The sequence below is a fragment of the Dendrobates tinctorius genome, unplaced genomic scaffold (genome assembly GCF_039654945.1).
Source record: "Dendrobates tinctorius isolate UK_male_01 unplaced genomic scaffold, ASM3965494v1 ptg000098l, whole genome shotgun sequence".
In the NCBI taxonomy this organism is placed as follows: Eukaryota; Metazoa; Chordata; class Amphibia; order Anura; family Dendrobatidae; genus Dendrobates; species Dendrobates tinctorius.
The window spans coordinates 8,807,976-8,877,215 of NW_027361766.1; the positions used below are offsets into that span (position 1 = coordinate 8,807,976).

At 43.0% G+C, this 69,240-nt stretch overlaps 1 protein-coding gene across 1 annotated transcript; it reads right to left on the minus strand.

The window, feature by feature from the left end:
- Window positions 1-21,663: 21,663 nt before the first annotated feature.
- BCAS2 (BCAS2 pre-mRNA processing factor) lies at window positions 21,664-59,714 on the minus strand. The gene is made up of 7 exons (XM_073587083.1): window positions 59,559-59,714; window positions 57,601-57,693; window positions 44,343-44,413; window positions 27,357-27,518; window positions 27,193-27,243; window positions 25,704-25,784; window positions 21,664-22,069 (listed from the first exon to the last, which is right to left on the minus strand). The coding sequence occupies exons 1-7, from the start codon at window positions 59,682-59,684 to the stop codon at window positions 21,949-21,951; spliced, it is 705 nt and encodes a 234-aa protein (XP_073443184.1). The 5' UTR covers window positions 59,685-59,714; the 3' UTR covers window positions 21,664-21,948.
- Between the last annotated feature and the right edge of the window lie 9,526 nt (window positions 59,715-69,240).

A 69,240-nucleotide genomic window follows, 5' to 3' on the forward strand; every position in this document is an offset into this window, starting at 1 on the left:
TATGTGCTTTATTTTATAATTTACGTACTGTGAAATTAACTGTAAGAGAATCAGCAAAACTGACCATACGAGAAGTGTTCATTTTTTGGGGGAAAGCTCGAATCCCGACTAAACATGAGCAAGATGCAATTACTAAGCTGGAAAAACTTCACGCCGAGTGGAGAAGTCTTCAAAAAGACCGGAAGAAAACATCGGAAACGGCCAAGAACAAATTTAAACAGTTTGTTGAAAAGTTGAATGATCTCTTTGATATTGCTCAACAAGATGCCTTGGCTCTGATGAAATTGGAAGAAGATAAGGCATTTCTCGTGAAACAGAGGCAGAAGGGCTGCCCAGGTTCCATGGCTGGAGTGGATCTCAAGTTGTCTCGAGCTGAAGAAATCAAGGCGCAAAAGGAACTTGCAAAAATGAACCGACAAATGCAAGAAGAAACTTTTGATATTGGTGAGTTTATTTTATTATTATTATTATTATTATTATTATTATTATTCTAAAAAGTAGATAAACAAATAAGTAAATAGTTTCATTATAATTGAAAGAAAATTGTACATGAGAGCATCATTTGGCATCTTTATGATTGAGTTTATATTCTTAAAATAATACCTATTGATAATTAGAAGTAGGTAATTTAGTACCTATGTATTATTACTATTCTGCTAAAACGACAAGTTTTTATAGTCTTTTTTTCTCTTTCTTTTGTTGCTTCTTAGAGACGGATGATGAAGACAAGCTCGAAGAAGGAAAAGAAGAAGAAGATACTGAAGAGGACAGCATCTACCAGGAACTTGAGAGCTTGGAGGAAATGGACATCCCTGAAGAAGCTGCAGAAGGTCCAGGACCATCTGAGAGCAAGAGGATGAAAGTTTCATTTGCAAGGGGCGTTAAAGAGATTTTAAACATGAAATTATCCATTGTCTTAGATCGATGTAAGGTATCCGACAGAAATGCCACGAGAATTTTAATAGCTACTCTAGAAGCACTAAACCTTGACCCTCTTGAGTACAAAGTCTCGAAAACTTTATTACATTCTAGAAGACAAATGTTCAGAGAACAATATACTAAAAATTTTTTAGATAAAGTAAACATTCCTGAAAAAGAGCCTGTGGTTGTCCATTGGGATGGTAAACTTTTACCGGGTGTTTTAAAACATGAGCAATGTGAGCGAATAGCTATTGCTATTTCATATGGCGAAAAGGAACAGCTGCTGGGAGTTCCTGTAACAGCAAGCAGCTCTGGAGAAGAGCAAGCCGTAGCCGTATATGAATGCCTACAGGAATGGGGTCTTCCCAACACCGTCAAGGCGATGTGCTTCGACACTGCAGCATCGAACACGGGAAGACTCAAAGGAGCATGCGTCCTATTGGAGCAAATGTTAGGAAGAGAATTGCTACACCTAGCTTGCCGTCACCATATCTTGGAAATTGTGTTAAGAGGCGTATTCGACACAAAAATGGGATCAACCACTGGACCTCATCGAGACATTTTCAAAAGATTCCTCACTGCGTGGCCCAAGATAGACAAAGGAAAATACGACACAGGTATCAGTGACAATCTAATACAAAAGCAGCTAACTCCAGAAGTAATTGCAAATGTTACTGCTGAATTCGAGACCAAATTAACTGAGAGCCACCCCAGAGATGACTACAAGGAACTGTTGCAGTTGGTTCTCGTATTTGTTGGATCACTAGACGACAATGTTGTGGGTTTTAGAACTCCAGGAGCCATTCATCACGCTAGGTGGATGGCAAAGGCTTTTTACTGCTTAAAAATGTTCATTTTTCGTCGTCAATTTAAGATGTCTAAAGAATAAGAAAGTTCTGTGCGTGCCATTTCTGTTTTCCTAGTTAAAATTTATTGTAAAGCTTGGTTCAATGCTCCAAAAGCTCATCTTGCGCCAAAGCAAGATTTAGGTATTTTGCATAGTCTGTTAGACTATAAAGAATGTGACAACGACATTGCAGAAATAGCCCTGACCAAATTTTCGAACCATTTGTGGTATTTGAATGCAGAGTTGGTGGGATTATCGTTTTTTGATCCCACCATTACAGAAAAGTTGTTAATGGCTAATAAATTGCTCAGTAGCACAGATGAACCATCAGAGCATGCTAGGGTTGTAAATCCAAAAGTTAGGAAAGAAAAATTAAAAGAGGTAGTTGATGGAGGATTGGTAAATTTACTTACCAAAGAAACATTTACATTCTTTGACCGATTTAATATAAAAACAGATTTCCTAAGACAAAATCCAAACACCTGGCCTCAAAATAATGACTTCCAAGAAGGATTGAAAATTGTCAAAACATTAAAAGTAGTTAATGATATGGCTGAGCGTGGTGTTAAATTAATAACCGACTTTAGCGACCTTCTGACAAAAGATGAAGAACAAAAGCAATATGTCCTGCAAGTTGTAAGCAAATGCCGAACATTATATTCTGACGTTTCAAAAACTACTTTAACAAAAGCTCTAGAATAGATTGGATAACTATGTAAAATTATCAACTCATGTAGGTACTATGTCTGTATCTTTTCTGTATCTGTTTTGTATGTATTATATACCTCATTTTTTTATTTTAAAATAAAAAATGTCATTAGACTTATCAGTATTACTTGTTTTTTTGTTATATTTCTACTTTAAACTCAAAAATATACCAAAAAAAACAAAATTTATCACTTAATAACAAAATATACGAAGTATGCTCCATTGCTCCTAGTGGTACCAGGTCACGTTCTTGGGGCTAAAAGCTGTTGTAACTCAGTTTGACTTAAAATAACAACAATTATGTATAAAATATAAATTTTGAAGAACAACATTAGCTTTCTTTTGAGATATTAAGCGTGTTTTTATTATTTACCGTTCTGGAGTTATGGCTCCATATGTCAGCTTTTTGGCCAAAAATTTGGATTTTTTCAAACTTTGAGCAACGAGCGGCACGGGTTAACGTCGTTTGATCGAGCTCAAATTTTGGCTCTCTCAATATCTGGAAAGGGGAATCGTTTTGTGGGGTCCAGACGGACAAAATTCCGACATCGATTTTTTTGTGGTCACCCTAGTGTCCATGATGAGTTGCTATGAATACAATTCTAAGTAGAGGAAAGGAGGGAGGAGCTAGAGGTAGACTTCTGCCTCCTCCCCAACTATCCACATAGAAACTAATCAGTAGTATTACACATGTGGTCAAAATTCTTGGTATCTCTCGTTTAATGACAGAAAAAAACACAATGGTCACAGAAATAACTTGAATCTGAAAAAAAACTTTAATAAATCAAAAATCTATGAAAATGAACAAATGAAAGTAAGACATTGCTTCCACAGAATTTTAAAAAAAATAAAACTCATGAAATAGGCCTGGACAGAAATGATGGTGCTCCTGAAAATAATGGGACAAAAGGGACATGTTAAATGAAGGTGTGTCCACTAATTAGCATCACAGGTGTCTACCATCTTGGAATCAGTGAGTGGGCCTGTATAGAGGGCTACAGATATTCACTGTGCTGTTTGGTGACATGGTGTGTATCACACTCAACCTGGACCAGAGGAAGCGAAGGAAAAAGTTGTCTCAGGAGATTAGAAAGAAAATTATAGACAAACATGTTAAAGGTAAAAGTTATAAGACCATCTCCAAGCAGCTTGATGTTACTGTGACTACAGTTGCACATATTACTCAGAAATTTAAGCTCCATGGGACTGTAGCCAACCTCCCTGGACATGGCCACAGGAGGAAAATTGAGGACAAATCAAAGAGAAAGGTAATACGAATTGTAACAAAAGAGCCCAGAAAAACTTCTAAACAGATTAAAGGTGAACTTCGAGCTCAAGGAACACCAGTGTTAGACTTCACCATCTATCATTGTATGAGCCAAAGTGGACTTCATGGGAGACAACCAAGGAAGACACCATTGTTGAAAAAAAAATCATAAAAAAGCCAGACTGGAATTTGCCAAACTACTCGCTGACAAGCCACAAAGCTTCTGGAGGAATGTCCTATGGACAGATGAGACAAAAATGGAACTTTTTGGCAAGGCACCTCAGCTCTTGGTTCACAGACGGAAAAATGAAGCATATCAAGAAAAGAACACTGTCCCTACAGTGAAACATGGAGAATGCTCTGTTATGTTCTGGGGCTGCTTTGCTGCATCTGGCACAGGATGTCTGGAATCTGTACAGAGTACAATGAAATCTCAAGACTATCAAGGGATCCTAGAGAGAAATGTGCTCCCCATTGTCAGAATGCTTGGTCTCAGTCACAGGTCATGCGTCTTGCAACAGGATAATGACCCAAAACACACAGCTAAAATGGCCAAGAATGGCTAAGAGGAAAGCATTGGACTATTCTGAAGTGGCCTTCTATGAGCCCTGGCCTAAATCCTATTGAGCATCTTTGGAAAAATCTGAAACATGCCGTTTGGAAAAGGAAACCTTCATACACGAGACAACTGGAGCGGTTTTCTCTTGAGGAGTGGGCCAAAATACCTGTCGAGAGGTGCAGAAGTCTCATTGACAGTTACAGGAATCGTTTGATTGCAGTGATTGCCTCAAAAGGTTGTGCAACAAAATATTAAGTTAAGAGTACCATCATTTCTGTCTAGGTCCATTTCATGAGTTTTATATGTTAAAACATTCTGTGGAATCATGGTTGAAAAGCAATGTCTGACTTTCATTTGTTCATTTTCATAGATTTTTTTATTTATTTTCACTTTTGCCAAATTCAAGTTATTTCTGTGACCATTGTGGGTTTTTTGTTATTAAATGAGGGACACCAACAATTTTGACCACGTGTGTTGGTGCATGCCACTAATAAAATGTCCCAATTCCAAATTCATTAAGTGGCGAGCACCTTCTAAAAAAATCTTATTTCTGCACGCCAATCATCACTAAAACTGGCATACCAAACGCCAATTTTAGTGAACTGGGGTCAAAGTTTGCAGTAAAATCTAAAATGCTCTACGAACATTGATTTTTTTTTTAGCTTAGAATTTTTTTTATTTTGTTGTGCGTGATGTGTTTTTCTGCTGTTTTCCTATAGACTTGTTATATAGTATATTACATGTAAGACATCAAAAATGCAAGAATATTAAAAGCGTGTATAAAATGCATGCACGCCATGATTTATTTTTTTTTGCAGAAAAAATGATACAAGGAAAACTTATATCTAGTTTGATATATCTACCATTCTGAAGAAAATGAAACCTTTTCAAATATACATAGGATTGAATTTACAGTTTAATCCCCATTTTGAAAGAACTATATTCATCCTGCAGGTGTTCACCAAGATTTCCCAATCACTGACACCTGGCTAGAAGAGAGATTCTTCTCTCTGCCCCTTGCTTGTGGGTGGCACATAATGCTATATTATTTTTGACAAACTCTATAATTTTATCCCACTTATCATAGCCTTGGTGCTCTGGAAATAAGGTCTACTGGGACTTGAAGTACACTATGTAAAAAAAAGAATTCAGCACTTTACAAGCAGTGCTAATGTTCAGTGTTCACTCTGAAATTACTGACATATCTATTGCAATTTATTCAGTTTTTTATGAATGGTATGCATTTTAAATACAATTCACAATTATATTTTTGTGCAAGGTTAGTGGCCTTTTGCTGTTTTGCGCTTCTCCTGTCACTTTCCAAAAGTAACAATAAAACTTGGAGTTTATGGATCGGGGCAGTGGTTTCTGCTGCCCGACACATTTAGGGCATGGTAACACAAAACCCATAAATAAAATAATAAAAGCATAAGACTCCAAAGTGTTGAAGAATAATGGCCATGGTGTTTATTTAGGGTAACTGAAAAGTCCATTAAAACATTTAATAAAATAACTAATAGACCAATAAATTAATCATAATATACTAAACCAATCCACCCAGGAAAACTGGGCGATTTTCCCAAAAGCCATGACTCAAAGAGGCATGGCCACCCAAAACGCCACAGCCATTACTCAATTATAGATTGAAGATCCAAATTAAAAATGTCAAGGCCAATGTCACAAAGATTAATAAGATTGTTCCTGTAAATGCCAGGGGTGAAACCCTCCATGTCTATATGCCTGAAAGAAAAGCCATTCAATAAAAACATAAACTTCTCCATTCCTTTATTAATCATCCTTCAAATTTTCTCCAAAAAGAATCAGTTTGGCCTAGACCAAAACAGTCTGGGAGCGATTTCGGAAAAAACAAAATAAGAGATATTAAATTCTAACTTTAAAAAGGAGAGATCCCTTCTCATCAATGCAAGACAATCTAGAGTGTTGTTTTTTCCCAGATCGTTTCCTCCTAAATTAACTTTAACCCCTTAATGACCGCCAATATGCCTTTTAACGGCAGTCGTTGAGTACTTAAACCACAGCGGCGTGAATTCACGGCGCTGTGGAGTAAGTAAATAGCTCCCCCCAGCGTCGGATTTTCTCCGTTGTCTCGGCTGCCGGTGGTAGCCGAGACCCCAGAGAACATGAATCTGGTCGGTTTTTACCGACCCCGCTTTTGCGATCGCCGTTATTAACCCTATAACGGCGATCGCAAAAAAAAGCCGCAATTTCGCATTTAATTTCTCTCTCCTCTGATGTGATCACACATCAGAGGAGAGAGAAATAGGGTCTCTGATCCCCCCTAGTACCTCCCGGTGGTCCTGGATCCCCTCCCGGTGGTCCTGGGTCCCTCCTGCCTGCTCCGGTGGGTGCCGCCATCTTGAATCCGGAACAAAATGGCGGGCTTGATTTTGTATTTAATTTCTCTCTCCTCTGATGTGATCGCACATCAGAGGAGAGAGAAATAGGGTCCCTGATTTTCCCCCCGATCTTGAGAAAATAAAACATAGTGGGCTAAAAAATCATTTTTGAGGAAAAAAAAGTGATTTTTTATTTTTACTGCTCTGCGTTATAAACTTCTGTGAAGCACTTGGGGGTTCAAAGTGCTCACCACACATCTAGATAAGTTCCTTAAGGGGTCTAGTTTCCAAAATTGTGTCACTTGTGGGTTTTTTTTCACTGTTTAGGCACATCAGGGGCTCTCCAAAAGCGACATGGTGTCCAATCTCAATTCCAGCCAATTCTGCATTGAAGAAGTCAAACGGTGCTCCTTCCCTTCTGTGCTCTGCCGTGCGCCCAAACAGTGGTTTACCCCCACATATGGGGTATCAGCGTACTCAGGACAAATTGCACAACTGTGGTGGTATAATTTCTCCTGTTACCCTTGTAAAAATAAAAATTTGGGGGTGAAAAGTTCATTTTTGTGGAAAAAAAATGATTTTTTATTTTCACGGCTCTACGTTATAAACTTCTGTGAAGCACTTGGAGGTTCAAAGTGCTCACCACACATTTAGATAAGTTCCTTAAGGGTTCTAGTTTCCAAAATGGGGTCACTTGTTTGGGGTTTCCATTGTTTATGCACATCAGGGGCTCTTCGAACGCAATATGGCATCCGATCTCAATTCCAGCCAATTCTGTGTTGAAAAAGTCAAACAGCGTTCCTTCCATTGCGAGCTCTGCTGTGCGTCGAAAAAGTGGTTTACCCCGACATATGGGGTATCAGCGTATTCAGGAGAAATTGAACAACAAATTTTGTGGTTCGTTTTCTCTTTACCACTTGTGGAAATGAAAAAAATTGGTTCTGAAGTAAATTTTTTGCAAAAAAAAGTTGAATGTTAATTTTTTCCTTTCACATTGCTTTAGCTCCTGTGAAGCACGTAAAGGATTAATACACTTCTTGAATGTGGTTTTGAGCACCTTGAGGGGTCTAGTTTTTAGAATGGTGTCACTTTGGGGTATTTTCTGTCATGTACACCCCTCAAAATGACTTTAAATATGATGTGGTCCCTAAAAAAATGGTTTTCTAAATTTTGTTGTAAAAATGAGGAATCGCTGGTCAACTTAAAACCCTTATAACTTCCTAACAAAAAAAAATTTGTTTCCAAAATTGTGCTGATGTAAAGTAGACATGTGGGAAATGTTATCTATTAAGAAATTTGTGTGACATATCTCTCTGATTTAAGGGCACAAAAATTTAAATTTTGAAAATTGCAAAATTTTCAAAATTTTCACCATATCTCTGTTTTTTCATAAATAAACACAACTCATATCGAAGAAATTTTACCTCTAACATGAAGTATAATATGTTATAAAAAAACATTCTCAGAATCAGCGGGATCCATTAAAACGTTCCAGAGTTATAACCTCATAAAGTGTCAGTGGTAAGAATTGTAAAAATTGGCCAGGTCATTAAGCTGCAAAATGGCTCTGTCACTAAGGGGTTAATTAAGTCAGGAGCAGGCCATTTAAAGGGAATCTGTCACCCCATTTTTGCTTTATGAGCTGCAGCCACTGCCATCAGGGGCTTATCTACAGCATTCTGTAATGCTGTAGATAAGCCCCCGATGTAACCTGAAAGAAAAACAAGTTAGATTATACTCACCGGGGGGCGTGGTCCAGTGCGGTGGGTGTTGCGGTCCGGTGCCTCCCATCTTCTAGCGATGACATCCTCCTTCTTACTTCTGCCGCGACTCCTGCGCAGGCATACTTTATCTGCCCTATTGAGGGTAGTAAAGTACTGCAGTGTGCAGGCGCCGGGAAAGGTCAGAGAGGTCCAGTGCCTGCACACTGCAGTACTTTACTCTGCCCTCAACAGGGCAGATAAAGTACGCTTGCGCAGGAGTCGTGGCAAAAATAAGGAGAACGTCATCGCTAGAAGATGGGAGGCGCCGGACCGAACCGCGACAACCATCGGACCGGACCGACCCCCAGGTGAGTATAACCTAACTTGTGTTTCTTATCTTTCAGGTTACATCGGGGGCTTATCTACAGCATTACAGAATGCTGTAGATAAGCCCCTGATGGCCGTGGCCGCAGCTCATAGAGTAAAAAAGGGGTGACAGATTCCCTTTAAAGTTTCCTCAATTCTGGAATCAAATCCATCCATTTCATTACCCTGATACTGTTCCTGTATTGAAGAACTAAATGAAAGATTTTCAGTATAGAACCTCTTGCTTGCTCTCCTCTCAGCCCAGTGTATAAATGAATGTCCAACAATCAATACTAAAAGAAGACTTTGAAAAACGAATATTAACAATTTCTAGACAAAGTTATGGACGAACAGACATTTTAAATCTTCTAGACTCCCATCTACCAATTTTCATATTTTTTTCCGTCCCTTGAAGCTAACCGGGAATCTTCTGTTGCAGCTCCAATCCTGAAAGAGGGAGATGTGATCTTTAACCCCTTCCTGACATCCGACGTACTATCCCGTCCATGGGACCCGGGCCCCTATGCCCATGGATGGGATAGTACGTCTACCGCGATCAGCGGCGCCCACGTGGTGAGCGCCGCTGATCGCGGCCGGGTGTCAGCTGATTATCACAGCTGACACCGGGCACAATGTGTCAGGGGCGGTCACGGACCGCCCCCGACACGTTAACCCCTTGCACACCGCGATCAAACATGATCGCGGTGTACCGGGAGTTAAAGGGAAGCATCGGCAGGGAGGGGGCTCCCTCCGTGCTTCCCTGAGCCCCCCACGGCAGCGCAATGTGCAGTGCTGCTGCGGGGGGCTCCTTTCCTCCAGGCCCCTGAATCCAAGATGGCGACGGGGGCCTTCGGGGGCCTGGAGGAAGCTGGCTTCCTCAGTGCCTGCAAAGCGCAGGCAAGAGGAAGTCTTCTTCAATGCCTGTGACAGATTGCTGATCTGTCACAGTGATCTGTGATGTGACAGATCAGCGATCTGTCACAGGACAGTGATGTCCCACCTGGGACTATGTAATAAAGTAAAAAAAAATAAAAAAAAGTGTAAAAATAATTTTAAAAAAATCGCCAAATAAATTAGTAAAAAAAAAAAAAATATTCCCCAATAAATTCATTTTTTGAAAATAAAAAAAAAACAAAACAATAAAAGTACACATATTAGGTATCGCCGCGTCCGTAACGACCCGCCCTATAAAACTGTCCCATTAGTTAACCCCTTTAGCGAACCCCTTAAAAAATAAAAATAAAAAACGAAGCAAAAAATAATGATTTATTATCATACTGCCAAACAAAAAGTGTAATAACGCGCGATCAAAAAGACGCATATAAATATCCATGGTACCGCTGAAAACGTCATCTTGTCCCGCAAAAAACGAGCTGCAACACAGCATCATCAGTGAAAAAATAAAAAAGTTATAGCTCGCAGAATAAAGCGATGCAAAAATAATTATTTTTTATATAAAATAGTTTTCATTGCATAAAACCGACAAAACATAAAAAAACGACCTAAATGAGGTATCGCTGTAACCGTACTGACCCGAAGAATAAAACCGCTTTATCAATTTTACCGCACGCAGAACAGTGTAAACGCACTCCCCCAAAAGAAATTCATGAAACGCTGGTTTTTGTTCATTCTGCGTCCCAAAAATCGGAATAAAAAGCGATCAAAAAATGTCACATGCCCGAAAATGGTACCAATAAAAACGTCAACTCGTCCCGCAAAAAATAAAACCTCACATGACTCGGTGGGTCAAAATACGGAAAAATTATAGCTCTCAATATGTGGTGATGCAAAAACTATTTTTACAATAAAAAGCGTCTTTTAGCGTGCGACAGCTGCCAAAAATAAAAACCGCCATAAATAGTAAATCAAACCCCCCGTTATCACCCCCTTAGTTTGGGAAAAATAATAAAATTAAAAAAATGTATTTATTTCCATTTTTCCATTAGGGTTAGGGCTAGGGTTAGGGTTAGGGCTATGGTTAGGGTTAGGGCTAGGGTTAGGGCTAGGGTTATGGCTTGGGTTAGGGCTAGGGTTAGGGCTGAGATTAGGGTTAGGGGTGTGTTGGGGTTCGGGTTGGAGTTAGAATTGGGGGTTTCCACTGTTTGGGCACATCAGGGGCTCTCCAAATGCAACATTGCGTCTGATCTCAATTCCAGCCAATTCTGAGTTGAAAAAGTCATATGGTGCTCCTTCCCTTCCAAGCTCTGCCATGCGCCCAAACAGTGTTTTACCCCCACATGTAGGGTATCAGCCTACTCAGGACAAATTGCAAAACAATTTTTGGGGTCCAATTTCTCCTGTTACCCTTAGGAAAATAAAAAATTGGGGGCAAAAATATCATTTTTGTGGAAAAAAATGATTTTTTTATTTTCACGTCCGAGCGTTATAAACTTCTGTGAAGCACTTGGGGGTTCAAAGTGCTCACCACACATCTAGATAAGTTCCGTGGGGGGGTCTAGTGTCCAAAATGGGGTCACTTGTGGGGAGTTTCAATAGTTTAGGTACATCAGGGGCTCTCCAAACGCACATGACACCCGCAGACCATTCCATCAAAGTCTGCATTCCAAAGTGGCACTGCTTCCCTTCCGAGCCCCGACGTGTGTCCATACAGTAGTTTTCTCCCACATATGGGGTGTCAGCGTACTCATGACAAATTGGACAACAACTTTTGCGGTCCAATTTCTCCTGTTACCCTTGGGAAAATGAAAAAATTGGGGACTAATTGATCATGTTTGTGGAAAAAATACGATTTTTTTATTTTCATGCCCGGGCATTATAAACTTCTGTGAAGCCCTTGGGGGTTCAAAGTGCTCACCTCACATCTAGATAAGTTCCTTAGGGGGTCTAGTTTTCAAAATGGGGTCATTTGTGGGGGGTTTCCACTGTTTAGGTATATTAGGGGCTGTCCAAAGGCAACATGACACCCGCAGACCATTCCATCAATGTCTGCATTCCAAAACGTCACTACTTCCCTTCCGAGCCCCGACGTGTGCCCATACAGTAGTTTTCTCCCACATATGGGGTATCAGCATACTCAGGACAAGTTGGACAACAACTTTTGGGGTCCAATTTCTCCTGTTACCCTTGGGAAAATAAAAAAAATGGTGACTAAAAGATCATGTTTGTGGAAAAAATACGAATTTTTTATTTTCACGCCCGGGCGTTATAAACTTCTGTGAAGCACTGGGGGGTTCAAAGTGCTCACCACACATCTAGATAAGTTCCTTGGGGGGTCTAGTTTACAAAATGGTGTCATTTGTGGGTGGTTTCCACTGTTTAGGTACCTCAGGGGTTTTCCAATCGCGACATGGTGTCCGATCTCAATTCCAGCCAAAAACGTCAAATGGCGCTGCTTCCCTTCCGAGCTCTGCCATGCGCCCAAATAGTGGTTTACCCCCACATGTGGGGTATCAACATACTCAGGACAAATTGCACAATAACTTTTAGGGTGCTGTTACCCTTGGAAAAATAAGAATTGAGGGTGAAAAGATCATTTTTGTGGAAAAAATATGATTTTTTAATTGTACGGCTTTATGTTATAAACTTCTGTGAAGCCCTTGGGGGTTCAAAGTTCTCACCACACATCTAGATAAGTTTCTTAGGGGGTCTAGTTTCCAAAATGGTGTCATTCGTGGGGGGTTTCCACTGTTTTGGTACATCAGGGGTTTTCCAATCGCGACATGATGTCCGATCTCAATTCCAGCCAAAAACGTCAAATGGCGCTGCTTCCCTTCCGAGCTCTGCCATGCGCCCAAATAGTGGTTTACCCCCACATGTGGGGTATCAGCATACTCAGGACAAATTGCACAATAACTTTTAGGGTCCTGTTACCCTTGGGAAAATAAAAATTGGGGTGAAAAGATCATTTTTGTGGAAAAAATATGATTTTTTAATTGTACCGCTGTACGTTATAAACTTCTGTAAAGCCCTTGTGGGTTCAAAGTTCTCACCACATATCTAGATAAGTTCCTTGGGGGGTCTAGTTTCCAAAATGGGGTCACTTGTAGGGGGTTTTCACTGTTTAGGTACATCAGGGACTCTTCAAACGTGACATGGCGTCCAATCTGAATTCCAGCCAATTTTGCATTGAAAAAGTCAAACGGCGCTCCTTCCATTCTGAGCTCTGCCATGCGCCAAAACAGTCGTTCCCCCCCACAAATCAGGTATCAGCGTACTCAGGACGAATTGCACAATAACTTTTGCAGTCCAATTTCTCCTGTTACCCTTGGTAAAATAAAAAAAATTGAACCTGAAGTATTTTTTTTGTGAAAAAAAGTTAGATGTTCATTTTTTTTTAAATATTCAAAAAAATTCCTGTGACGCACCTAAAGGGTTAATAAACTTCTTGAATGTGGTTGTGAGCACCTTAAGGGGTGCAGTTTTTAGAATGGTGTCACTTTTGGGTATTTTCTATCATATAGACCCCTCAAAGTGGCTTCAAATGTGATGTGGTCCTAAAAATAAAATGGTGTTGTAAAAATGAGAAATCGCTGGTCAACTTTTAACCCTTATAACTTCCTAACAAAAAAAAATTTTGGTTCCAAAATTGTGCTGATGTAAAGTAAACATGTGGGAAATGTTAGTTATCAAGTTTTTTGTGTGCCGTATCTCTGTGATTTAAGGGCATAAAAATTCAAATTTGGAAAATTGCGAAATTTTCAAAATTTTTGCCAAATTTCCGTTTTTTTCACAAATAAACGCAAGTTATTTGAATGAAATTTTACCACTAACATGAAGTACAATATGTCAAGAGAAAACAATGTCAGAATCACCGGGATCCATAGAAGCGTTCCAGAGTTATGACCTCATAAAGGTACAGTGGTCAGAATTGTAAAAATTGGCCCGGTCATGAACGTGCAAACCACCCTTGGGGGTGAAGGGGTTAAATTCTCTTTCCATAGCTTAGTCAAATTTTTTTTGTACAGCATTAAATTGGTATATACACTGCTCAAAAAAATAAAGTGAACACTAAGATACTACATCGTAGATATCACTGCATGAAATATCGCAGCTCCAAATCTTTATTCATTACATAGTGGCATGCATTGAGAACACCTTGAGAACAAGAAAACATAAAAGTAAATCAAAATGAATATCCCATGGAGGTCTGGATTTGGAATGATACTCAAAATCAAAGTGGAAAATCAAATTACAGGCTGATACAACTTCAGTGGAAATGCCTCATGACAAGAAAAAGGTGCTCAGTAGTGTGTGTGGCCTCCACATGCCTGTATGATCTCCCCACAATGCCTGGGCATGCTCCTGATGAGACGGCAGATGGTCTCTTGAGGGATCTCCTCCCAGACCTGAACTAAAGCATCTGCCAACTCCTGGACAGTCTGTGGTGCAACGTGACGTTGGTGGATGGAGCAAGACATGATGTCCCAGATGTGCTCAATTGGATTCAGGTCTGGGGAACGAGCGGGCGTCCATAGTTTCAATGCCTTCATCTTGCAGGAACTGCTGATACACTCCAGCCACATGAGGTATGGCATTGTCCTGCATTAGGAGGAACCCAGGGCCAATCGCACCAGCATGTAGTTTCACAAGGGATCTGAGGATCTCATCTCAGTACCTAATGGCAGTCAGGCTACCTCACATGGAGGGCTGTGCGGCCCTCCAAAAAAATGCCACCCAACACCATTACTGACCCACTGCTAAACCGGTCTTGCTGAAGGATGTTGCAGGCAGCAGATTGCTCTTCACAGCATCTCCAGACTCTGTCACATGTGCTCAGTGTGAACCTGCTTTCATCTGTAAAGAGCACAGGGCGCCAGTGGCGAATTTGCCAATCCTGGTGTTCTGTGGCAAATGCCAAGCATCCGGCATGGTGCTGGCCTGTGAGCACAACCCCCATCTGTGGATGTTGTACCCTCAGACCATCCTCATGGAGTTGGTTTCTAACCGTTTGTGAAGACACGTGCACATTTGTGGACTGCTGGAGGTCATTTTGCAGGGCTCTGGCAGTGCTCCTCCTGTTCCTCCTTTCGCAAAGGTGGAGGTAGCGGTCCTGCTGCTGGATTGTTGCCCTCCTACAGCCCCCTCCATGTCTCCTGGTGTACTGGCCTGTTTCCTGGTAGCGCCTCCAGCCTCTGGACACTACGCTGACAGACACAGCAAACCTTCTTGCCACAGCTCGCATTGATGTGCCATTCTGGATGAGCTGCACTACCTGAGCCACTTGTGTGGGTTGTATAGTCCGTCTCATGCTACCACGTGTGTGAAAGCACAACCAACATTCAAAAGTGACCAAAACATCAGCCAGAAAGCATTGGTACTGAGATGTGGTCCGCACCTGCAGAACCACTCCTTTATTGAGGGTGTCTTGATAATTGCCAATAATTTCCATCTGTTGTCTATTCCATTTGCACAACAGCATGTGACATTGATTGTCAGTCAGTGTTGCTTCCTAAGTGGACAGTTTGATTGCACAGAAGTTTGACTTACCTGGAGTTATATTCTGTTAAGTGTTCCCTTTATTTTTTTGAGCAGTGTATATATACACACCTATTCGATGTATTCTATTTTTTCTATTATAACATGTCAGTGTGATTTTACTGTATAGCCGCATACAGTATGAATTGCCGGCTTTTCAAAGGACACCGGTGCGTAAAAATCAGACAGCACTAGCATGGTGCAAGTGCTGTCTGATTTTTTTCTCGCACCTATTGACTTGCATTGGCGAGTCTCGTCCGAGATACGCAGCATGCTGCGATTTTTTTCTCAGTCCGATTTCAGCTGAGAAAAGAATCGCATATGAGAGGTCACCCATTGAATAACTTTGGTCCGAGTGCAATCCATTTTTTAATGGATTGCACTCGTCTGTATTTCTCGCGAGTATGAGCCCTAATACCCTTCAATTCAGATTCCACTCTGCAAATTCACACTACACCACTACACAAAAACAATTACATCAACCTCGATTTTTCAGTAAATGTAACTAACGGATTCTTGCCCACCTTCCTTGAACTACAAGTAGAAAGGCTAGCTAATACTTTAATGAATGATTCCAATACATTCATTTTAGACACTACCAAAGTAGGAACTTCCAATTCAGCTCCTTTATCACCTCCTATCCAACCCACCACTGCGCTCCTGAACACCCTGACCTCCACTTCCATAAAAAAAAACAAAAAAAACTACTTTTTACCAAAGGCAACCAAAATAAAAAATCTGACAGGTAAGTGTCTGATGGTGCTTGCAATGGTAAAGGGGGTTCCCAATTATATGGATAAGAAGGCAGGTGCTTGTATCAGAAAGGTGGTGAAACCTTTGCCGATGAAAGGACAATTTCCATACGAGTCGTGGATATAGATACGTTCGATGTTTATTAGTTGTGATTACAATCAATATTGCTGGATCACGTATAAAAAAAACTACTAAAAACATTGCAAAAATAAAATCATAATGCGGTTCCGCCATATAAGTCTTCATCAGGGGTATAACAAAAACTGTCACATAAAAGATAATCATACCTGCTCTCATTGACTGCGCGTGTGGTTACTCCTATAAGGGATCCAATCACTATCTTTTCCTCTTACGAATCACCGGATGGATAGCTTTATGTAGGTCCGTGCCAAGCACCCTAATTGGACAAATAATATAAGGAATATCTTCCTGAAAAGATGACTGATAAATACTATGTCCAAATAATTAAAAAATAGCAGCTCAAGTGCTGCAGTTGATAAGTTATTACTCATCTCCATGGGGCACGTATTTTGTATTATTTTTCTATCTTGTATAGAAACCTGTGATCTAAAAAGGGATCTAATTGATCTTGGCACTAGCAATTGCATAAAGTGCATGTTATCCCTATTGCCTCTAAATGCGTATCTCTCTGTGCGGGACATGAAACGTAATGTCTCATAGCAGCCAGTCAAAGTTTGCATTGGACGAGCGCATCACACACCTATCTCGGCACCAGGACAATAAGCTGCCCCCTATCCCTCATGTGTCCAAACTACGAGACCTCCCCAACAACCCCTGCAACATACAGATGTATAAGTGGATGACAATTTCCTAAACCCATTCCAATGTCCATTGAGTCCATCCAGATGTAATCTACCCAGCCTATAAATTTAGTAGGACTCTTTTGCATTCAAAGTTGCTTTTCTATTCTTAGTGGATGTGGGAATTTGCTCCAATGCGGTTACTTGTATGGAATCCAAGTTTTTATTGTGTGATAAAGTAATGTTTGGACAAACTTTGTTAACGATACCCTATTTTTACATTATGCCTGTGGCCGTTCATGCGGCTATGCAATGTTTGTATAGACCAGCCTACATATTGGAGCCCCCATTCACATGACACCACATAATGACAAAATCCGAACTATATGCGAGTTCCTGAGAAAAATTGAAAACTGTACCAGACTTTATGTTTAGCGTTTTTAACTTGCAATTAATAATCTTACAATAACAGCATCTGTTTAAACATTTAAAAACTGTTTTGTTTTTTTTTTTTACAATCTTGACCACCACTATTTCTAGTAGGTTCTACTTTGTTCATTAAAAGGCTTGGTGCTATGCTGTTCTTAATGGTCTTTCCTCCCTGGAATACAATGTTCGATTTTGAGGGAACCAATTCTTTCAGTATTGGATCCTTCTTTCAAAAGGTACCAATATTTATTGAATATTTTTCGAATTAATATTTTATCCCCATTTACATGTGTTTACTACTTTTCTGGCTTTATCTGTATTTAGACAATAGTGATGAGTGAGTATACTCGTTGCTCAGGTGTCCTCCCGAGTATTTTGGCGTGCTCGGAGATTTAGTTTTCGTCATCTCAACTGCATGATTTACAGCTGCTGGACAAGCTGAATACATGTGGGAATTCCCTAACAAACAGGCATTCCTCACATGTAATCAGCCAGTCGCAAATCACGCAGCGGAAACGAAAACTAAATCTCCGAGCATGTCAAAATACTCAGGAGGACACCCGAACATGCTTGGGAAAACCCGACAAACAATGCTATTCGCTCATCACTATTATACAATCATTTTGACTGACAAGTAAATTATGTTTACATGCCGACTGGACCATTTTTTTTGGAATATTTTTTCCTCATTAAATCTAGAAATTAAAACTCGTGATTGTTCCACATAATCCCTGGTGGAAGTGCAGTTGCGCCCATTGCAGCGGAGCTGACTGGATGGTATAGTTATCTTTCAATTGGGATAGAGTGCGCTAAAGAAATCTAGATATGTTAGTATTCACTGGCTTAAACGGAACCTATCACCCCCCCCAGGCGATTTTAAGTAAAAGAGCCACCTTGTGCAGCACTAATGCTGCATTCTGTCAAGGTGGCTCTTTTATTTAGGGTACCTTTCACCGCAGAAATAATCTTTTTTAAAATTGGTCCGACATACCTGATAATTGACAGGGGGGCAGGTCTTTCCCCATCTGACCGAGATGCCTCTTATCCATCACTCATGTCTTCCTGCGTTGTTTGCTCCGCCTCTTCATTTTTCCTTTTCAAATCCTGGCGCCTGCGCTGTAGTATGTATTCTGGGGCATGCGCAGTGACCGCTGCCTGTCCTCTCTCATGACTTCCTGGCCTTCCTAATCGGGCGGCCAGAGATCCTGCCCCGCAGTCGCTTATGATTTATTCACACTGCAGGGCTGGAAATCTTGGGCATACACAGTAGTTATCTGCAGCTCTCATGCCCAAGATTCCCAGCCCCGCAGTGTGATTAAATCATAAGCGACTGCGGGGCGGGATCTCTGGCTGCGCGTCCATGCAGGCGCGATAGGAAGGCCAGGAAGTCATGAGAGAGGACGGGCAGCAGTCACTGCGCATGCCCCAGAATACATACTACAGCGCAGGCACCAGGATTTGAAAAGAAAAATGAAGAAGCGTAGCAAGCAACGCAGGAAGGCATGAGTGATGGATGTGAGTCGTCACGGTCAGATGGGGAAAGAACTGCCCCCTGTCAATTATCAGGTATGTCGGACCAATTTTAAAAAAGATTATTTCTGCGGTGGAAGGTACCCTAAATAAAAGAGCCACCTTGACAGAATGCAGCATTAGTGCTGCACAAGGTGGCTCTTTTACTTAAAATCGCCTGAAGGTGGTGACAGGTTCCCTTTAAAAGGAGTTCTACTTCGAATGGAATGCTGCTGAGTGAATATTTCAAGGTCTAGAAACACAATTTTTTCTTTTGTAAAGTTTGCTGTGAAGTAAAGTCCCCAATTGTTATGGTTCAGTTCCTCCACAAAACTTATAACCTCAGTTTCCTTACCCTTCCATATTGGAAATAAATTGTCTATATAGCGACAATAGTATAAAACATGATTACTAAATTTTAGGGACAATTGGCAACAGGGCCTCACATCACCTCATAAACAAGTTAGCGAAACTTGGGGTGACCCGAGTCCCCATCGCAGTACCAAACTGCTAGAGGTATAATTTGTCTTGAAAAGAGAACACATTATGTTCTAAAATAAATCTTAAGCCCTTCAAAAAGAAATATTCTGTGTTCTACCAATACAAGCGACTAAGATATCCAGAGAAAAAATCCACTGCATCCAAGCCCAAATTATGCACAATGTTGGAATACAGAGCAATACATCAAGGGTTAAGATATAGTTCTCTTCCCAGTGAAAATCTTTGGTCTCAAGAATAAGCTGAGTGGAATCCAGTAAATAGGATTGTAATGTAGTAAAATAATTTTGTAGAAATAAATCTATATAGTGGGATAACGAACTAGTGAGAGAAATGATCCCTGATATAATAGGCCATCCTAGAGGGTTATTAATGTCCTTGTGTAACTTAGGAAGGTGGTAGAAAATGGTCTGGTTTGGACTGGTATTTGTGAGAAACAGTTTCTCTTTTTTTATCGATTTGAACGCCTCATTTATCAGTAGATGGAATTCTTCAAACTGTTCTGCGGGATCAGATTGGATGAGTTTGTAATATTAATCATCAGATAAAATGTTGTATACTTCCCTGACAGTCTTCCCTATTTTGCACGACTACTCCATTTGTCTGCTTGTCCAATTGTAGTTTTATCGTTATTTTGTAGCCTTGTCAAACCTATTTTGTATTTCCTATCAAGATTACTGATACCTTCTTTGCTCGTTAAGGTTTCCAAACTCCGACATCACTAGGGAATAGAATGTTCCCAGATGATGACCTTTATGGTGTAGTAAATAGAATAAGGATTTAGGTGCCACTTCTTGGTGTATGTAAGGACCGGTGGCAATAGTTGGAGGGACATTTGTTTTTTTTTATTTGAAAATGTTTGTGAACAAATTTGTTAAGATCCAGACATAGATAAAATTCATTGGCTTCTTGAGTTGAATAAAAATGTAGGCCCTTACTCAACAACTGGATTTCATCTGCATGTAAGCACAAATTGAAGATTCTCACGGTCTGGGAAACTTTTAGAATGGAGTCTGACCTATTGTGTTTTCTTCCTCATTGGTCGTTCTTTTCTTTATCTTGTGGTGAGAACTCGAGAGGCGGGAAATATTTTTTTATGAAATGATGAGGAAGGTGGAAGGCCTCTTCATTTTTCAGGATCATATTTATCACCAAAAATGCAATACAGCAATGAGGATGAGGATAGCCCCAAGATATGCTAATTTGTTCATGGGGGTATTCGAAAATCTTTGTACATAGAGGTCTAAGTATCTCACAAATATCAATCTAAAAAAGTTACATTGAGGACTTAGTCTTCATCTGGAGGGTGGATGCTAACAAAATACCCCTTTTGTAGAAGAACTTACCTCCAATAGTTGGGGCATTACTTTTACACCTACTGTGGGGAAGAATTCCATCACTTTCCTAGACTTACCATCATGATGGAAATGGCTTCAATCATTAAAATCTATTTCATGGTGGTGGACACAAACAGCTACATCACTCCAGTAATCACTTCAAAAAATGGCTAACAAACATCCCCTACTCTCAATACCAGTACATTAAGCGCAACTGTAGTAATGAAAAGGAATTCAAACAAGCTGGTATTCTCAGGGAGAGTTTTGTAACCCAAAAGACCCTAGAAACTTAACATTCCTTTCAAGAAACAAGTACACTTGCCCAACAGTCAAAAATCTAATAACTGAGACAAATGACATTGGGAGTAATTTTATTACTACGTATAATTCACTCTCCTGTCCCTTAAAAAAAGTTCTACATAAACACTGGTATGTCCTACAAAAGGGAATACTGGGCCCTCTCAATCCAAACCACCTGAGGGTGACTTTTAGAAGGGCGACCACCCACAGAAACATTCTAGCTCCAAGCCAGTTTGTCCAGTGAAATAGCCCGAATTCCACAAATATCAAAACACCACCCTGGGAATGTTAAATGTTCTGCAAGAAAATGCCTCTGCTGTAGACACATTCTACATAATGTACAAACTTTTAAGTCTTCAAAAACTGGGGAATCTTTTCCCTTGAAAATATTTATGACTTGTCAAACCAGGTCCATTATCCATTTGATAGAATGTTTATTTTTTTTATTCATAGCGCAGGCGGTGGTTGATGAATACTATTGCTGTTATTAGCTGTATACAACCCTCAACATTCTCCCCTGCTAGCGCGGAGAATGATGAGAGCAGTCTTCAGCACCAGGGAACAGCACGAACTGTACCACTGATTCCCAGGCGCTGGTCCGTGTGGTACTGACGCAGCACACGGTTGCCACAAGTATTACACACACAAACACATCTCCAATACCGGAAATATCAGGACGTGTGAAAGAGCCCTCGGGTCTGCAGCTTTTGCACATCTGGCTTATAATGGTTTTGTGTCCTTACACAACCCTTACACGAGAGCGCTACCATCACCCCCATCTTGCTCCTACAGTTCTGCCCCATCTGTGCGCATTTGACCCACCTAAGAGCTTGGGATCAGTGAAAATGTACAGTAATTTATTTCCAAACCACAAACATTTTCACTGGAGAAAGCTCAGAAAATCGTAACCATATTACACAAGGCAAAATAATTTTATTCAAATTACATAAAAATAAAAAATTCACGGTGCAATGCACACATTAGCAGTAATGACAAATTATGCACAGAGGTTTCTGTAGTTGACCTCACTAGAAAGCCTTGCCCACAAAAAATCAGTTCACTTCCAACTTGCAAGTTGTAGCATTGACAAAACCACACAGAAGCAAAGTCATTAGTCTGATGGAATTACAGCTTCCTCGTGGAGCAAGAACCGTAATGAACAGGTGAAGTGGAAAGGTTGCGTCGGTCACCCAAACACTTAGTATTTCTCAATATTTTCTTTGTTCTCGCCATCTCTCTGCTTCAGCTGATTGATTTCATTCTCCAGCTGCACAATCGCACGTTCAATCTCATAGTTCTTACTCACTAGAGATACCCACCTAAATGAAGAAAAAGAAAAAAAAAATAAGTGACACACTGTAACCTGGATTTGCACCACCGGAGAACATAACACACAATGCTTGGAAATTTAGGTTTCCAAAAATTTCTCTCAAAAGGAATGCATGATCAGAATAGGGCCTGATGCCTCAATTAAGCTTTTATGTTAAAACTATCTATAAAAATATGAGTGGGTGATTTATTTCTGTTTGTAAGCTTCATACAATTATATATGTGTAAGGCTATGTGCACACGTAGCAGAAAATTTCTGCATGAAAACCGGACTCCTTCCCAGAAACCGCGCATTTTTTTTTCTGCAGCGGTCCCAGCCTCATAGAAAATAGCTAGAAATGCGGAATTTTCTGCGAAATTAAATAGCACACTGCGGTTTTTTCCGCGATGCATTTTTTTTTTGCGGAAAAAAACGCATCAATATGCACAAAAAGTGCGGAATTCATTAAAATTAATGGGATGCTTCTTTTAAGCGTTTTATTTGGTAAAACCGCAAAAAAAAAAAAAAAAAACCACTTACAGTACGTGTGCACATACCAAAAAAAAAAAAAAAAAAAAAAAAATCTAAAAATAGATGTCCACCTTTGGGGGACTTTTTTTTTTTGCAATTAATGGGGTTGCCCGACAAAGTAGGTTTTAAGAAACAGATTTTGGAATAATAATAATACATTTCTACAACTGGATATGTTAAAAACATTTTCGTGTGCCAATATAATCTTATATATGTGCCACTGCTATGAGCGGTGTCCGACCATACAGGGACATAGTCTGCACATAGCATCACAGGCAGGACTGCACAAATCTAACCATTCTCAATATGTGATGTCACAGCTCACCTCCTCCCACTCCCTGCATAATAAACTTCTTCACAGATTACAGAGCATACCGAGTATTACCCCACATAGGACTGGTCAGGAGATATTTACTGACTCCTGTTGTGGTCCATATGGCTACTGTAAAGCATCTCAATCAAGATAAGCAGCAGCTCAGGCAGAGATGGTGATTGAACAGAATGGAAAATATAAGTTCTATAATTCAAAAAATATAAACTGACTATAGAATCATAGAATCGTAGAGTTGGAAGGGACCTCCTGGGCCATCTGGTCCAACCCCCTGCTCAAAGCAGGATTCGCTAAATCATCACAGTCAGATGTCTGTCCAGCCTCTGTTTGAAAACTTCCATTGAAGGAGAACTCACCACTTCTCGTGGCAGCTTGTTCCATTTATTGATCACTCTGTCAAAAAGTTTTTTCTAATATCTAATCTGTGTCTCCTCCCATTCAGTTTCATCCCATTGCTTCTAGTCTTTCCTTGTGCAAATGAGAATAAAGTTGATCCTTCTACAATGTGACAGCCCTTTAGATATTTGTAGACAGCTATTAAGTCTCCTCTCAGTCTTCTCTTTTGCAAACTAAACATTCCCAAATCCTGCAACCTTTCCTCATAAGACAGGGTTTGCAGACCGGTCACTCTTTTCTGAACTTGCTCCAGTTTGTTGATGTCTTTTTTAAAATGTGGTGCCCAAAACTGGACACAATATTCCAGATGAGGTCTGACCAAAGAGGAGTAGAGGGAAATAATGACTTCACGTGATCTAGACTGTATGCTTCTGTTAATACATCCTAGAATTGCATTTGCCTTTTTTGCTGCTGCATCACACTGTTGACTCATATTCAGTCTGTGATCCATTAGTATACCCAAGTCTTTTTCACATGTGCTGTCACTTAGCCCTATTCCTCCCATTCTATATATGCTTTTTTAATTTTTATTACCCAGATGTAGTACTTTGCATTTCTCCCTGTTAAAAACCATTCTGTTAGTTGCTGCCCACTTCTCCAGTTTATTTAAATCTTTTTGAATCCTCTCTCTCTCTTCTCTAGTATTAGCTATCCCTCCTAGCTTTGTGTCATCAGCAAATTTAATCAGTTTACCCTCAATTCCTTCATCTAAATCGTTGATAAAGATGTTGAACAATACAGGGCCCAGGACAGAGCCCTGTGGTACCCCACTTGAGACATTCTTCCAACTGTGCATTTTCTGTACTAGTTATAACTAGTACAGAAAATGTATCACCAATAATTTTTTAAGAGATATTTTAGTTTACATAAATGGCAGGGGAGTTACAGAAATCCATCACAAGAAGCTGCTTATTAATACAGTCCACTTTTCAAGCTGACAAAAGGGTGGGGGAAGCCCTCCTTTCCATGATGTATAAAGGCCTAATCTAATTCAGCCTTTATATTGAAGGGAATCCATCGCCTGGTTTTTGCTACCTAATCTTATTGCAATACAATGAAGGGGCAGAGATTCTGATTCCAGCGATGTGCCACTTACGGGACTGCTTGCTGCAATTGTGTTTAAAATGACCGTTTTACCAGCAGGATATTATCAGTGGACAACTAATATATCTGCCACCATCTAGTCCCCCCCTATATTCAGGAGCTCTGTATAACTCCGGTCCATCACTGATTGGCAGCTTTCTGCCTATGCACAGTGTAAACAAAGCTGCAAGTCCGTGGTGTGGATGGGGGCTGTATAGAGCTCAGAAGATGTGCACGAGAGAAAACTGCAGCAAGTAGTTTGCTAGAATCAAGGTCTCTATCGCCACAACATGCAGTGCGCAGATGAGAGTAGGACAAATCTGGTGACAGATCGTCCATAAACCCAGCAGCCGGCAAACCACATCATTGTGGCCACAAAATAAGCCTTAAAAGGTGCCCTTACAACATTAGGGGAACCTCAGGTAAAACAGTAGACCATCTCTACCAACCATTTGACTGCAGAAATTCCCCTGTACTAATTGAGCGGGGAGGCGGTGTCCTGATTTGCATACTTGCAGTCATGTGTAGACTAGACTCAGCGAGCTTATCTGCACAGAAGAGAATTCAGAGAAGCAGAATGAAACAAGTCAGCATGTGGCCGGGAGTATGCAGACAGCACCCTGCACAGGAAATACAGGGGAATCCTGACAGTGTGCAATCTGCAATCACATGGGATGACTGCAGACATTTAACTCAGCCTGGACTAATGAATTTGTATGGTCAGAGTGGGTGTCCATTATAAAATGGACCGATTCCGACTCCTAAAATATATAATAAATTAGGTACAGTAGTACAACACGTTATGTGCTGAATACGTCTGCATAAGAATTTGGGAAGTTATGAAATATTCTATTGACGACTGTTCTGTTCCTGATCTGAGGATCTTGGCTTTTAGCAGAGATGAATCTGTGCTGCACTTTATCTACATGTATGAAGGAGTCAGGATAGTGAAGAGTTGGAGGTCTGGTTACCGACACCACAGCCCTGCCAGGTCAACTCTTGTATCTTTTAGAACATTTTAGAACTGGCAACATGTAGATTTATTTCTAATGAAATTTTAACAGTAAAGCATAGATTTTACTCACTTATATAGCACCATCATATTCCGCAGCACTTTACCATCACTGTGTCTCACAATATAGATTCCCTATCAGTATGTCTTTGGAGTGTGGGAGGAAACCAGCGCTGCAAAGCATCAGTGCTATCCACTGAGCCACCGTGCTGCCCATACCCAATAGGTACCCATATGCAATTATAATTTTCACAGGAAAATGTCACTGATAACATGCACAAAATATCTTACGTTGACTCCATTTCTCTCAGCTTGGCCCCCGATGTAAGTTGGGAGTTTTTCCTCTGCCAATTTAAGTCCTGAATACGTTTTCTTAAGATGGAAATTAATAAAATAAAATTAATGATGGAGAGAAGAATGCATTTATGAAGAATCATTCATTCATTACTTCTCTGGAAGGATAGTCCTAAGGAACCACGGGCTGGATTTATTAAAATAGATTGATCAAATAACTGACAAACAGATTATTATTTTTATTATTATAGCGCCATTTATTCCATAGCGCTTTACATGTGAGGAGTATACACAATACATACAAGTACAGCAATCTTAAGGCTGTGTGCACACGATGCGTTTTTCGTTTTTGCAGCGCTTTTCCACTGCGGAATCGCCACAAAAACGTAAAGAAAACGCATCCCATGGGATTCCGCAATGCTGTGCTAATGCTGCGGATTATTCCGCAGCGGAATCACATAGCGGAAAAATCCGCAGCATGCTCATTCTTTTTGCGGTATCGCGGCGATTCCACACCCATAGGATTGCATTGAAGTGCTCATTTTTCCCATGTGGCTATGCCCACCATGCGTAAAGTGAGCACTTCATGTGCGAATGGTACCCAGGGCCTGGAGGAGGGGAGACTCTCCTCCAGACCCTGGGTACCATATCCCTGTAAAAAAATAGAATAAAAATTAAAAAAATAGTGGTATTTTACATTACTGGGACCGGAAGATGCCGGGAGTGTGGCGGACAGGCGGGAAGGCTCTGGGGGCCGCCGGAGGGTGAGAATATCACTTTTTTATTTTTTATTATTTTATTGATACTGCATAGGCAGCATCAATAGTAAAAAGTTGGTTACACTAGTCAAGCGACATGCTTGACAAGTGTGACCAACCTGTCAATCACATTTCCAAGCGATGCTTGAAATCGCTTGGAAACGCTTGCTTTTCGCGGGGAATTCGCATGCGTTTTACCCATGGCAGGAGTTGCGGAAATGTTGCGGAAATTTCCGCAGCATTTCTGCAACGTGGGTACATAGCCTAGACAATACAAGTCACGACTGGTACAAGAGGAGAGAGGACCCTGCCCGCGAGGGCTCACAATTTACAAGGGATGAACAGGAATCCCTGACCGGACCAGGAGATGCACTTTGTTCTGCTATACTACAACAGAAAAAGGCAGAATAAATATATGGTGAGATTCAGATATATTCTTTTTTTGGTAGGCGAGACTTATAGGTGTTGGATAATAAAAAGTTACAGAAAAATCAGTGTCCTCTGCTTTCCCCACCTATGCAGAGTGAATGACAGCTTTTCCTGTGTCCAATATAGACCTGTCAATGACTGACGGGGGCACAGAATTAAGAAGCTCAGCACTTAAGCTGAGATTTGCACATCTATCTATACTTAGCTGCACCTGGCGCTTCCTGGAAATCTCATCTGAATTGGACAGTCTTTGCAGCAAATTATTTTCTTATCTCGGTGAGAATGTTGCATATACTTACCTTAATTTCTGAAGATCCTTCTGTGCAGACTCAATCATACGAACAAGGTTTCTAAAAGGAAAAACAAAAAGAAAAAGGGAGAGGGTGGGTAACGGTATATAAACTGAAACCTCCATCCAACTCTACCTTTTCAGTCCCCATTTTGGTTCTCCAATTCTACTTACTCGTTATAGACCCGCCAGGCGTTGCAGCCATGCTGAGACATGATTTCCAGATTCTCGATACGAACAGCTTGATGCTCCAGCTGAGCCATGGAGTTGTTCACACACTCCTGCCATGCTGTTATATCATTCCTCTGTCCGGATGAAGGCGCAGGTAATTCATATCTAAATTAAAAAAACAACATGATACAAAAAGGAACCTTGGCATTGGGATGACTGCTCTAGTTGTCTAGAAACATTGATTTACAGACCGAAACGTTATAATGTAAGGTACTAAGCAGACTACAGAAAGGGGCTTATGGTACAAGAGATTCCAATAACTTTCTAACATGCAGGAATATATTGCCGCAATAAAAAAAGCTGCCTTGTGGTTCCAGCACCCAGTACTCAGCCTTCATTTTCTAATCAGCGCACATGAAATATTAAACAGACGGATTCATTTTTCTAGGATACATAATTAGATGGCATTCTCACTAGGTGTATGTAAATAAAACGAAAAATAGCAGAAAAACTTAACCCCTTAATGACCGCCGATGAGCATTAAAACAGTGGCCGCTAAGGGGCTTTATTCCCTAATCAACGTTTTAAAATGGCGATCGGGAATAAGGGCACAGTGCCCCGGAGAGTCTGAAAGTACAGGGGGTAGCAGAGATCCTGGAGAACATGATCAGGGCTGCATTTTCCAGTCCCTGGTCACGTGACCGCCACTATTCAATGTCCACTACTAAAATCATTTCTCTCTTTTCTGACATGATATACATGTCAGAGGAGAGAGAAATGATATCCCCAAACCCATCACCCTTCCGGTATCTCCGCCATCCCCAAGTCCCTCCTGCTCCGTCCACCAGCCCTTCGTCTCATCTTGAGAAATAATGGAGGGCTCACATTCAGTGTGCCCGCTGAGAGCCGCCGGCCAGACCCTGGAAACAGCAAGGATTTTTCCTATTGGTGCCTTTTGATCAAAAAATGATTTATAGCCCACAATTTTTTTATTTTCACAAGGGTAACGAGAAATTAGACATCAAAACACCCCCCAAAGTTGTTGTGCAATTTTTCCTGAGTACACCGTTACCCCATATGTAGGGGTAAATCACTGTTTGGGCACATGTTGGGGCTCGGAATGGAGGGAGCACTGTTTGACTTTTTGAACGCAAAATTGGCTGGAATAAATGGTGGAGCCATGTCACGTTTGGCGACCCCGTGATGTGCCTAAACAGTGGAAACCACTCAATTCTAACTCCAACAATAACCCCAACACACCCCTAACCCTAAACTCAACACTAATCATAACCCTAACCACAACCCTAAGCCCAACACACCCCCAACCCTAATCCCAACTGTAACCCTAATCCCAACCCACCCCTAACCCTAATCTTAACCCCAATTCCAACCCTAACCCCAATTCCAACCCTAACGGAAAAATAAAAATATTTTTTTTATTTTATTATTTGTGCCTACCTATGGGGGTGATAAAGGGGGGTGTATTTTTTTTTTATTTATTTTGATCACTGAGAGTTTATCACAGTGATCAAAATGAAAAAATGAATCTGCAGCCGGCAAATTCCGACGGGCGCACTGCGCATGTGCCGGCCATTTTCCAAAATGGTGGCGCCCATGATCCGGGACACCGGACGGCAAGAGGGACTTTGTAGGTACCGTGGGGGATCGGAAGGTGGGGGGAGCTGATGCTAACGGCGGCGGCAGATAGCCGCCGTCCGTCGGGGGTCAATCGCCCCCGCCAGTCGGTGTGTGGGGGAGGGGGTGTCGGGTCTCGGTCTCCAGCCATGGCAGATGCTATTGCAGCATCAGCCATGGCTGGATTGTAATATTTCACCAAATTTCATTGGTGAAATATTACAAATCGCTGATTGGCTGTTAAAAGTGAAACAGCCAAAGCAGAACGATCGTAGGCATGTGGGGCTAAGCCACGCCCCCTGGGGTTAACTATAAAGGGTCCTCTGTGTGTGGGTCAGGTGACCTTTCAGTGACCCCGGTCACCCAACCCACAAGGGGGGGGGGCAATCAATTCATGACACCACATAGGAGTCATGGGTTGTACTGGAAGGACTTTTCATGTCGCCTATGTGACATCAAAGGTCGGGAAGGGGTTAAAATTATTAATTTTATTTATAAATTAAAAACGCAACTGTAGTTTATTATTTTTTTCTCGTTATGCCGATTACCGATCAGATTAATTTATGATATATTTTCATTGGATATTTCTGAAAGCAATGATACCAAATGTGTATTTTTGTTATGGTTTTCAAGAAGTGGCTTAACCCAGTCTCCTTCGATTTTCCGTTTTCATTTTTCCCTCTACTTCTGCCAAGAGCCATATCTTTTATTTTGAGCTTACGCGTTTACCGATACAATTTTTTGATCACCTCTGATTGCATTTATTACACTGTTACGGCGGCCAAGAAAGAAAACTTAATTTTGACTTTTTGCTCTCATTACGCAGTTTACGGATCGGATTAAAAAAATTTTTTATTTTCATAGATGAGACTTTTACAATATGCAACAACACTAAGTGTGTATTTTTGATTTTATTTTATTGGGGTAAAACAGTGATGAGTGAACTCTTATGGGGGGGTTCTCTCATTAATAATCATCATTATGTTTTTGTTTTTTTTAAATATTTAACTTTTTTGTTCATTTCACTTTCATTTAATAGTTCCCTTAAGGAACTTGAAGCTGTGATCATCTGATCACTTGTGCTAAATACAGCAGTGTTATATGTAAAGAAAATCGCGATCTCCTATGAATGCCAGCCACAGACTGGACAAACTTTCACAGGAAGATCGTAATGACAGCCACGGGAGTCATCAGCAATCCCTTGGCTATCATGACAACCCATCAGCGCCCCCTGATCACCTGGAGGCCACGCCGATGGGGAGTGTGGAACGATACAGTCCCCTTGCCGGGCGTGTTAAATGACCCTGTCAGAGATTGAAAGTTGGGAGTTCGGAGTGCATCAAATGCAGGGACACGACATATGTCGCACATTTACGTCATGTTGTAAAGGGGTTAAAAGGTGGAAAACGTTCTAAAATTATTCATCTTGATAGAAAAATATTCAGAAGAGTCCTCAGTGGTTGATACCTTTTAATGGCCAACTGAAAAGATGGTAACACATTGCAAGCTTTCGAGACTACTCAAGTCTCTTCATCAGGCATAGACTAATACAAAATCTGAAGTAGTCTCGAAAGCTTGCAATGTGTTACCATCTTTTCAGTTAGCCATTAAAAGGTAGCAACCACCGAGGACTCTCAATTCTGAATATTTTTCTATCTACTGGCTAACACGGTACAAAGATATACATCTTTCCTGTATTCATCTTGATATGAATTTTTATACATGACAAAAATATGGCAGGGATGTGTAGTCTTTCAAGATCCACAGTATAGGCCCTTCAAAAAAAAAAAAAAAAAAAAAAAAAATTATATGGAAACACCTGGGTGGGCCATTTATATGGATAAACCTACATTAAATGGGAATGGTTGGTGATATCAACTCCCTGCTTGTGGCATATTAGTACAGTCACTGTAGAGAGCTGGCGACGCCGAGGAGCAGCGGGCAGCGATGAGAGGCGAGTATGTCTTTTTTTCTTTAAATCGCAGCAGCAGCATTATATGGGGCCACCGTTAACCTTTGTGCGGCATTATATAGGGCATATATTAATATGGAGCATCTTATGGGGCAACCATTAACCTTTCTGCAGCATTATATGGGGCATCTTATGGGGGCCACCATTTTACTTTTATTAGTATCTAATTTTATTTTTGAAATTTACCAGTAGCTGCTGCATTTCCCACCTTTCACCATTTCCCAGTCTCGTATATATACGGTATATGTGTAATAAAAATTTTTATATATATATATATATATATATATATATATATATATATATATATATATATATATATATATATATATATATATATATATATACACATACAGTGCCTACAAGTAGTATTCAACTCCCTGCAGATTTAGCAGGTTTGATAAGATGCAAATAAGTTAGAGCCTTCAAACTTCACACAAGAGCAGGATTTATTAACAGATGCATAAATCTTACAAACCAAAAAGTTATGTTGCTCAGTTAAATTTTAATAAATTTTAAACATAAAAGTGTGGGTCAATTATTATTCAACCCCTAGGTTTAATATTTTGTGGAATAACCCTTGTTTGCAATTACAGCTAATAATCGTCTTTTATAAGACCTGATCAGGCCGGCACAGGTCTCTGGAGTTATCTTGGCCCACTCCTCCATGCAGATCTTCTCCAAGTTATCTAGGTTCTTTGGGTGTCTCATGTGGACTTTAATCTTGAGCTTCTTCCACAAGTTTTCAATTGGGTTAAGGTCAGGAGACTGACTAGGCCACTCCAACACCTTGATTTTTTGCCTCTTGAACCAGGCCTTGGTTTTCTTGGCTGTGTGCTTTGGGTCGTTGTCTTGTTGGAAGATGAAATGACGACCCATCTTAAGATCCTTGATGGAGGAGCGGAGGTTCTTGGCCAAAATCTCCAGGTAGGCCGTGCTATCCATCTTCCCATGGATGCAGACCAGATGGCCAGGCCCCTTGGCTGAGAAACAGCCCCACAGCATGATGCTGCCACCACCATGCTTGACTGTAGGGATGGTATTCTTGGGGTTGTATGCAGTGCCATCCAGTCTCCAAACGTCACGTGTGTGGTTGGCACCAAAGATCTCGATCTTGGTCTCATCAGACCAGAGAACCTTGAACCAGTCTGTCTCAGAGTCCTCCAAGTGATCATGAGCAAACTGTAGACGAGCCTTGACATGACGCTTTGAAAGTAAAGGTACCTTACGGGCTCGTCTGGAATGGAGACCATTGCGGTGGAGTACGTTACTTATGGTATTGACTGAAACCAATGTCCCCACTGCCATGAGATCTTCCCGGAGCTCCTTCCTTGTTGTCCTTGGGTTAGCCTTGACTCTTCGGACAAGCCTGCCCTCGGCACGGGAGGAAACTTTCAAAGGCTGTCCAGGCCGTGGAAGGCTAACAGTAATTCCATAAGCCTTCCACTTCCGGATGATGCTCCCAACAGTGGAGACAGGTAGGCCCAACTCCTTGGAAAGGGTTTTGTACCCCTTGCCAGCCTTGCGACCCTCCACGATCTTGTCTCTGATGGCCTTGGAATGCTCCTTTGTCTTTCCCATGTTGACAATGTATGAGTGCTGTTCACAAGTTTGGGGAGGGTCTTAAATAGTCAGAAAAGGCTGGAAAAAGAGATAATTAATCCAAACATGTGAAGCTCATTGTTCTTTGTGCCTGAAACACGGGTATTACATACCTGGTAATGTGTTTTTTCATGAGACATGACGGCACCACGAGAGAGGGGATCCGCCCTACGAGGACAGGAAACCTTCAAGATAAAAGGGGGCGGCTCCTCTCTCCGCATCAGTTGTTTTACAGAGCACGAGAGGAACTCCGCAGGTTAGTGCACACATAAATAATATCTATTTTACACTGCTAAATTTCCAACACCAAGGGAGTGTATAAATACCAACCAAACACCCAACTAATGACGTGATCAAATAGGGCGGGAATATAAGGGTGCCTTCATGTCTCATGAAAAAACACATTACCAGGTATGTAATACCCGTGTTTTTCCATGGTACATGACGGCACCACGAGAGAGTTACAGAGATTTGTATTCTCTTTAGGGGGGGATCACTGCCTGTAACACTCTTCTCCCAAATGTGAGATCAGAGGAAGCAGATAGGTCTAATCTATAATGTCTGAAAAAGGTAGATGGAGAGGACCAAGTGGCCGCCTTACAGATTTGGTCGATGGAGGCGTCCGCTCTCTCCGCCCAGGACGTTGCCATGGCCCTCGTAGAGTGGGCTTTTAGGCCCTCTGGAACAGCCCTGCCTGCACTACTATATGCTAGTATGATGGCCTCTCTCACCCATCTAGCTATAGTTTGCTTAGAGGCTTTAAGACCTTTCCTTGCCCCCTGATATGAGACAAATAAGGCCCTCTGTTTCCTCCATGGCTTTGTCACCTCTAAATACTGTAGGATACACCTCCTAACGTCTAAGCAATGTAATTTCTCTTCCTTTTTGTTACCAGGGTTAGGACAAAAGGATAGCAAGATTATTTCCTGAGCTCTGTGGAATTTCGACACTACCTTAGGAAGGTATGCTGGATCTAATCTTAACACGACTCTATAGTCCATGACCTGAGTGTATGGTGGATCTGCTGATAGTGCGTGTAAGTCCCCAACCCTACGTGCCGATGTGAGTGCCACTAACAAGGCTGTTTTTAAAGTTAACACTTTATCTGATGTTGCGTTTAATGGTTCAAATGGACTTTCCGTTAGGGATGATAGGACTAAACTTAGATCCCAGGGAGGAGGTTTAGGAGATGGGACAGAGTCAGCTCTAGTACAGGCCCGGATAAATCTGGCGACCCATCTATCGTTTGCTAGGTCATAGTTGAATAATGCTGCCAGGGCTGAGACGTGTACTTTCAGGGTGCTGACCGCTAAGCCCAAGTCCAAACCCCTTTGTAGAAACTCTAGCACTGCCCTCACAGGTACTTCCCCCTCCTGTATTGGGCCTGAGGTGGACAAAAATTTTCTCCATATCCTCCCATATATTTTTGTAGTCACTGGCTTTCTGCTACTGATTAGGGTGGCAATCAACCTTGCTGAAAAACCTTTCTTCTCTAACAGTGACTTTTCAAATTCCAGGCTGTCAAATGCAGCCTGGAATTCGGAGGATGATTGAAGGGACCCTGTGTCAGGAGGTCGTGGTCCTCTGGGAGCACCCATGGGTCTGTCACTGACATCACTCTCAGCCAATAGAACCACTTCCTTTTTGGCCAAAAGGGAGCTATCATAATTACTCTGGCTTGGTCCTCCCTGATTTTTTTCAGGACTAATGGAATGAGGCATATCGGAGGGAAGGCGTACAGGAGACCTGATGTCCATTTTATTCTGAAGGCGTCTACCGCCAGTGGCATGTCTGCTGGCCTTAGGGAGCAGAATTTTTGAACTTTTCTGTTGGTTTTTGAGGCGAAGAGATCTATTATGGGTTTTCCCCACCTCTGCACAATTTGTTGAAAAATGGACTCTTTTAGGCACCATTCGCCTTGCTTTAAGTGGTTCCTGCTCAGAAAGTCCGCCTTCAGATTGTCCGCGCCTCGGATATGCAGGGCCGATAATGAGAGAAACTGATGTTCCGCCAGAGTCAGCATTCTTCTTGAAATTTCCATTATCGACCGAGAACGTGTGCCCCCCTGATGGTTCACGTAAGCAACTGCTGTACAATTGTCCGATAGGACTTTCACATGATGTCCTCTCAGGTGTGTCAGTAATCCTTCCAGCGCTCTTTCGATGGCTAGTAGCTCCCATTCGTTTGAGGATAGATCTTTTTCCTCCTGAGCCCAAGGATCTTGGAGCCATAGGGTGTCTAGATGGGCTCCCCAGCCCCAGGGACTGGCATCTGTCGTGACTACTCGGGAGACTGCATATGTCCAGGGTACTCCCCTCGGAGAGGACTCTATCTGTAACCACCATTTTAGTGACTGGAGTACAGGATCCGGGATGGTGAGCTTCTGTTCTAACTGCCCTTGAAGCGTCAGATCGCTTTGTAACACGCACCACTGAAGTTCCCTTGTGTGAAATTGAGCCCATTTTACCGCTGGTATGCAGGAGGTTAGGGACCCCAACACTGACATGGCTTTCCTCAGGGTCATTGTTGGCTTTCCTAATGTTGTTCTGATTAGGTTTTTGATTTTCTCTTCTTTCTCCTCTGGGAGGCGACACTCCTGTATTACCGAGTCTATTGTTAGACCCAAAAAATTCTGGACCATTGTTGGCTCCAACCTGGATTTTTTGAAGTTCAGTTGCCAACCCAGAGTCTGAAGAGTCTCTATCACTATCTTGACTTGTTCCTGACAGTGAGCGAAATCTTTCCCCACTATCAAGAAGTCGTCCAGATATGGTATTACTAGGGCATCTTTTTCCCTGAGATGTGCTGTGACCTCCGCAATTAATTTCGTGAAGACCCGGGGGGCTGTTGCTACCCCAAAGGGCAGAGCCTTGTACTGAAAGTGATGCCACTGAGATTTTATCTGGACTGCCACCCTGAGATATTTGCGGTCTTGCTGCCGGATCGGGACATGATAGTAAGCATCCTTGAGATCCAGGACCGACATGTAACACCGAGGGAAGAGGAGTTTCACTGTAGATCTTATCGTCTCCATCTTGAATGATGGGACTACTAGATACTTGTTGAGGCCTTTCAGATTTACAATCGTCCTCCAGGTATCGTCTGGTTTCTTTATCAGAAATAGGGGGGAGTAAAAGCCTTCCTTCTTTTCTTTTTCTGGAACTTCTTCCAGTACGAGTTTTTGTACAAGCGATAATACCTCCTCCTCCAAACTCTTTTGTCTTTCTTGAGATGATTGTATCGGAGTTTGAATGAATTTTTGTGGTGGCCAGTGGTGGAATTTTAACTCCAGACCTGAGCGTACTATCTGTCGGATCCAGATGCTGGATGAGATCCTTTCCCAGGCTGGGAGGAAGTGAGAGCCTTCCCCCCACCTGAGAAGGACCGTCACTGGGCGGGTTTTTTGGCCTCTCTAGGGGGCTTACTGAAATAGAAGCCTCTCCCTCCTCTGAATCGCCTGTCAGAATTGTTTCTGTCACGATCTTTAAATTGTTGCCTTCTGAATTTTCGGCCCCTCTGAAAGGAGCGCCGAAAGGCTTGAAATGGTTGTTTCGGAAAATTCTTTTTTGTATCACTCGCTTTTTCCAACACTCCATCCAATGCCGGATCGAATAAGAGATTTCCTTCACATGGTAGAGAGCAAAGTTTCATTTTTGCCCGAGTGTCCCCCGGCCAGCATTTGAGCCATACCGCACGCCGTCCTACATTGGTTAAGGCTGCTGACTTTGACGCTAGCCTGGCCGAATCTGCTGATGCCTCTGCGAGAAAGTCTGCCGCCGCTCTAATAGCCGGTAATGCTTCCAGAATTGTCTCTCTGGGAACTCCTTGTTCTAATTGATCCTCCAAGTTGTCTGTCCATATCTTCAGGGACCTAGCCACACAAGTGGCTGCGATGGCGGGTCTTAGTGCCCAGCCGAGGTTTCCCAGGCTGCCTTAAGGCAATTGTCCGCCTTCCGGTCCAGCGGTTCTTTTAGAAACCCCAGGTCCTCAAAGGGTAGGGAAGATTTTCTGGCGACCTTTGATATCGCTACATCAATTTTGGGGGCCCTATCCCAGGATGAGGATGCTTCTTCCTCAAAGGGGTATCTCCTCTTCAGGGAATTCGTTATCTGGGACTTCCTTTCTGGCTTTTCCCATTCGCGTTTTAGGAGTGCTTTTAGTTGCTCATTAACAGGGAAGGTCTTACGTTTTTTCTTTTGTAGCCCACTGAACATGAGATCTTGGGCTGTCTTTTTTGTCCGTTCTTCTACTAGCCCCAAGGTAGATCTAACTGCTTTAATGAGTTCATCCGTAGTCTCCACTGGAAACGTATCTTCCCCGTCCGAGCTACTTCCTGAATACTGCGTCTTATTTGAGTCGTCCTCTGACCCTGTAGAGTCTTGTTGAGAGACCCCTGAAGGGCTTGATCTCCTAGTTTTCCTCTCTGTATCTACCGTTTGTAATGCTCTTACTGACTTGGAAACTTCTGTCTGAATTATAGCCCTCAGACTATCCGAAAATGAGGGTGTCTCCTCCGCTATGGTCTTGTTAATGCACTCCTGGCATAACTTTTTGTTCCCGGCTGCTTCTACGGGACTTTTACATAAGGCACATTCTTTATTTTTTTACTTTCCTCTACATTTCTTAGGGACCTCCTATACTCCACCCCGCCAATGTATATAAGAGGAGGAGGAGAAGGAAAGAAATGAGAAAAGAGAAAGAGAACAGACATTAGATTACTGGACTTTCTCGAAGTTCACTCACCACTCGGACGCTTCATAGAACGGGTACCGGATCTGGAGGTTGGCTGGTCCTTTCACTGTCTCCCAACGAGACTATGGACCCCTCTTTCCTGCGGTGATGATCCGCCCGTGCGCTGCCCGAGTGGCTCACACTGATGCTGCGGCGTGTCTTTGCTTTCTCCTTTGAGCCCGACCGCCTCTCCCTTGCTTCCTGGCGCGGTTGCACATGCTCTGGCGAAGGGCTCTCCATTATGCTTATGGCTGCAAGCAGTCACCTCCAACTTAAAATTGGTGCTGTGACGCCTGCTCGCCTTCTCTGGCGATCTTAAATAGCCCCTCTTTTTTTTTTTTTTGACCACCTGGTCTCGCCTGCTTGCTGTGTGGACGTGCGCGCGCGTGCCTCATGCTATGCGTGGCCCCCCCCGGGACCGTGCACACCTTCTGACTCTCCCAGGCCCCGCGGTGCTGTGCACCCCGCTACTTCCGGGTCGCATGCAACCACTTCTGGTTCATCGGCCATCATGCGCGCTCCCAACGCGCGCCCCTCCCGGTGCGGTCATACGAACCCGGGCCGGGTGAGCGCCTGGGCCCTGCTAGCCGACCACCTCTCTTCGGGACCCCCAGACACCCCTTACCTGCGCGGTGGCCCCTTCCTGATCTGACTGCAGGTATACCCTTTTTTGCTGCGGGGTCCGGTGTCTGGTCTTCAACAGGGAGGGTACACTATCTGTGGCCTCCAAGGAGCATTTTTCTCTGCCCGGGCACCGATGTGTCTCCTGGGCTGCATGGCCACTGTATGTCAACAGGGAGGGAACACTGCAAGTGGCCTTCCTGGACCTTCTTTGTGTGCTGTCATCTTGGAGGGTCCACCGCCAAGGTACCCCGCTTCGCCTGGGCATCTGCCCTACCGGCTGTGGCCATGCCTTCGCTCAGGGGGGACATAGGCATATATGGCCCCCGAGGCGACTACCGGTACCCGGCGTCGGGTGTAGCAAACCCATGCCTGCCATTAATCACCGGACCCAGGCTCAGGCATCCTCTTCTTCGGAATCTTCAAAGAGGCTTTCATCTTGAGGGTTCCCCGTCGAGGACAGGAAACCAACTGATGCGGAGAAGGGAACCGCCCCCTTTTATCTTGAAGGTTTCCTGTCCTTGTAGGGCGGATCCCCTCTCTCGTGGTGCCGCCATGTACCATGGAAAAATGCTTCTTAATACTTTAGGGGAACCAAACAGAATTCTGGTGGTTTGAGGGGATGAATAATAAATGACCTTCTGAATAAACTTTTCACAATTTAAAAAAAAATTAAACAAAGAAATAACATTCTTTTTTGCTGCAGTGCATTTCACACTTCCAGGCTGATCTACAGTCCAAATGTCACAATGCCAAGTTAATTCCGAATGTGTAAACCTGCAGGGGGTTGAATACTACTTGTAGGCACTGTGTATATGTATATATATCTCCCAAGGAAATTTGCAAAATTAGAATGACAGCTACATTTTAACCCTTTAAAATCCCTAACACTGACTAAATATATGGGAAATGTTGTTCATTAACAATTTTGAGTAGTATGGCCATCTGGTTCAATCCCTTACTGACATATGGTGCACGGTTATATCATATGCTGGCTCCCTACCTTTGATGTGGGCTCAGAAGTTCTGTTATTCAGCCAACATCTGCCTCTAACAACCGCATATGGAGAGGAGCTCTGCCCACGGCAGTTAACCCGTTCAATCTGTGACAGCAGCATTTATAGCACGTGACAGCTAGTGGTCTGCTTAAGACCCCAATGCCTGTAATGACTTTAACCCCTTTACCCCCAAGGGTGGTTTGCACGTTCATGACCGGGCCAATTTTTACAATTCTGACCACTGTCCCTTTATGAGGTAATAACTCTGAAACGCTTCCATGGATCCCGGTGATTCTGACACTGTTTTCTCGTGACATATTGTACTTCATGTTAGTGGTAAAATTTTCATTCAAATAACTTGCCTTTATTTGTGAAAACGGAAATTTGGCGAAAATTTTGAAAATTTCGCAATTTTCCAACTATAAGTTTTTATGCCCTTAAATCACAGAGATATGGCACAAAAATCTTAACTAACATTTCACATGTTTACTTTACATCAGCACAATTTTGGAACCAAAATTTTTTTTTTGTTAGGAAGTTATAAGGGTTAAAAGTTGACCAGCGATTTCTCATTTTTACAACACCATTTTTACCGACCACATCCCATTTGAAGTCACTTTGAGGTGTCTATATGATAGAAAATATCCAAAAGTGACACCATTCTAAAAACTGCACCCCTCAAGGTGCTCAAAACCACAATCAAGAAGTTTATTAACCCTTCAGGTGCTTCACAGGAATATTTTGAATGCTAAAAAAAAAAAAAAAAAACCACACACAACATTTAACTTTTTTTCACAATGAAATTACTTCAGGTCCAATTTTTTTTTTTATTTTCCTAAGGGTAACAGGAGAAATTGGACCCCAAAAGTTGTTTTACAATTTGTCCTGAATAGGCCGATACCCCATATGTGGGGGTAAAACACTGTTTGGGCGCATAGCAGAGCTTGGAAGGGAAGGAGCACCATTTGACTTTTTCAACGCAGAATTGGCTGGAATTTAGATCAGACGCCATGTTGCGTTTGTCGAGAACCTGATGTGCCCAAACAGTGGAAACCCCCAATTCTAACTCCAACCCTAACCCCAACACACCCCTAACGGGAAAATGGAGATAAATACATTTTTTTAATTTTATTATTTTTCCCTAACTAAGGGGGGGGTTGATTTACTATTTATGGCGGTTTTTATGTTTGGCAGCTGTCATACGCTAAAAGACGCTTTTTATTGTAAAAATTGTTTTTGCATCACCACATTTTGAGAGCTATAATTTTTCCATATTTTGACCCACCGAGTCATGTGAGGTCTTATTTTTTGCGGGACGAGTTGACATTTTTATTGGTATCATTTTTGGGCACGCGACCTTTTTTGATCGCTTTTTATTCCGATTTTTGGGACTCAGAATTTCAAGAATTTCTTTTGGGGGGTGCATTTACACCGTTCCGCGTGCGGTAAAATTGATAAGGCGGTTTTATTCTTCGGGTCAGTACGATTACAGCGATACCTCATTTATTTTTTGGCGCTTTTATGCAATAAAAACAATTATTTTTGCATCGCTTTATTCTGTGAGCTATAACTTTCATTTTTTCAGTGATGACGCTGTATGGTGGCTCGTTTTTTGCGGGACACGATGACGTTTTCAGCGGTACCATGGATATTTATAGCCGTCTTTTTGATCGCGCTTAATTGCACTTTGTGTTCAGCGGTATGATAAAGCATTATTTTTTGCTTTGTTTTTATTTTTTAAGGGGTTCGCTAAAGGGTTTAACTAATGGGACAGTTTTATAGGGCGGGTCGTTACGGACGCGGCGATACTAAATATGTGTACTTTTATTGTTTTTTTTTTATTTCCAAAAAATGAATTGGGGAATAGTTTTTTTTTTTTATTTAGCGATTTTTTATAAATTATTTTTACCCCTTTTTTTTTTTTAAACTTTACTACAATGTCCCAGGGGGGACATCGCTGATCTGTCACATCACAGATCGCTGTGACAGATCAGCGATCTGTCACAGGCCGTGCTGGAGGCTTCCTCGTGCCTGCGCTTTGCAGGCATGAGGAAGTCGGGTCCCTGCAGGCCCCCGCCGCCATTTTGGACCTCCCTGCCGATGCTTCCCTAAACCCCCGGTACACTACGATCGTGTTTGATCACAGTGTGCCAGGGGATAAGGTGTCAGGTGTCAGCTGTGATAATCAGCTGACACCCGGCCGCGATCAGCGGTGCTCACCAAGTGAGCGCCGCTGATCGCTATGACGTACTATCCCGTCCATGGGCATAGGGGCCCATGGACGGGATAGTAAGTCAGATGTCAGCAAGGGGTTAATGAACGTCATCCATAGGCTGTCTTTCATAGGAGAATGTTTTTTCCTATATGTAGCAATACTTTGGCATTACTGTATAGAGCACAGGTGATCAATTGCAGGTTCAAGTCCCCCAAGACGACTAAACAAATAAAATATGGTAAGAAAAAAAAAAAAAAAAGAAAAAAAATTTGCAATAACTCCACGTCCATAAAAGTATAATCTTTCAAAATCTAAAAATTAATCTAATAGTTGAAAGCTTCACAAATCACAACACACGAACTGCCTTTTTGGCAGCTGAAAATGAATTAAGTGATGATCAGAACATTCTTAGAACCCTAAAATAGTATCAATAAAAACATGGGATCAGGGCCCAAAAAACAAGAAAATGGCAACACAAAATTGTGCATTTTTTTTTCCATCACTTAAAAATAGTATGCATGTTTGGTATCAACATAATACTGACCTGGAAAATCATATTGCCAGGTCATTTTTATGACATAATGAACTCTAAACAAAAAATTTCAAAAGTTGCATTTTTTTTTTTTTTAATTGTTTTGCCGCACTGGGAATTTTGTTCTCACTTTTCAGTACATCACTTGATAAAATGGATGGTGTCATTCAAAAGTGTAATTAGTCCTGCAAAAAGCAAGTCCTCATAAGGATATGTCAACGGAAAAATAACAACAAATCTTGTTTACAGGGGAGAAAAATAAACGCATGTAAAAATTTACAGTTTGGAAATTGCGAGTTTTTCAAAAAAGTTTTTACAAAAATCCGATATTAGCAACCTAAATAAACCACATACAAAGTACAATGCATCACAAAACAGTCTCAGAAGGAATTGGATATGTATAAGCAATGCTAGGTTACTGCTACATGAAGGGACAATAAATAATTAAGGTGAAAATTAACAGAGCGATGAGTTGCATTATGAAACCTTTTCAAGAAATTAAAAAAACATATAATATTTATATGATGTTTCCATACAGTGGATGTATTTGCAAAAGTGCCAAAACATATGGTACTGTCACAGTCATATCAACCTATGTAATAAAATGAAAGCGAACCTGTCACCAGGTCACCGACCTGCAAGACCAAAAAAAGAGACCTTTTATTATACTCACCAGCGGGGTGGTCCAGTCCGAGTGGTGTCATTCTTCTTGGTCCTCATAGATTACAGAAAAGGTGCATACACACCAAGGTGAGGGACGTCGGCTGGACTGGATAACGCCAAGGCTTCAATTAAAATGGAAACAGCCGCACGCATGTGATTGCAAACAGTGGTAAATTTATTAAGTATCTTATATTCACCACACCGCTGAAAAACAAATTAAATGATTAGGCAAGCACAGTGGTTAGCATTGTTGTTTGGCAACTTGTGTGTCTTGGTTTCAAGTCCCACCAAGGACAACATCTGCAAGAAGTCTTTATGTTCTCCCCGTGTTTGCGTGGGTTTCCTCCGGGTTCTCCGCTTTCCTCCCACACTCCAAACACACACTGATAGGGAATTTAGATTATGAGCCCCATCAGGGACAGCAATGATAATGCGTGTAAAGCACTAATAAATAATAATGATACGTAAAGCGGTATGCCGTAACTCTAACCGTCGCTGACACCAATGAAAATCCCCCACACAGTTAGCGCGAATCCACACCGGAACCCCACGGCAACGAACCACACGGTCAGTATCTTCTATTTGCACATGTAGCAAACCTTGGTACCTCATGTCACCTATATAATCTTTATAGGTTACACATCACCGTAGGGGGCTTCTCCCTTACACTAATCTCCATTATGAATCCTCATGTCAGTACCAATGGGATATATTTCCCAGGAATGAACATTCTTTCTCTTTCTCCCTCTCCATTCCTTTCCTATACCACTTACCTCTATGTTTTATATATTTGGACGTAGAACCATATAGTCAATGGGACTTGTCTATAACATTTAGTACTATAAAAACTTCAGACAGGACGTACCCGGAAAATTGCAAGCTCATAGGAACATTTATTCAGTTTTGATGAGCATCTACATGACATCATCTACTGCCCTTTCTCATCCTCTACTTGCTTAAGTGATATATAGGACTATACTCCAATTTTGTTGTTGTAGATTTTATTTTACGCCATTTTAAATTACTTTCTTTGTATTATACGTACAACACATTAAGTCTTGTATATTTTTCTTGCAGCAGTATTTGATAAAGACCCAGGATTGGGTAGAAACGTTACGGCATACTGCTTTACGTATCATTTAATTTGTTATTCAACAGTGTGGTGAATATAAGATACTCAATAAATTTATCACCGTATGCAATCACCTGAGAGTGCGGCTGTCCTTGTCTGGCGCCTCCCTTCTTGAGATGCCGTCCTCCTTCTTGCTCCTTGTGGATGACGCGTACCTACATAATCCACACAGTGTCCCTGACAATGGGCTCCTGCGCAGGCATACTTCTCAGCCCTGACTAGGGCAGAGTAAAGTACTGCAATGCGCAGGCGCCGGGGCTCTTTGACCTTTCCTGTTGCCTGCACACTGCAGTACTTTACTCTGCCCTGGATATGGCAGAAAAATACGAATGTGCAGGAGCGCGATGTCTGACAGACTGGGTGGATGACTTAAGGATGCGTCATCCACAAGAAGCAAAATGGTATCGCAAGAAGAAGGGAGGCACAGGACCAAGACCAGCGACACCCACGGGACCACCCCGCAGGTGAGTACAATAAAAGTTATTTTTCTTCTCTTTCAGGTCGGGTTGGGGGCAGATATACAGCATTATAGAATGCTGTATATAAGCCCTGAAAGGTTGTGGTGTTATCTCACATCAGTCAAATAGGTGACAGGTTCCCTTTAAGATCCTATCGAACTGAGTAGAGAAAAACAATTCTGCCATTATGGATGAAAATTTTTTTTTTTTTTTATTACAATGTATAGTACAAGTGCAATATGCATACATATGTAGCAACAATTTTAACTTTTTATTTTTATCAATGCGCCATTATAGTGTAAAACTAGTAAAAACTAGTACAATTATACATAATTGGCATCACCATAATTGTACTGTCCCACAAGATACAGAATTGCTGTTTTCCCTATTTTCCTGAAAGATGCAGAGCCAGATAGAAAACAGCCAAGACTCACCTCTTCATGCTGAGAAGTTCCAGTGGCTGGCGAGCAGATAGTCTCTCAAACTCATTCCTCATTATTTCTGTCTAGGATTGCAAAAGATAAAATATACCATGATGTACACCAGATATGAAAACTTGCTGGGATTTACCTACAAACACAGCTGTATCACTTTACTGTGGAATTCAACAACTGATAGAAAGGAAACCTCTCCCAGCCAACTAGCCGCCAAAACTTAAACCCTTAATGACAGCCAATACGTCTTTTTACTGACCTGATATATAAGAGAATATCATCCCTGGACCATTCCCTATTACTACAGACCCTCTCATCTCTTGGTATCACAGACTTGGCCCTATCTTGGATTGCGTCATACCTAGCAGACCGGACATTCAGCTTCTCCCATTCGCACACCACCTCCTCACCGCGCCCCCTATCTGTCGGAGTCCCACAAGGTTCAGTCCTAGGACCCCTGCTCTTCTCCGTTTACACCTTCAGCCTCGGACAGCTCATAGAATCTCATGGCTTTCAGTATCATCTCTATGCTGATGACACACAGATCTACATCTCTGGACCAGATATCACCTCCCTACTAAACAGAATCCCTCAATGTCTGTCTGCTATTTCATCCTTCTTCTCCGCTAGATTTCTAAAACTTAATATGGACAAAACAGAATTAATCATCTTTCGCCCATCTCACGTGACCCCCCCAACAGACCTATCCATTAAAGTAAACGGCTGCCCACTCTCTCCAGTCCCACAAGCTCGCTGCCTCGGGGTTATCCTTGACACTGATCTCTCCTTCAAACCACATATCCAAGCCCTTTCCGCTTCCTGCCGACGTCAACTCAAAAATATTTCACGGATCCATACATTCCTCAACCAAAAATCTGCAAAAACCCTAGTCCATACCTTCATCATCTCCCACCTTGACTACTGCAACCTCCTGCTCTGTGGCCTCCCCTCTAACACTCTCGCAACCCTCCAATCTATACTTAACTCTGCTGCCCGACTAATCCACCTGTCCCCCCGCTATCTATTCTCTTCATACAGGTAACCAGCTTTTCCAATCTCTGCTCTGAATCCACTCATGTGTCTCCATTCAATGTCAGCAAGCAGTTAATCCTGAATGCTAATCTCTGTGTTTTCAACTCTGCAAGCTTATATCTGGTATATAGTTTTTTCAACTTACTCTGCTTGTCCCCTTATGTTGTGAGGTCAAGAAACTTTTCAAAGTGCTTTATGATCCATGTAGTGCTGGACATGTGTTTATTTGACCACAACATTTTATTGGGTCCTGGTGTCTCAATTTAGTGTGATTGATTAACGAGAAGAGAGAGCCAACAAAAAAGAAAAAAAAACAAACAAAAAAAAAACTTAGCCTTAACCTCCTATATATTCAGACCTAGCTAGGGGGAGCATTTATGCAGGGGGCATTTATGCACATGTAATCGAAGTACATGTATCAAAGTACTATTGGCAGTTATAACATGGCAGTTAGACAGGGCAGGAGATAGGCAAGACACATATACATCTACTCCCTGTACATTTGGAGTACAACAAATATATACAGTGGGGAAAAAAAGTATTTAGTCAGTCAGCAATAGTGCAAGTTCCACCACTTAAAAAGATGAGAGGCGTCTGTAATTTACATCATAGCTAGACCTCAACTATGGGAGACAAACTGAGAAAAAAAAAATCCAGAAAATCACATTGTCTGTTTTTTTTTTTCATTTTATTTGCATATTATGGTGGAAAATAAGTATTTGGTCAGAAACAAAATTTCATCTCAATACTTTGTGATATATCCTTTGTTGGCAATGACAGAGGTCAAACGTTTTCTGTAAGTCTTCACAAGGTTGCCACACACTGTTGTTGGTATGTTGGCCCATTCCTCCATGCAGATCTCCTCTAGAGCAGTGATGTTTTTGGCTTTTCGCTTGGCAACACGGACTTTCAACTCCCTCCAAAGGTTTTCTATAGGGTTGAGATCTGGAGACTGGCTAGGCCACTCCAGGACCTTGAAATGCTTCTTACGAAGCCACTCCTTCATTGCCCTGGCGGTGTGCTTTGGATCATTGTCATGTTGAAAGACCCAGCCACGTTTCATCTTCAATGCCCTTGCTGATGGAAGGAGGTTTGCACTCAAAATCTCACGATACATGGCCCCATTCATTCTTTCATGTACCCGGATCAGTCGTCCTGGCCCCTTTGCAGAGAAACAGCCCCAAAGCATGATGTTTCCACCACCATGCTTTACAGTAGGTATGGTGTTTGATGGATGCAACTCAGTATTCTTTTTCCTCCAAACACGACAAGTTGTGTTTCTACCAAACAGTTCCAGTTTGGTTTCATCAGACCATAGGACATTCTCCCAAAACTCCTCTGGATCATCCAAATGCTCTCTAGCAAACTTCAGACGGGCCCGGACATGTACAGGCTTAAGCAGTGGGACACGTCTGGCACTGCAGGATCTGAGTCCATGGTGGCGTAGTGTGTTACTTATGGTAGGCCTTGTTACATTGGTCCCAGCTCTCTGCAGTTCATTCACTAGGTCCCCCCACGTGGTTCTGGGATTTTTGCTCACCGTTCTTGTGATCATTCTGACCCCACGGGATGGGATTTTGCGTGGAGCACCAGATCGAGGGAGATTATCAGTGGTCTTGTATGTCTTCCATTTTCTAATTATTGCTCCCACAGTTGATTTCTTCACTCCAAGCTGGTTGGCTATTGCAGATTCAGTCTTCCCAGCCTGGTGCAGGGCTACAATTTTGTTTCTGGTGTCCTTTGACAGCTCTTTGGTCTTCACCATAGTGGAGTTTGGAGTCAGACTGTTTGAGGGTGTGCACAGGTGTCTTTTTATACTGATAACAAGTTTAAACAGGTGCCATTACTACAGGTAATGAGTGGAGGAAAGAGGAGACTCTTAAAGAAGAAGTTACAGGTCTGTGAGAGCCAGAAATCTTGATTGCTTGTTTCTGACCAAATACTTATTTTCCACCATAATATGCAAATAAAATGAAAAAAAAAAAAAAAAACAGACAATGTGATTTTCTGGATTTTTTTTTCTCAGTTTGTCTCCCATAGTTGAGGTCTACCTATGATGTAAATTACAGACGCCTCTCATCTTTTTAAGTGGTGGAACTTGCACTATTGCTGACTGACTAAATACTTTTTTTTCCCCACTGTACCATATGCATTTGTGTAATTTTAATCCTGGCCGCTGCATTCACACACATCCACTGCCCTGGCATTAACTCTCTACACTCCATCCATATTGGCCCCTCGCTTATTTCCTCTCCTATGTATAGCACTCACGCTCTTTTCACGTTGTTAAATTGCACAGATCCAGTCAGTCCCACCATTCAACATCAGAGACGCTCTCACAAATCACTTAACCATCTGCTCACTCTTTCTATCCTCCTTCTCCTAGTCGCAGGAGACATTGCTCCCAACCCTGGTCCCCCATGTTATAGAAAGTCAAACCCCCCAACTGCTACACTTAGAAACCCCTCTAATCTGATTAATATTCCCTGCCTGCCATCTGTCTCTCTTAATTGTGCACTTTGGAATTCTCGCTCAGTGTGTAACAAACTCTCCTTCATCCATGACTTCTTCCTTTCTAATTCTCTTAACCTCCTGGCACTAAGGCTACTTTCACACATCAGTTTTTTGCCGTCAGGCAGGATCCGGCTATTTTTAGAAAAAACGGATCCGGCATAAATTTTGGAGAACTGTAGAAACGGATCCGTTTTTTTGCTGGATCCGTCTAGCAGGTTATATTTGTTTCTGGGGGCTGGCCAATTGGATCTGAGCATGCGCAGACTTAAAAAAACGGATCCGGTGGCTGGATCCGTCTTTTTCTGGATCCGGCGCATTCCGGCGCCCATAGACTTTCATTGTAGCAAAAAGCTGGAAGCGCCGGATCCGGAGCTTCCGGCTTTTTCGCCGGAGACAAAAAACGTTACAGTAGCCGTTTTTTCCAGACGCCGGAATGAGACAAGTAGCCGGATCCGGCAAAAAACGGATGAAACGCAATGCCATCCGGCGCTAATGCAAGTCAATGGGGAAAAACTGGATCCGGCATTGCATTTTGCCGGATCCGGTTTTACAAAAAAAAGCCGGATCGCGCCTGACGGCAAAAAACTGATGTGTGAAAGAGGCCTTACTGAAACCTGGATCCAGCAGTCAGACACTACCGCTGCTGCTGCTCTTTCATACGGGGGGGCAACACTTCTCTCATACCCCAAGATCAGACAACAGAGCAGGTGGAGGCGTTGGTCTGCTCCTATCAAAATGTACCTTTCAGGTTATCCCTCAAGTACCCTCACTTGTCTTCCCTTCTTTTGAGGTCCATGCCGTCAGACTCTACACCCCCCTCTCCATGCGAGTGGCGGTGGTGTATCGTCCTCCCGGCCCCTCCCATCAGTTCCTGGATCATTTTGCCACTTGGCTTCCACATTTTCTCTCCTGTGACATCCCTACCCTCATCATGGGAGATTTCAACATCCCCATTGCTCTTCCCCTCTCACCATCTGCTACTCACCTTTTATCTCTAACCTCCTCATTTGGCCTTTCGCAGCTTACAAATTCTCCAACGCATGAAGACGGAAACTCCCTCGACTTGGTCTTCTCTCGGCTTTGTGCAGTGGATGATTTTGCAAACTCCCCTCTCCCGCTCTCTGACCACAATCTTCTTTCATTTTCTATAAAGAACTGCCAGGCTGCTCAGGTCACCTCCACTGTCCAGACTTATAGAAACATACAGGCCATTAACACCCAGAAACTTATGAAGAACTTGTAGTCTTCATTGGCCCCTATCTCCTCCCTCTCATGTCCTGATTCTGCATTGAAGCATTACAATGAAACACTTCAAAGTGCCCTGGATGAATTTGCACCCCCTATAAATAGAACACCACAACGCAGACGGCGACAACCCTGGCACACGGTGTAAACACGTTTCCTGCAGCGGTGCTCCAGGTGCGCCGAAAGTCTGTGGAGAAAATCCAATCTACACGAAGATTTCATCCATTTTAAGTTTATGCTTAGAACATACAACACTGCCCTTCACCTCTCCAAACAAACCTATTTCAACACCCTCATCACCTCACTGTCAAATAACCCGAAACGTCTCTGACACTTTTCATTCTCTACTCAATCCAAGAGTACAGGCCCCAACCACAGAGCTCAGAGCTGACGATCTGGCCAATTACTTCAAAGAAAAAATTGACCAGATTCGACAGGAAATTATCTCCCAATCACCTCATACCATGCACTGTCCTCCCTCCCCCACTGCATCTAGCTCACTCTCTGATTTTGAACCAGTCACAGAAGAAGTAAGCAGGCTCCTTGCATCTTCTCGCCCAACTACTTGCACCCATTTCCGTCACATCTCCTCCAGTCCCTTTCCCCTGCTGTCACCCCTCACCTAACTAAAATATTTAACCTCTCTCTCTCTTCTGGTATTTTTCCCTCCTCATTTAAGCATGCCATCATACATCCACTACTTAAAAAACCATCCCTCGACCAAAACTGTGCCGCTAACTATAGACCTGTCTCTAATCTTCCCTTCATCTCTAAACTCCTGGAACGCCTGGTCCACTCCCGTCTTATCCGCTATCTCTCAGAAAACTCTGTTCTCGACCCTCTCCAATCCGGTTTCCGCTCTTTACACTCCACTGAAACTGCCCTCACTAAAGTCTCTAATGATCTGCTAGCTAAATCAAATGGTCATTACTCCATGCCAATTCTCTTGGATCTCTCGGCAGCATTCGACACTGTGCATCATCAGCTCCTCCTCACTATGCTCCGTTCCATTGGCCTCAAGGACACCGTTCTCTCCTGGTTCTCCTCCTATCTCTCTGACCGCTCCTTTACTGTATCTTTTGCCGGTTCCTCCTCCTCTCACCTTCCCCCCTTACTGTTGGGGTCCCCCAAGGATCGGTTCTAGGCCCCCTCCTCTTCTCCTTGTACACTGCCCCTATTGGTCAAACAATCAGTAGATTTTGGTTCCAGTACCATCTCTATGCTGATGACACCCAATTATACGCTTCTTCTCCTGACATCACGCTAGCCTTTCTAGAAAACACCGGCGATTGTCTAAACGCTGTGTCTAATATCATGTCCTCACTATATCTGAAACTGAACCTGTCAAAAACTGAACTCCTGGTGTTTCCTCCCTCTACTAATGTACCTATACCCGACATTGCTATTTCTGTGGGTGGCTCCACTATTACTCCCCAGCAACAGGCCCGCTGTCTTGGGGTCATACTTGATTCCGAGCTTTCCTTTGCCCCCCACATTCGATCACTGGCTCGCTCTTGTCATCTGCACCTCAAAAACATTTCTAGAATTCGACCTTTTCTTACTTTTGACTCTGCAAAAACTCTTACTGTTTCTCTTATTCATTCTCGCCTCGACTATTGTAACTCTCTTCTAATCGGTCTCCCTCTTACCAAACTCTCCCCTCTCCAATCTGTCTTGAATGCTGCAGCCAGGATCATATTCCTCACCAATCGTTACACCGATGCCTCAACCTTGTGCCAGTCATTACACTGGCTACCCATCCACTCCAGAATTCAGTATAAACTTATTACCCTCACCCACAAAGCCCTCCATGGCTCAGCACCACCCTACATCTCCTCCCTTGTTTCAGTATACCACCCTACCCGCGCCCTCCGTTCTGCTGATGACCTGAGGTTAGTATCCTCAATAGTCAGAACCTCCCACTCCCGTCTCCCAAGACTTTACACGTGCCGCGCCAATTCTTTGGAATGCACTTCCCAGGTCAATACGATTAGTCCCCAATCCCCACAATTTTAAGAGTGCCCAGAAAACACATTTATTCAGACAGGCCTATCGCCTCAACACATTAACCTAATCTATCCCTGTGTGGCACAGCCAAAAGTTTTACCATAACCAGATTTCCCGCATCATGTTCCCACATGCTGTATGCATCCATTAGCCCTCTGTGTCTGTACTGTCACACACTTAACATTATGGCTGGTCCATACAATCAGGGCAACTGTTACCACCCACCTTTCGTGTCTACCTCTTTCCTCATAGACTGTAAGCTTGCGAGCAGGGCCCTCATTCCTCTTGGTATTTGTTATAATCTACTGTATGTGATTATTGTTATGCTGTAATGTCTATTGTCTGTACAAATCCCCTCTGAAATGTAAAGTGCTGCGGAATATGTCGGCGCTATAAAAATAAAATTTATCATTATTATTATTATTATTATATTCCCCGGCCTCTCCCCTCTGTCAATCCCTGCACTGGCTCCCCATTACCCAGAGACTCCAGTTCAAAACCCTAACCATGACATACAAAGCCATCCACAACCTGAGTCCTCGTCTCCCGGTACTTACCTGCTCGAATCCTCCGATCCTCACAAGATCTCCTTCTGTACTCCCCTCTTATCTCCTCTTCCCACAATCGCATACAAGATTTCTCCCGCGCATCCTCTCTACTCTGTAACTCTCTACCACAACATATCAGACTCTCGCCTACCATGGAAACCTTCAAAAAGAACCTGAAGACCCACCTCTTCCGACAAACCTACAACTTGCAGTAACCACTGATCCACCAAACCGCTGCACGACCAGCTCTACCCATGCCTACTGTATCCTCACCCATCCCGTTGTAGATTGTGAGCCCTCGCGGGCAGGGTCCTCTCTCATCCTGTACCAGTCATGACTTGTATTGTTTAAGATTACTGTACTTGTATGTATTATGTATACCCCTCACATGTAAAGCGCCATGGAATAAATGGGGCTATAATAATAAATAATAATAATCCCCACACCGGTGACAATCCAGCAGCTGTCGGCTGTTCACTATAGCTGACAACTTGCTGTATCACAAACGATCAGTGTTGTCACCGTCCATATCTGTTTAACCCCTTAGTTGCTGCTGTCAAAATTGACTACATTGGAAAAACGGTTAAAAGATTGTGGGGGTTTCCGCTTTAATATAATTGACACACCGAGATCATGATTGTGTGGTCCTGATGTTTGCCATAGCAGTTCATGGCCAAATAGCGGCCTTAGAGTCTCTCGGCTATAGCGGTCAGTTCAGAAGTTAGCGACATTTAGGTGGTAAACAAACATTTTTTTCATTCCTGCTTTACCACTTTGCATTAATTCCTGAAAATCACCTCAAGGGTTAATAAACTACCTGACAGAAGTTTTCAATATGTCGGGTGGTGCGGTTTTTAAAATGGTCTCACTTTTTGGGTTTTTCCAATATATAGCACCCCCAAAGTCACTTCAAACCTGGATTGGTCCCTCAAAAAATAAATTTTGTAACTTTCCTTGAAAAAAAATGAAAAATTACTGCTACATTTTTAAACCTCCTAAAAGCCTAACAAAATAAATTAGCATTTTAAAAATGATGCTGATGTAAGGCAGACATGTGAGAAATGTTATTTATTATTGTTTTTGTGTGGTCAGACTATCTGGATTAAACGGATAATCATTCAAAGCTTGAAAAATTGCAAATTTTTTTACATTTTTGTCAAGTTTCTGAAACTTTTTATAAATAAACACAAAGCCTATCAACCTAAATTTACCATTATCATAAATTATAATGTGCCGCGAAAAAACAGTCTCAAAATCAATGGGGTCTGCTGAAGCGCTCCAGAGTTATCACCACATAAAGTGATATTCGTCAGAATTTTAAAAACTGGCTCCATCACTAAGGGGTTAAAATTCATTTTCTCACGTCGAGTATTTGATGTTGCAGATTTTCGCCAGCATTTCTGCACTTGTTAAGTACATTAGGTTATTTGCATTTTTTATTTACATGCCTTTATTGATTATTGATGGTGAAACTGCAAAAAAAAGTGCAATTCCAAAGTTTTTGTTAATTTATTTTTTCACCATGCTCTCTAAATGCTAAAACTGACCTGCCATTATGATACTCCAGGTCATTACGAGTTCATAGACAGCAAACATGTCTTTTTTATTTAAGTGGTGAAAAAAAATCCAATATTTGTTAAAAATGGCACTATTTTCCGAGACCCATAGCGTTTCCATTTTTCATGATCTGGACCTGGGTGTTTTTTTTTTTTTTTTTATTGCGCACCGAGCTGACTTTTTTTTATACAATTTTGGTGTAGATACAATGTTTTGATCGCCCGCTACTGCATTTTATTGCAATGTTGCGGCGACCAAAAGAAAGTAATTCTGGCGTTTTGAATTTTTTTCTCATTACAACATTTAGCAATAGAGTTAATTCGGGTTTTTATATTGATAGATCGGGCAGTTTCAAATAATGTGTTTGATTTTTTTTTATGGCTTTATTTTGAATGGGGCTATTTATACATATACACACATATAATATATATATATATATATATATATATACACACACACACACACACACACACACACACTTTTTGTAAGCTTCAATAGTCTCCATGGGAGGTTAGAAACTGCAGTACTTTGATTGACTCTGCTGCTACACCCAGGCGATTATCAGTTCGCCTGTGTGTAGCAAAAATGCTCACTTGCTATGAGCACCGACCATGGGGCGGTGCTCATAGCAATCTGGCAATGACAACCACAGTGGTCTGCTGCAGATCTCTGGTTGTCATGCCGATCCATCCATGACTTGTGATCATGTGACGGGGTCACCAATGGGCGGGATTAGTGACGCGCTTCCTGTAAGTGTGAGTTAAATGCCGCTGTCATACACATGGGTGTACATTATTCCACCCGCGGCTGTTGCGGCACATGTCAGCTGTATAGATCAGCTGTCATGTGTCCGGGAAAGGTGCGGGTACCAAACAGGGGGAATCCGACATGTGCGTACTATTACGGCACATGTCTGAAAGAGGTTAATGACCAAGGCAAATTTTAGAGCTCTGACCACTGTCACTTTTTGTGGCAATAACTCTCAAACGCTTCAACGGATCCCACAGATTGACAAAATTTTTTCATGACACATTGTACTTTATGTAAACATACTGATCCCTCAGCTGTCAGCTGCCTCAGGATCAAGAAGTGCATATGACTGAAGGAATTGTTAAAAAAAATTCTGCTTTATTATCACCAATGTTAAAAAACAAATACATATAAAATTAGGGTACCTCAAACCAAATAATACACCAGAAGGTCAGCTACAGCAATCCAAAGATATACAGGAATATATGTATGTGATCAATATATAAGTTACAATTTATATGCTAAATATATAAAAAAGGTGTCCATGTTAGCAGCAAACAAATCAGCACGGTGGCTATACAGCCCCAAGTATATTAATGGCCAATACCTTAAATTCCCATACACCTAACCGTGCAGTCATCAACCCCTATTTGTCAAAGAAAACACCAAAGTCCCTTACCTCATACATATTACCTGTATCCCGGCTGCTGGACAACAATAACGCCAAGTAGCACGCTGACACTTCAGACCCCGACGCGTGTTTCGCCGAAAGTTTCTTCCAGGGGGACATGTTTACATGTTGTTTGAAGTGTTGCCCACCTTGGAAGTAGTATATGGGCTTGGGTAGTGTGCTTACATTGTACTTTATGTTTGTGGTAAATTTAGGTTGATAAGTTTTGCGTTTCAGAAAATATCAGTATTTTGCCAAAAATTTCGCAATTTTCAAACTTAATTTTTATATCCTTAAACCAGCTAGCCATGCGGTAAAAAAATATTAATAAATAACATATCCCATATATCTACTTTACATCATTTGTCAAATGTCACTTTATTTTGTTAGGATTTCAAAAGGGTTAAAATTAAATTTGAATTCTTTTTTTTTTCCAAGAGATTTACAAAACCTGTTTTTAAGGGACCTATTCAGATTTAATTGGACTTTGAGGGACCCATTTATTGAAAACTCACCAAAATAATACCATAAAAAATAATTGTACCCCTCAAATACTTCAAAACTGTTGTCAGAAAACTCTTCTTGTGCTACACAGGAATTAATGCAAAGTGGAATGAAAATAGATTGTCACTTTTCCTCTAAAATGTTGCTTTAGCCCCAAATTGTTTTACTTTTACAAGGAAAGGCATGAGAAAGTAGACAGTAAAAAGTGTTACCCAGTTTCCTCTGAGCCCGCTGATACCCCAAATGTGATCAGCAGAAAGAGCAGCATTTGAATTTTGGAAATAAAATTTGGCTGAAAGAGTTTGTGTGCACCATGTCACATTTGCAGGGCCCCTTATTTGTTCAAACACCATAAAACCCCACAAGTGACCCTATTTTGGAAACTACACCCCTCAAGGATTTTATCCAGGGGTATAGTGAGCATTTTGATCACACACGTACTACAAAGAATTTGATAACATTAAATCGACATATTGAAAAAGGTCATTCTTTTCACAAAAATGTTGCTTTATCCCCAAATTTCTCACTTTTGCGAGAGGAAAAACGAAAAAGTGAATCCCACAGTTTATTAACCACCTTTTTCTGAATGCGGCAACACCATATGTAGTCAAAAAATTCTGTTTCGACACACGACAGGGCTCGTAAGGGAGGAAGCAACATTTGTATTTGGAATGTAAATTGTGCTGGAATAAATTGCAGACACATAAGGCTGTGTGCACACGCTGCGGATTCATCCGCAGGTCAAAATACCTGCGGTTTTACCTGCGGATTGCTCTGCGGTTTTGCCCTGCGGTTTTTCATCTCCTCAATGGAGGAGATGGCAAACCGCAGGGGAATCCGCAGAAAGAATTGACATGTCAATTCTTTCTGCGGATTGAAAACCGCAGATAATCCGCGCGGAAAACTCCGCACCGTCTGCATTGCGGTTTTTGATTCCCATAGGGAATCATGGTACTGTACACCGCAGCAAAAACTGCTGCGGGTCGGCAGCGGCCAAAACCGCTGCGGAACCGCAGCAAAATCCGCAGCGGGTGCACACAGCCTAAAGCTCAGCATACCCACAAGAGAAATTGACATCATGTGGATGTAAAACATACACCGCAAGTTAGTTTATACAGAGTGAAAAAAATAAAAATTAAAAAAAAAAAAAAAGTGGGCTGTGCTTCTTTTCACTCTATATAAACTGGCCTGCGGTGCATGTTTTACATCCACAACATGTCAATTTCGTGGATTTTCACTACAGAATTGCATTAGACGCAAAAAAAAAAAAAAATCTGCATTTTTGGAGCTATTCTTCCTGTGGATGTGAAACAAGGAATGCAGTCTTGTCTTAATTGCCAAAGATTTGTGAAATACATAAGTAATCGATCATCGTGGAGTATTCCATTCACCCTGCATTGGCCGATTGGGGAAATGATTGGCTGCTTCTTATCCCAGCAGTTTGGTTCTTAAGAAATGAAAAGGTTGTCCTTCATGGGAGACCCGTAAGGTTGGCCACACACGTTAGATGGCTGTTAGCGAATGATGCTTTGGCCGATCGTTTGGCAGACAGACATCTCTGCCATATACAGTAGTGCTCACTCAGCCAAGCGCTACTGTGTGCTCTAGGAGAAAGTTGCCAACAGACACATCGGCTAGTGGTTACCTCCTGGAGAACAATGTTATCAGCAGTTCGAGTTCGGAAAAGCGCAACTGACATCTTTACCAATCATCAGTCAGTCGGAGCCCCATACGGATTAGACCATCGCCAGGTTTGACCAGCAATGTACGTTATAATGGACGGTATATGGACTTCACTAATTACTACTGCTGAGGCAACTAGTGCTGGAGATTGGCTCCCCTGCCAATCAGCTGTTCTCCGTGTCGGCGGCCGCTGGTTGGGACTGCTCAATTGCAGAGCTGCTCCGTCTTCTAATAGTGGCGGTGGCATTGTACTACACATCCGCCTCCTATTGATTTAAATAGCAGGTGAATGTGTAGTACCCTGCTGTGGTGACTATCAGAAGAAGAAGTAGCTCTGCAATTGAGCAATCCCGGCCAGACGTCGCTGACATGGAGAACAGCTGATAGGCAGGGGAGCCGGGAGTCGGACCCCCACAAATCAGACACTGATGACCCATCATAATGCCAGGTCACTGATGAAAAAGTAGACAACCTCTTTGAGCTAATGTGTATGGGGGTATCCACCACTTCCTTTCCTATACACACACACACACACGAGGTGCCAGGTAAAACTAGCCACTAATGACATAACTAATTTCATTTTTCACCCACTGTAATCTAGTTGATAAAGAGAATTGGTTTTCTTCTCATATGATCTCCAGCACTAGTTGCCTCAGCAGTAGTAACTAGTGAATTCCATATACCGTCCATTATAACATACACAGGTACAGGACGCTACAGAGCTGTTGGCACTGATCTAGGTCCATACCTCAAAAGCCGTGTAGTCTGGAGTAGGTAAATAGCTCAGGTAATTTTTGGTTGGGCGATATCGTCTGGTTTCCTCCTCCACCAGTGCAGCTGCCTAAACATGGAGAAAATAATATCCGGTTATAGAAAAGCATACTTACTATTAGGGTGTGTGCACACGCAGCAGATTCTGCTGCGGAGTACAGTACCATTATTCCCTATGGGAAACCGCAGAAAGAATTGCATGTCAATTCTTTCTGCGGATTCCGCAGCGGTTTACCATCTCCTCCATTGTGGAGATGGTAAAACCGCAGGATAATCTGCAGATAAACCACAGGTCTTTTGACCTGCGTATTTTGAAAATCTGCGCGGATCAATCCGCAGCAGATTCCGCAGCGTGTGCACACACCCTTAGGCTATGTGCCCACGTTGCTTTTTTGATGCAGAATATTCCTGAGCAGAAACGCACACCCTCTTCCCGGGAAAACGCATGCATTTTATGACACGCTTTTGTAAGCGTTTTTGACGCTTTTGTTAAGCGTTTTAGCATGCATTTTCCTATGCGTTTTTGCAATACAACTGTATGTATGCGGAAACGCACGCGTTTCCGTAAAATTAATGAACATGCTGCGTTTTTTCCACCAAGCGTTTCCGCTGCGGAAAAAACGCACCACTAGCACATGTGCGGATTCAATTATAACATGGGATGCTTTTCTTAAGCGTTTCCACGGCAGAATCGTGCATCTAAAAGCGCCGTGGAAACGCTTAAAAAAGCAACGTGGGCACACAGCCTGAGGCCACGTTCAGTATTTGGACGTTTTTGGGACATAATCAGGATTCGGACATATGCACCAACAAGGCTATAGACTATAATAGTGCCGATAGAGTGAACGTACTCTGCCGTGCTTCATTTTCGGGGGTGTACAGCCTACTGGAGACAAGACACTCAGACATGGTAGAGTAGAGCACGTTCGCGCTAGTCGGCACTATTATAGTCTATAGCCTTGTTGGCGCATATGTCCAAATCTCATTTTGAAGGGGATTCAGACCTAAGCCCCAACGGGGCCATGGAACACAATGTGAAAGCACATTCAATCTGCTCTCCCAGGTCCTGAGAACCTCACTGGTCTCTAGGGTCAGCACTGACATGCCACTACTCCCTTGTCTATGGGACGTCACAGGACAGCCACGTGCAGAGCTCAGCTATCTCACACACCATGAGCAGAGCGGTGCCCTCTGTTATTCAGACAGGGAATGCCCTTCTATTAGGAAAACCCACCCAATCTGAACCCCTCTAACGGATCACACTGTGGACAGCGGCTCCCCTGATGTAAAGCGCTGATCCAGTAATCCGTCAATGACATTAGATTCTGATTCCAACTATAAAGGTCACAGACAACCAAAATGATAGTGATGAGACACGCTGGTGAGCAGTCACCGTGCACATGCAATGTCTTAGAGGAGCTACTGGCAGATCATGTCCTGAAGATACGGCCTATACGTTACCATTAGGGTATGTGCAACATGATCCCACATCAGTAATCTGTGGATAGAGACGCAATTCCCAGCTGGCGGCATCCATACTGTCACAATGAAGATGTGGTGCCAGGACAAATGATCAAGAGCCACAGATGCTGTCAGATAAGAGACGGTCTCTGCACTCCCACAGGTGGGGTCCTGCTGATCGACCCTAGTTACCAAAGAGGAGGTGCAGCAGCTGCATGACATACAAGCTTTGGCCCTTATTCTTCATAGATGCCAAGAGAAAAACTGTTTGCAACCAATCAGCACTTAGCTAACACTTTGTAAACAGCTCTAGTAAAATGAAAGCAGCACTGTGATTGGCTACTAAGGACAACGGAGTCAGTTTTTCTTGTACATAGTTTTCATAAATCTGCCCCAGTAGCGTGTATAGGTGGCGGTCACTACACAGGGGTATGGAGAGCCGAACGTGTTCCGTTGAGCTGACAGAACACTCACCGCCTCCCGCACGCCCGCAGCATCGTAGCCTTGGTCAAAATACGGTAACGCATCCACAACCACGTCTCCTGCCACAAGACTGGTGCCCGCCATCTTGAAGCCTGGCAAAAAGAGTGAGCTACGCATGCGCGTTTCTGATGACGAGCGCTCTGTGTACTGATAGGACAGTGGAGTTAGTGGGAGATCACGTGACTAGCGGTGAAGCCGCCTGAGTTTTCCAGGCTCCTGTGGCCATGGAAACGTGCTCTGTAGAGCAGACTCAGCAGGGGCGCAATGGCTCTGCTGCGGGAGTAGGAGGGCAAGCGGGGGTCGTAAAATAACGTGCTATTTATAGGGTGCACCTGTCTAGTGGGCAGCCTGGCACCCCAGCCTGCCAGTATGGCTAGGCAGCAAGAAGTGCAGTTTTCTGGAGAAGCTGCGAGCACAGGCGGGGTCTGGTTATAAGGGGCACACAGGAGGCTATGTGGGGACTAGCCCCTATGGCAAGTATTAGCCCGCGGAGCCTCCGCTATTCCGCATAGGGCGTGCAGTATTTCCCGGGCGTGGCTGGTGGCATCGCCGCTGATTCTGACAGGATTTTGGCCCAATTTTCAGTAGTCAGATTTGTGAATGTGTACCGGGCCTAGGGCAGTGCGGTAGGGCCGTGGTCACACTGCTGTCACAGATGTATGGTCGCTCCAGACATGGACTGTGGAGAACTAACGAGGCCCTGTGGGGCGGGTCACCCGGCAGTGCGGTAGGGCCGTGGTCACACTGCTGTCACAGATGTATGGTCGCTCCAGACATGGACTGTGGAGAACTAACGAGGCCCTGTGGGGCGGGTCACCCGGCAGTGCGGTAGGGCCGTGGTCACACTGCTGTCACAGATGTATGGTCGCTCCAGACATGGACCGTGGAGAACTAACGAGGCCCTGTGGGGCGGGTCACCCGGCAGTGCGGTAGGGCCGTGGTCACACTGCTGTCACAGATGTATGGTCGCTCCAGACATGGACTGTGGAGAACTAACGAGGCCCTGTGGGGCGGGTCACCCGGCAGTGCGGTAGGGCCGTGGTCACACTGCTGTCACAGATGTATGGTCGCTCCAGACATGGACTGTGGAGAACTAACGAGGCCCTGTGGGGCGGGTCACCCGGCAGTGCGGTAGGGCCGTGGTCACACTGCTGTCACAGATGTATGGTCGCTCCAGACATGGACTGTGGAGAACTAACGAGGCCCTGTGGGGCGGGTCACCCGGAAGAAATGGTTGCATCGCACATTCGGCCCAGTAGGACTTTGTTCCCTCTTGTCACCCGTGTGCTGTCCGTACACAATCTGTATATACAGTGGCTAGTAATCCTTCCCAGTTTCCCATGTTACAGAACTGCAATGTATCCGCAATAATCAGACGCCATACTGCGGCTCCGTACGGCATCGCTAATGAATAACGCTAGTCTCCGTGCCGCTCATTTTTTCTCAGAGACGCCACTCGGACCGAACATACCTTCGTGTGATCGAGCCCTTATAGGTGGAGTTTTGGAAGCCCCTTTTCTTAGAAACATGGTGACATTGTTAATAAAGGTGTCCCGAGTGGGATGTGAAACACCAAGGCTCAAACTAATCAAAGATTTTACACCAAAAGTCGCAACATTTTGGCACATGTTGAGGTTGTGGAGAAAAATTGCGTCTTGGCATTTTACACCACTTTCAGTCAGCTCTGCAAAAGTGGGTGAAGCTGTGGAAGGGACGGGGCGTGACAACACCTGCCTGACAAATTCATCCAAAGTGCCAGCATATGTTGTGCAGGAAACGTTTCTCCAGTCCCTTGATTGGAGTAAGATTTCTGGCCAAGGTGCACGCCCCTGAAAAGGTGCGCCAAATTTTTGTACAGTTGTGAATGCAGCTCAGTTCTGAGTTGGGAATAGGATGAGTACGTAGTGATAGTGTATTCATGTTATATACAGCAGACCTGTCAGGTGAGGGCCATGTGTCGTAGGCATTCTACTGTGCAGCTGTGGATCAGGGTAAGGAACACTAGAAGGGTATGTGCACACGCTGCGGACTCTGCTGCGGATCCGCAGCAGTTCCTACTGCGTTGTACAGTACCATTATATTCCATGCAAAACAAAAAACCGCTGTGCACATGCTGTGGATTTTGCCGCGGGTTACAATCCGCAGCATGTCAATTTTTTGTGCGGAATCCGCAGCAGTTTCACACCTTCTACATTGTAGAAGTGTGAAACTACAGGGCTAAACCGCAGGCTAATCCACAGGTCTTTTGACCTGCAGATTTACCTGCGGATTTTACCAAATCCGCAGCGTGTGCACATTGCCTAAAAGCTAGAAGTCCTCTATATTCAGTCCACTGGTCTCTGCTGTTCTGCGGATGATCGACAGCAATTTCTATATTAGTGTATGCATAGTTTTTTGTATGTTAGGCTGGTTTCACATTTGCGCCTGTGTGCGCAGCATTTGATCCGCATAGATCTGCATGCGGCATGCGTACATATAGTTAACATGGTGTACGCAGGGACATGCGTTTGCATCCTTTTTCGTACTCATGCGTCGTTTCGCAGCAAACGCAACATGTTGCATTTTTTGAGGCGTCAAAAATCCAACAAGTATGAGCATGCATGCGGATGAGATCGTCAAAAAAGCGCATTACTGTCTATGGAAACACATGCGTTATTCAAAATTTATATAGAAATCCCATGAGACATGCCCATTTTTGTCTGGTGTCATATCGAACGCATGCGCATAAACAACGCAAACGCTTGCACACGCAGCATTTTTCCGTCATGCGTAAGATGATGCGCATAAAAAATGCTGTGTAAACATGCGTTTTGCATGCATTTGCGCATGCGGCTGATACGCTGCGGACTCAAGCGCTAATATGAACCTAGCCTTACATAGATTATACTGAAAATGGAGCAGAGAAAACTGTAATTGGTGATGAATCTGTAGGGGCAGCATGTCCGATTCCTACAGGCCCATACAGTCCTGGCTTTAGTGACCGGTATGAGCCGCGAGACCGTGGTGCTGGACACTGCTTCCTCCGTGTGTGGTGTAGTGATGTCAATCACAAGGCAACTCCAATGATCTGGCTCTAGGGGCAAAATGATACAGTCTGGTTACAGAGCCAAGAGAAACCCTAGTCACTCATTCAGCAGCTCAAAACTTTCCAAATCGAACAAGCATTGGCTAACTGTGGGGGGGGCAAGCTATCAACCATATTCCCTAAATCTTTTCTTCACGTGCATGTGAAGTGTTATGGGGAGCTGTTTTGGAGCTGCCTCTTTTTGGAAATCTGAGCTAGGGTCCTGATCACCAAAAAAAAGCAAGGATCTGAAGTGTAAATTTCTTCTGGTGGAGAGCACAAATAAATCATAAGGAGACTTATCAGCCATGCAATGCTCACCTGGGAATGTAAAGGGAATCTGTCAGCAGGTTTTGCTATGTAATCTGACAAAAGAATGAGGTAGGGATAGAGACCCTGATTCCAGCGATGTATCAGTTTACCGGGTGCTGCAGTTATAATAGTCATAATTACCTGCTGGAGAATTACGGTAGCAGATCCCAGTTGTTGAGCTGTGTATAACCCTTTTCACATCACAGCTTTCTGTGTACATTGTATAGGGATGTGGTTGGACTATGATGGACGAGGCCAGTTGTCATGTAGTGATTATCTCCCAACGATAAAACACTGATTGTATTGAAACAGCAAAACACACCCCAGTAAGTGACACATCACTGTAATCAGGGTCTATTCCACTATGTCATGGTGCTCTAAGATCACATAGCAAAAACCTGCTGAAAGATTTCCTTAAAATATGGAGATAGCCTCTTCAGAGAGGAAAACGACTTAAACACTAGTGCCAACCATTCCAAACCTCTCATCTAGTAAAATCAAACATGTCTAAAAATGAGTTTCTGATTTGGCTTTTATTGTACGTGATGTAGTAAGGCTCGTTAAAGGGTTAATGTTGACTTTTAGGATTGCTACCCCCAATAGATGGCACTAGAATTCAAGTCCTCTTTCTCTCTGAAGATGCTATTCGCATACCAAAATAAACAGGAATACCTGTAATTTCTACAGTGACATGGTAGTAGTTGCTACCTTCCGTTACCACTAGGGGGAGCTCATGGCTTGTAAATGTACACAGCAGACTATCACAGTAAAATCAGTGGTAACTACATGTAGCCAGTGTTATCACTTATGTATGAACAAAAAAAACACAGCTCACTTTAAAACATCAGAATTTAATCAAACATGGAATCTTTTTAATAAAGAGATAGTACCCGTTGCAGGGCTTTGTGGGAACTAGTCTGACTTTTACAGTGGGACTGTATTATTATTATTATTATTATTTATTGTTATAGCGCCATTTATTCCATGGCGCTTTACATGTGAGGGGGGTATACATAAAAACAAGTACAATAATCTTAAACAATACAAGTCATAACTGGTACAGGAGGAGAGAGGACCCTGCCCGCGAGGGCTCACAATCTTCAAGGGATGGGTGATAATACAGTAGGCGAGGGTAGAGCTGGTCGTGCAGCGGTTTGGTCGATCGGTGGTTACTGCAGGTTATAGGCTTGTCGGAAGAGGTGGGTCTTCAGGCTCTTTTTGAAGGTTTCGATGGTAGGTGAGAGTCTGATATGTTGTGGTAGAGAGTTCCAGAGTAGGGGTGATGCGCGAGAGAAATCTTGTATGCGATTGTGGGAAGAGGAGATAAGAGGGGAGTAGAGAAGGAGATCTTGTGAGGATCGGAGGTTGCGTGCAGGAAAGTACCGGGAGACGAGGTCACAGATGTATGGAGGAGACAAGTTGTGGATGGCTTTGTATGTCATGGTTAGGGTTTTGTAATGGAGTCTCTGGGCAATTGGGAGCCAGTGAAGGGATTGACAGAGGGGAGAAGCTGGGGAATAGCGGGGGGACAGGTGGATTAGTCGGGCAGCAGAGTTTAGAATAGATTGGAGGGGTGCGAGAGTGTTTGAGGGGAGGCCGCAGAGCATGAGGTTGCAGTAGTCAAGGCGAGAGATGATGAGGGCATGGACTAGGGTTTTTGCAGATTCTTGGGTGAGGAATGAACGGATGCGTGAAATATTTTTGAGTTGAAGTCGGCAGGAAGTGGAAAGGGTTTGGATATGTGGTTTGAAGGAGAGATCAGCATCAAGGATTACTCCGAGGCAGCGAGCTTGTGGGACTGGGGAGAGTGGGCAGTCATTTACTGTAATTGATAGGTTCGTAGGCGGGGTCACGTGAGATGGGGGAAAGATGATGAATTCTGTTTTGTCCATGTTGAGTTTCAGATATCTAGTGGAGAAGAAGGATGAAATAGTGGACAGACATTGAGGGATTCTGGTTAGTAGGGAGGTGATATCTGGTCCAGAGATGTAGATCTGTGTGTCATCAGCATAAAGATGATACTGAAAGCCATGAGATTCTATGAGCTGTCCCAGGCCAAAGGTGTAAATAGAGAACAGCAGGGGCCCTAGGACTGAACCTTGTGGGACTCCGACAGATAGGGGGCGAGGTGAGGAGGTGGTGTGTGAGTGGGAGTCGCTGAATGTCCGGTCTGTTAGGTATGATGAGATCCAGGAGAGGGCCAAGTCTGTGATGCCGAGGGATGAGAGGGTCTGTAATAATAGGGAATGGTCCACTGTGTCAAAGGCAGCCGACAGGTCCAGGAGGAGGAGGACAGAGTAGTGCCGCTTGCTCTTGGCAGTTAAGAGGTCATTGGTGACCTTAGTAAGGGCAGTTTCAGTGGAGTGGTGTGACCGGAAGCCAGATTGTAAGCGGTCGAAGAGGGAGCAAGAAGAGAGATGGGAGGACAGTTCAAGGTAGACGTGTTGTTCCAGTAGCTTGGAGGCGTATGGGAGAAGTGATATAGGGCGATAGCTAGATGCAGAGGATGGGTCAAGAGAGGGCTTTTTGAGGATAGGTGTGATGGAGGCATGTTTAAAGCTTGAGGGGAAAACACCAGTTGTTAGTGATAGGTTGAAGAGATGGGTTAGGGTTGGGATGAAGACTGTGGTGAGGTTTGGGATGAAGTGGGATGGGATCGGGTCGAGTGCACAGGTGGTGAGATGTGATCTTGAGAGTAGAGTGGAGAGTCGATCTTCTGTAATGGTGGAGAAGTTGGTTTTGAAGGTGGAGGGCTGGGAAGTCGGGAGGAAGGGCTCTGGGGGTTGTTGACCAAAACTGTCCCTGATGTTATCAATTTTCTGCTTGAAAAATGAGGCAAAGTCTTCAGCTGAGATGAGTGGGGAGGGAGGAGGTGCTGGGGGGCGGAGGAGAGAATTGAAGGTGTTGAATAACTGTTTAGGGTTGTGAGACAGGGAGGATATGAGAGATGAGAAGTAGGTTTGTTTAGCTGTGGCGAGTGTGGTCTTGAAAGTAGTGAGGGACTGTTTGAATGCGATGAAATGCTCGTTGGAGTGGGATCTTTTCCATCTGCGCTCAGCAGCCCTGGAAGCTCGCCTCAGCTCTTTGGTCAGGCTGGTGTGCCAGGGCTGTCTGTTGATTTTGCGAGTTTTGGTATGTGTAAGTGGGGCAGCGGATTCCAAAGCTACAGCTATTGTGGTGTTATATAGAGCGGCAGCGTCATCCGCATTGTGTAAGGAACTTATATCTGTAAGAGGGAGGAGGGATTCGGAGAATGAGTGTAGGTCAAGGTGTTTAAGATTCCTGCGAGGGTGTGAAAGTTTGTGGGGTGGGGATTGTAGACATGGAGTGAAGAGGGAAGAGAATGTGAGCAGGTTGTGGTCAGAGAGAGGAAGAGGTGAGTTAGAGAGGTTAGATAGGGAGCAGAGGCGGGTGAAGATGAGGTCCAGTGTGTGACCATCTTTGTGGGTGGCTGTAGAAGACCATTGAGTGAGGCCGAAGGAGGAAGTGAGAGATAGAAGTTTAGTGGCAGCTGAGAGGGAAGTGTCAATGGGGATGTTGAAGTCGCCCATGATGATAGTAGGGATGTCCGCGGAAAGGAAATGAAGTAACCAGGTGGTGAAGTGGTCAAAGAAGGTGGTGGCTGGCCCTGGGGGGCGGTAGATGACAGCCAGTTGGAGGTTGGAGGGGGAGTAGATGCGCACAGAGTGCACCTCAAAGGAAGGGAGGGTAACAGAGGGTGGCAGTGGGATTGGGGTGAAGGAGCAGGTATCTGACAGGAGAAAACCAACTCCTCCACCATGTTTGCTGCTGGTGCCGGGGGTGTGAGAAAGGTGGAAGCCGCCATACGAAAGTGCAGCAGAAGAGGCTGTGTCAGAAGGGGTGAGCCAGGTTTCGGTGATGGCGAGGAAGGAGAGTTTGGTAGTAACAAAAAGATCATGGATGTAGGAAAGCTTGTTGCAGACAGAGCGAGCGTTCCACAGAGCTCCTGTTAGTGGGACTGGGGAAGCGGGGGCTGGGTGAATGGGTATAAGGTTGGAGAGGTTACGGAAGGTTGTGATAGAGCGTGGATGGGAGGTAGAAATGACTGTGGGAATGTGGTGAGGAGGACCAGGATTTGGAGAGATATCACCAGCAGTGAGAAGGAGCAGAGAAAGTGTTAGCAGGTGGGAGCAGGAGAGGGCATGAGGGGGCTGTCTGTGTTTGGAGACAGAGGATTGTATGTTAAGGAACAGTTTTGAGGCGGAGGTGAGGTGGATGGGGAGGATTGAAGAAGAGATGAACAGTTCCTTACTAGGAGTAGGGATTAGGGGAATTAGCAGAAAGTGAAGGATTATTGGGGTGAAAGTGAAAACAAACAGAAACATTGTTTACAGTGACTGTGTCCAGTTACCTTCAGTTCCCTTCTGGTTCACTTCTGGTTTTAATTCTTAAATTAATCTTCACACTTCTAGCACACACTTATAGCAATCACAATGCAGACTGAAGTCTATGCAGACTTGTACTCTGCAATATATGTACAACTAAGTGCAGTCAGGTGTGAAGCAGAGAGGAGTGGTCTCTGCTCATCTTGGCCAGACAATTAAGAGTGGACCAGATGTATATGATCAAGCCAGAGTAAACAAGGTCATAAATAACACTGGGGTAAGCTGGGGTTAGCTGAAAGGCATACCATGTGAATGCTAGGTGCAGAGGCAAGTCTATGTGCAAAGCTGGGTGACGCACTGTGTGTCCTTCATAGACAGACAGCAGGAGAGCTGGGTGGATGGACATACCTGTCGGAAGAATAGAGATGCTTGTTAGAGTGCGATGGTGGCAGGTAGCAGGGCACAGTCTGTATTCATCCTTCTGGTTTTAATTCTTAAATGATTTTATATATACTGTATGATATCTTCTCGGTGCTGCATGATAACAATGAAATGACATTAACCCCTTAAGGACAGAACCACTTTGTAGGTTAATGACCGGGCCTCATTTTTTGAAGTCTGATCAGTGTCACTTTATGTGGTAATAACTCTTGATCCCACTGATTCTGAGAATGTTTTCTCGTGACATATTGTACTTCATGATAGTGGTAAAATTTGTTCGATATGACTTGCGTTTATTTGTGAAAATATCGGAAATTTGGCAAAAGTTTTGCAGTTTTCAAACTTTTAATTCTTATGCCCTTAAACCAGACTTATGTTACACAAAATAGTTAATAAATAACATTCCCCACATGTCTACTTTACATCAGCACAATTTTTGAAACATAATTTTTTTTCTTAGGAAGTTAAAAGGGTTAAAAATTGAGCAGCAAGTTCTCATTTTTTCAACAAAATTTACTAAACCATTTTTTTTTTAGGGACCACATCACATTTGAAGTGATTTAGGAGGGGCTGTATGACAGAAAATACCCAAAAGTGAGGACATTTTTGAAACTGCACCCCTCAAAGTCATCAAAACCACATTCAAGAAGTTTATTAATCCTTAAGGTGCTTCCCAGGAATTAACCCTTTTCCGACTTCAGGTGTAATAGTGCGCCAATGTCGGACTCCCTCCCTTTGATGTGGGCTATGGTGCTAAGCCCACATCTTTTCTGGCATGTCAGCTGTTTTGAACAGCTGACATGTGCCTATAACAGCCGTGGGTGGAATCGCGATCCATCCGCGACTGTTAACCCATTAAATGCCGCTGTCAATCTCTCACAGTAGCATTTAACTTGCGCTTCCGGCAAGCGTGCCGGAAATCCCGCCCATCTGTGACCCGTCATGTGACAGTGGGTCACCGAGGGGTTGGCATGAAAACCAGAGGTCTACAGCAGACTGCCGGATTGCTATGAGCCCTGCCTGGTGGTCGGTGCTCATTGCAAGTGTGCAATTCTGCTACATACAGGCGATCTGATCTTCACCTATATGTAGCAGAGCCAATTATTAGTCCAATAAAGGCTATTGAAGCATGCCAAAAGTTAAAAAAAATATGTTTTTAAAAATTTAAAAAATATATAAAAGTTCAAATAACCCCCCATTCAAAATAAAACAATAAAAAAAATCAAACATACGCATATTTGGTATCACCGTGTTCAGAATCGTCAGATCTATCTATATAAAAAAAGAATTAACACGATCGCTAAATGGCGTAACGAGAAAAAAATTCAAAATGCCAGAATTACGTTTTTTTGGTCGCCACAACATTGCAATAAATGCAGTAACGGGAGATTGAAAGTTCGTATCTGCACAAAAATGTTATTAAAAACATCACCTCGGCACACAAAAAATAAGCCCTCACCCGACCCCAGATCACGAAAAATGGAGTCGCTATGGGTATCGGAAAATTGCG

Bases quoted from the DNA above. Each gene is read 5' to 3' on its own strand.
- BCAS2 (XM_073587083.1), bottom strand. From the start codon at position 59,684: ATGCGTAGCTCACTCTTTTTGCCAGGCTTCAAGATGGCGGGCACCAGT. The intron at 57,694-59,558 runs GTGAGTGTTCTG...CTCCATGTTTAG, and splicing joins CTGCGGGCGTGCGGGAGGCG to GCAGCTGCACTGGTGGAGGA. The intron at 22,070-25,703 runs GTAAGATATTTT...TTCTTCATTTAG, and splicing joins CTGAGAGAAATGGAGTCAAC to GTGGGTATCTCTAGTGAGTA.